At 42.8% G+C, this 72,089-nt stretch overlaps 3 protein-coding genes across 5 annotated transcripts; all 3 read left to right on the forward strand.

Annotated features, from left to right (window-relative positions):
* The first annotated feature begins 10,842 nt into the window (after positions 1-10,842).
* Positions 10,843-13,431, forward strand: fxyd11 (FXYD domain containing ion transport regulator 11). The gene is made up of 7 exons (XM_084174557.1): positions 10,843-10,905; positions 12,108-12,157; positions 12,465-12,497; positions 12,747-12,761; positions 12,968-13,042; positions 13,156-13,180; positions 13,352-13,431. The coding sequence occupies exons 2-7, from the start codon at positions 12,124-12,126 to the stop codon at positions 13,380-13,382; spliced, it is 213 nt and encodes a 70-aa protein (XP_084030683.1). The 5' UTR covers positions 10,843-10,905; positions 12,108-12,123; the 3' UTR covers positions 13,383-13,431.
* Positions 13,432-14,059: 628 nt separating this feature from the next.
* LOC311139562 (phospholemman-like) lies at positions 14,060-26,738 on the forward strand. 2 transcript variants are annotated; one of them, XM_084174457.1, is made up of 8 exons: positions 14,060-14,170; positions 21,076-21,127; positions 21,559-21,597; positions 21,825-21,851; positions 22,164-22,238; positions 22,363-22,399; positions 22,565-22,605; positions 25,723-26,738. In XM_084174457.1, the coding sequence occupies exons 2-8, from the start codon at positions 21,094-21,096 to the stop codon at positions 25,740-25,742; spliced, it is 273 nt and encodes a 90-aa protein (XP_084030583.1). In that variant the 5' UTR covers positions 14,060-14,170; positions 21,076-21,093; the 3' UTR covers positions 25,743-26,738. The 2 variants fall into 2 exon arrangements, with proteins under 2 accessions (XP_084030583.1, XP_084030582.1); XM_084174456.1 differs by having other exon boundaries at positions 14,084-14,170; positions 21,556-21,597.
* Positions 26,739-34,698: 7,960 nt separating this feature from the next.
* LOC311139563 (uncharacterized protein) lies at positions 34,699-49,563 on the forward strand. 2 transcript variants are annotated; one of them, XR_014614093.1, is made up of 3 exons: positions 34,704-35,244; positions 47,581-48,483; positions 49,168-49,563. XR_014614093.1 is itself a non-coding variant. In XM_084174458.1 (2 exons), the coding sequence occupies exons 1-2, from the start codon at positions 34,843-34,845 to the stop codon at positions 47,728-47,730; spliced, it is 552 nt and encodes a 183-aa protein (XP_084030584.1). In that variant the 5' UTR covers positions 34,699-34,842; the 3' UTR covers positions 47,731-48,975. The 2 variants fall into 2 exon arrangements, 1 of the variants encoding a protein (XP_084030584.1); XM_084174458.1 differs by lacking the exon at positions 49,168-49,563 and having other exon boundaries at positions 34,699-35,244; positions 47,581-48,975.
* The last annotated feature ends 22,526 nt before the right edge of the window (positions 49,564-72,089 follow it).

A 72,089-nucleotide genomic window follows, 5' to 3' on the forward strand; every position in this document is an offset into this window, starting at 1 on the left:
GCATGACCCCTGCCAGGCAACCCCATTAGCCTGTGTATTTTCCCAGACGCAAATGTGCTATAGACTTATGTCCACTGGCCATGCAAATACATCTGTTGATACTAAACCTAAAGGGTACCTAAAGTACATAACAGCTTTTCAACCTATAGGCTTTAGCATTACTTGAATGTGACCTTTATAGTGTGTGGTATAGTGAGACACACAGCGAGACCCACAGTCTCAAATTTGTAACACCTACCTGACAATGCTCATTGTTTTTCAACCTTCCCTTGGAAAATAATAGGACAATATTGGGTGTCTGCTTTGGAAGTGAAATGTCTACTCAAATCACAGGAGTGCTCTCAGAAGGAATGAGAGAGACACACAGAGAGAGAGAGAGAGAGAGAGAGAGAGAGAGAGAGAGAGAGAGAGAGAATGAGAAAGAGAGAGAGAGAGAGAGAAAGGATTGGCAGGATCACCTGGAGGAGGATGTGAAAGAACCTCATCGCTTTCTATGCTAAATGCGGCCCAGCCCTGCTCAACCTGTTCACATTATTTTCCTTCCCAGGAATCTTTCTTGCAAATCAGTCCAGGGAGTTCCTTCATTTGTTTTTCACCATAGAGAAAGTTGTTTGTTCATTTGCTTAGGTCGTAGCTCAAGGAGAGTCGTATGTCCTCTCTCTCTCTCTGCGTTTTCAGGCTGGAATCATTGGCAGCAGTCTCAGGTCATGGATGTTCACTGAAGCGGATGTCTTGGAGTCGTTGGTAGAAAGTTGTTTTGTTTATGAAGAGAAGAATAATGTCTGTATGTGGGATGACGGGACCAGGGCTTGGTCTGTCTGTGTTCCTGTTGGCTCTGCTTCATCTTCTTCAATGCTCAGGTAGGACTGACTTGGTTGACCTTTGGTTCTGTCTTGCCAATCATACATGTAAAGGTAGCTACTGCTTTGCTTTATCTTGGCCAGGTCGCAGTTGTAAATGAAAACTTGTTCTCAACTGGCTTACCTGGTTAAATAAAGGTGAAATAAAACAATAAATAAAAAAAGCTACCATATTGTTTTTATTTTAGCCAAGATTGGTTGGGCTCAAGAGCAGCCATCCAAACCTAGATAATTGTGTTATGATATTACAATACAGGTTGAGAATGTAGACAGAGAGCAATATTTGCAGTGGTGCCTTGGTTTCACTGATGTCCCTCATATCAGGAAAATACAATCTCAGACCAATTCACTTTGGAATAGTCAAACAGTCAACCAACCCTTTCCATGAGAATTAGCGCGCTTTGCCTCCTAGGCAAATGTGGAGGACTAGGCTGTGTCACAGGCTATGACTGATTATGTTGCATTTCTCTCCTTGCTATCCCTTCTCCCCTCCCATTTCTCTCATTCACTGTACCCATTTCTCCCTCATATCCCCTCATCCATCCATCCCCCAGCCCAGAACAACTACACTACGCGCCCAAATAACTTAACAGTGGCTGCTGGCAAGCCTGCTGCCTTCCAGTGTGGTGTGTCCCCTCCTCCTAGACAACTCAACTTCACCCTCTATGGTAGCCATGGAAACAGAACCCTCATCTGCCCAGGAAACCACACTGACTACCTGGCTGCCCAGGTCAGTGGCACAGCCTTAGCTTATATTATACCAACCGTCCAGGTTACAGGTATTTTCTCTGTACAGGCCAGGATGACGCAGTTGACCTAATTGGCATGACCATTGGTACAGCTGAAATCACTGAGTACAGTAGCTCCATTCAACAGGCCTGTTGGAGTGCAAAACAATTACTTTCATTGCCTCTTTATCACTTGCTAATTGGAGTCTTTATGCATCACCAGATGAGATAAGATATAATCTCTCTCGCTCTCTCTCTCCCCACCCCTCTCCTCTCTCTCTCTTTCTTTCTCTCCCCCTCTCTCTCTTTCTCTCCTCTCAGTCAATAAAAGGGTATTGTAATAACACAGGTAAGGAGCTCTTTGCAATCTGGCTTATCAGCGGGACGTCCCACTCTGACAACAACACACGTGTGGTATGTGAGAGCTCAGGGCGACCACTAGTGGATGGATACCTCTGGGTGTACGGTAAATACACCTCTCTAAATACACCTTCCCTGAGCATATGGTAATGGACATTGTCATCATTAGCTAACCCTAATCTCTTTGTCTGTCTGTCTATCTGTCTCTGTCTGTCTGTCTATCCTGTCTCTCCTGTCTGTCTATCTGTCTATCCTGTCTGTTTGTCTGTCTGTCTATCCTGTTTGTCTGTCTGTATGTCCTCTTTTGGATACATTTTCAGAGGACAGCAGTTACTTTGCCACCCTCATTGGCTGTGTCATTGGTGGTTTCTTTGGGATCCTCATCGTAATTGGCCTGTCATACACTGTGCTCAGGAGATCTGAGAGGTTCCAGCGCTGTTTCAGTAAGTACCTCTCTACTTCAGCCCTAACAGAGGATGGATCAGAGAATGATGCCCTGCCCGGCGACGTTCATATGGTTCTCTTCTCTTTTCTGTGTTTGTGTCAACAGGGGGAAAAGACCGTGAGGATGACGTTACCACAATGGTGACAAAGGATTAAACACACAGCTTTCAATACTGTTGGATTTACTTATTCAACTTCTTAAAGGTGACCCTTTGAGGGGGGTTTTAGCATATGCCGAATGTTGTTTGTAATTTCTATTTTGTTTTACTGCTCTATTATTTGCTTATCTAGCAGTATGCAGTATCTGATACTGGATCAGTTTCCTGTGTCTTTAGTCTTATTGAATGTAGCTATACATAGGAAGTTAAACTAAATATTGCATTTTGAGAACTTACCAAAGACCAAAGACCATCTATCATATTCTCTCTCCTAAGCTTTTTGATATTTTTTGCCTTGTTTTGTTCATCTGCAGTTCTAATATTTGTCCAGCAGGGAGCAGCCATGACAGTACAGTAACTGAAGTTCAATGAAGCTGGGATAATACTAAAGCATTTGATAATGTACTGTAATTTTGTGTCTATGACTTTTCCTCTACACCGGAATACTGAAGTTTATGTTCCTTTTTGATACTGCGTTTTATAGCTCCATTAATTGTTTTACAGTTATACTGACAGCCAGCTAACACCTGTTTTCACTGCATAAACAGTAGAGAGCAGGACATCTGAGTAGCTGTCTAAAGAAAGTGTTCCAGTGGAGGAACAGCAGAGGTGGTGCAATGTTTACTCAGCTGGCCTGCTATGCTCTGGTATGACTCTAACATGGACACAACTGGCGTCACTCCAGATCCCACAATATGCATTGGTAATTACATTGTTTAGAATTACATACATTCCTTTGAGATGTATTTATATATTTTTATGCATGCTCCCCATCTTTAGTGACTTTAGTGGATATGGTCAAATGCTCACAGACCCTTAGATGGTTTGTTTAGTGACAAATATGCCTCCTAACAAGTAAGAGTAGTGTACATTTTGAGTGTGCCTGCACGAGCGTGCTTGTGTCAGTGCATGCATGCTTACATACCACGCTTTTATTTAAGTCAAAGCTATGCATCAGAGTTGTGTCAGTGATGATGCAGACATATTATATGAATACAGTGAGCTCCAAATGTATTGGGACAGTGAACATTTTTGTTGTTGTTTTGGCTCTGTACTCCAGCACTTTGGATTTGAAATGATACAATGACTATGAGGTTAAAGTGCAGACTGTCAGCTTTAATTTGAGGGTATTTTCATCCATATTGGGTGAACCGTTTTTGAAATGACAGCACTTTTTGTACATAGTCCCCCCATTTGGACAAATTCACTTATATATGTATTAAAGTAGTAAAAAGTTAAGTATTTGGTCCCATATTCATAGCACGCAATGACTACATCAAGCTTGTGACTCTACAAATCTGTTGGAGGCATTTGCTGTTTGTTTTTGTTGTGTTTCAGATTATTTTGTGCCCAATAGAATTTAATGGTAAATAATGTATTGTGTCATTTTGGAGTCACTTTTATTGTAAATAAGAATATAATATGTTTCTAAACACTTCTACATTAATGTGGATGCTACCATGATTACGGATGATGCTGAATGAATCGTGAATAATGATGAGTGAGAAAGTTACAGACACACAAGTTACAGACACAATACATTATTTACCATTCATATGTTTTGGGCAGAAAATTATCTGAAACACAACCAAAAAAAACAGCAAATGCATCCAACAAATTTGAAGAGTCACAAGCTTGATGTAGTCATTGTGTGCTATGAATATGGGACCAAATACTTTACTTCTTACTACTTTAATACACATATAAGTGAATTTGTCCTAATACTTTTGGTCCCTTAAAATGGGGGAACGATGTACAAAAAGTGCTGTAATTTCTAAACTGTTCATCAGATATGGATGAAAATACCCTCAAATTAAAGCTGACACTCTGCACTTCAACCTTATAGTCATTCTATAATGACTATAAGGTTGAGCCAAAACAACAAAAAATGTGTCACTTTCTCAATACTTTTTTAAAGGACTGTGAACATGTGTTTCAGGGTTGTTGTGCAAAGAAGAGAGCAGGGTTTTTGTGGAGGGAATGTCTTATGTTTGTGTTGTACCTGTGTGTTTGCTTTACCATATAACCTTTGGATAGCCCACCCTGCCTGTCTCTTGTGTGAGCCTACGACAACCCTTTCACTGTGGCCACTGGCTCTGTAGACTTTGTAGCTGAGGTATGCACAGTAGTGTAAAAGTACCCAATTGTCATACTTGACTAAAGGTATTTGTATTTGTATTTATTAGGGATCCCCATTAGCTGCTGCCAAGGCAGCAGCTACTCTTCCTGGGGTCCAAACATATTAAAGCACTTACATTACATATAAAACAAAATATAAAACAGTACATCATATGACATTATTACACCACTACCTATCTACAATACAAAATGTTTAATACCACCATACAACAATATCACAATGTGTGCGTATACATGTGTCTATACCCTTGTGTGTGTCTCTTCACAGTCCCTGTTGTTCCATAAAGTGTATTTTTCCCTGTTTCTTTAAATCTGATTCTACTGCTTGCATCAGTTACCTGATTAAGGTAAAGATACCTTAATAGAAAATAACTCTAGTAAAAGTGAGTCACCCAGTAAAATACTACTTGAGTAAAAGTCTAAAAGTATTTGGTTATAAATATACTTAAGTATCAAAAGTAAATGTAATTGCTAAAATGTACTTAAGTATCAAAAGTAAAAGTATAAATAATTTCAAATTCCTTTTAAAAAGCAAACCAGACAGCACCATTTTCTTGTTTTAATTTATGGCTTGCCAAGAGCACCCTCCAACACTCAGACATAATATACAAACAAAGCATTTGTGTTTAGTGAGTCCGCCAGATCAGAGGCAGTAGTGATGACCAGGGATGCTCTCTTGATAAATGCATGACTTGGGCCATTTTCCTGTCCTGTTAAGCATTCAAAATGTAATGAGTACTTTTGGGTGTCAGGGAAAATGTATGGAGTAAAAAGTACATGATTTTCTTTAGGAATGTAGTGAAGGAAAAGTATAAGTTGTAAAAAATATACATAAATAGTAAAGTACAGATATCCCAAAAAAACGATGTAGGTAGTACTTTAAAGTATGTTACACCACTGGGTATGCAGGTATGCAGTCTTCCTATCAATAAGTGATAGATGTGTTTTTGTTCTACAGCTTTTTCCTCCTTTGCACTATATGGTCAGTTGTAAAAGTTGTGTTTGTTTTTCACTTATCATCAGTAATAAATGTCTTAAACTATTCTGGTTTCATGGAATGCTATTGTGCTTGTAAAGTACAACAATGGAACACACACGCATGTTGGCCCCAATACACACACAGACTTGAACGCCACAGAACAGACTTTACCGCACAGTTTTATCAGTCCTTCATGGTGCTAACCACCTCAGTCTCATGTCAGGTCTTCATGTGTCACTGATGGTCCCTCTAACTAGGATATAGCCACTCACATTATTGTATTATCACTCGTGAAGAACTGGATACATATTCCTCCGCCGTTGCCGGGGGGATATAAATAGTCCCAGATAGCAACACATCACCATGCCGATACTGTGCCGAGGTTCAGTCGTGTCCCCTCTGAGGAGCCACCATAGAGTTGTGAGCCTTAGGTTCTTGACTCTGTGGTTCAGTTCAGTTTGTTTTCGCAGACAGACAGACAGACAGACAGACAGACAGACAGACAGACAGACAGACAGACAGACAGACAGACAGACAGACAGACAGACAGACAGACAGACAGACAGAGTGCCATTGACATCACCAGTAGTGAGTTCTGATCTCTAAGCTATGATAGCAGTCACTGTGAGTTGGGAATAGAGATGGAATATTCTACAGCATTATATTGTATTCAAGGCACCTCCCTCTCTGTGAGGTGAGCATGATCTCAATCTGACGGTTGTCATGCTTCTCTTTACTCCAAAACTGGCTTGGGAGGGAGAGTTGTTTTTCTCCACTTGGAGATCTGTTTGTGATTTTGTATCCAGTTCTCATGTATTTATAACAATAGAGCCATATGGACAAGGTACACTATATATACAAAAGAATGTGGACAACCCTTTAAATTAGTGGATTCGGCTATTTCAGCCACAGGTGTATAAAATCGAGCACACAGCCATGAAATCTCCATAGACAAACACTGGCAGTAGAATGGTTTTACTGAAGAGCTCAGTGACTTTCAACATGGCACCGTCATAGGATGCCACCTTTCCAACAAGTCAGTTCGTCAAATTTCTGCCCTGCTAGAGCTGCCCTGGTCAACTGTAAGTGCTGTTATTGTGAAGTGGAAACGTCTAGGAGCAACAACGGCTCAGCCGCGAAGTGGTAGGTCACACAAGCTCACAGAACGGGATCACCGAGTGCTGAAGCGCGTACCGCGTAAAAATTGTCTGTCCTCGGTTGCAACACTCACTACTGTGTTCCAAACTGCCTCTGAAAGCAACTTCAGCACAATAACTGTTCGTCGGGAGCTTCATGAAATGGGTCTCCATGGCCGAGCAGCCGCACACAAGCCTAACATCACCATGCGCAATGCCAAGCGTCGGCTGGAGTGGTGTAAAGCTCGCCGCCATTAGACTCTGGAGCAGCGGAAACACGTTCTCTGGAGTGATGAATCACGCTTCACTATCTGGCAGTCCGACGGACAAATCTGGGCTTGGCGGATGCCAGGAGAACGCTACCTGCCCCAATGCATAGTGCCAATTGTAAAAGTTTGGTGGAGGAGGAATAGTGGTCTGGGGCTGTTTTTCAAGGTTCAGGCTAGGCCCCTTAGTTCCAGTGAAGGGAAATCTTAACGCTACAGCATACAATTCAATTCTAGATGATTCTGTGCTTCCAACTTTGTGGCAACAGTTTAGGGAAGGACCTTTCCTGTTTCAGCATGACAATGCCGCTGTGCACAAAGTGAGGTCCATACAGAAATGATTTGTCGAGAACGGTGTGGAAGAACTTGACTGGCCTGCACAGAGCCCTGACCTCAACCCCATCGAACAGCTTTGGGATGAATTGTAACACCGACTGCGAGCCAGGCCTAATCGTCCAACATCAGTGCCCGACCTCACTAATGCCCTTGTGGCTGAATGGAAGCAAGTCCCTGCAGCAATGTTCCAACATCTAGTAGAAAGCCTTCCCGGAAGAGTGGAGGCTGTTATAGCAGCAAAGTAGTGTTGCAAGGTATACTGGTCCACGGTAATATCACGGTACCGAAACGTCATGATACTTATTAAACCAACATTTTAGAATACTGTAGTACTGTTTCATATGACACTACCGACTTTTTGAGCCTACCGATATAAAGAACCTACTGGCTGGCCCCTGTTATAAAATGTTTATAAAGTCAGTTTTGTTTATAAATTCAGTTGAATTTAAGCAACAGCCACTAGTCTCTTGTATTTGCGGTTCCAATAATATCCACTTCACTTTCATGCGCGTTTCACGCATGGCAGCTGTAATCAGCAGCGGGGATGCAGACCCACAACCTGATGAGGTTTCTGTTATAATATAATAATATAATATGCCATTTAGCAGACGCTTTTATCCAAAGCGACTAACAGTCATGCGTGCATACATTTTTGTGTATGGGTGGTCCCGGGGATCGAACCCACTATCTTGGCGTTACAAGCGCCGTGCTCTACCAGCTGAGCTACAGAGGACCACTGTTGTTAGATTTGTACATTTGTTACATTGGAGCTGCGCACGAAGCGAGCAATGTTGATACATTGTATAATTTCATCGCCTGTTATAACCAAGAGCACAGACCAGTATTCTTTGCAAATTCACTGTCATGCAGCCTCTGAGTGTCAGAGAGGGAAAATGGAGCACTGCTTCGCGACAGGCAGCTTTACCGCAAAGAAAACGGCTTGTCTCTAGCCTGAACGGTTAAGAAAACATGACCCATATTACCGGATACGTTTTTTTTCTTTTTCTATCGGCATTCGCGCGTATTTTATATAATTTCACAAACCATGTCGTGGGCCTTTTTAAACTAATCCCCGATCACTAATTATTGGTTTGATAACAAACAACATCGTTCAGTAATGTTACCTAGCTAGCTAACAACCTGGTCACTTGACAATAGGTTTAGCCAAATTATATTGGCACAGGAAGAAAGGAAAAGGGTCTGCTACTCATGATACAGTATGTGCTTCAAAAGGTAGGATTCATATAGGCCTAATGTAAGCCTAAACTATATCAAAAATAAAAATAAATCTGGTGCTCCTTCAATTCTGTTTGGTGCCTTACGTTTGGGAGCAGTGTGTTCATTCTTAAATGGAAGAAGTTTGGAACCACCATCACTCTTCCTAGAGCAGGCCACCCGGCCAAACTGAGCAAACGGGGGAGAAGGGAACCCCGATAGTCACTCTGACAGAGCTCCAGAGTTCCTCTGTAGAAATGGGAGAACCTTCCAGAAGGACAACCATCTCTGCAGCACACCACCAATCAGGCCTTTATGGTAGAGTGGCCAGATGGAAGCCACTCCTCAGGAAAAGGCACATGATAGCCTGCTTGGAGTTTGCTAAAAGGCACCTAAAGGACTCCCAGACCATGAGAAACAAGATTCTCTGGTCTGATGAAACCAAGATTGAACTCTTTGGCCTGAATGCCAAGCGTCACGTCTGGAGGAAATCTGGCACCATCCCTATGGTGAAGCATGGTGGTGGCAGCATCATGCTGTGGGGATGTTTTTCAGCGGAAGGGACTGGGAGACTAGTCCGGATCGAGGGAAAGATGAACGGAGCAAAGTATAGAGAGATCTTTGATGATAACCTTCTCCAGAGCGCTAAGGACCTTAGACTGGGGCGAAGGTTCACCTTCCAACAGGACAACGACCCTAAGCACACAGCCAAGACAACGCAGGAGTGACTTTGGGATAAGTCTCTGAATGTCCCTGAGTGGCCCAGCCAGAGCCCGGACTTGAACCCGATCTAACATCTCTGGAGAGACCTGAAAATAGCTGTGCAGCGACGCTCCCCATCCAACCTGACAGAGCTTGAAAGGATCTGTAGAGAAGAATGGGAGAAACTCCCCAAATACAGGTGTGCCAAGCTTGTAGTGTCATACCCAAGAAGACTCGAGGCTGTAATCGCTGCCAAAGGCGCTTCAACCAAGTACTGAGGAAAGGGTCTAAATACTTATGTAAATGTGATATTTCAGTAATTTAAAAACCTGTTTTTGCTTTGTCATTATGGGGTATTGTGTGTAGATTGACGAGGAAAAAAAGCAATTTAATCAGTTTTAGGATAAGGCTGTAACGTAACAAAATGTGGAAAAGGTGAAGGGGTCTGAATACTTAACGAATGCACTGTATGTGTGTTTGTGTGGAGAGAGAGAGGTGTGTGTGTGTTTATGAGAGTGAGGGAAACAGAGAGAGTGTGTGTGTCTGTGTTAACTGAAGAGTAAAGAAGGTTTCATGCAGTGTTTTCCCGTTACGGACACAATGACATGCAGATCAGTATGCATATACATTCCTTCCTTCCTCCCATTCCTCCAGCAAAATCACAGGTATGCCTTTGCGAATATTAGCAAATCAGCCATTCTATGCAGTATTCTATTATACACTGAACAGTGTGAAGTTAAATTCAATGTTTTGTATTTAGTAGAAGTGTGAAACTCAGTGACAGGTTTTTGGAGAACGTTTAGAAAATGTGAACAAGCGTCCGGGTGGGAAGGGGCGAACACGATGCTAGACCACTTATATTTTTCCACCATGGTTTCGCGATACTGCTCGGTATTGTGATACTTGGCCTGGTATCACTCTTATTTCAGCCAAAGCTACAATTCTGTACTGTATATAATGTCTCTCTGTGTCCTCTTAGAATGTCTTCTTAGAATGACATTGAAAGGTTCTTGGCTGACAGGATGGTTACTGGACTGGAAGGAAAGCTTCCTGGATTAATTTATCTCACTGTGGCGTGATCATGGAGATTTATTGTAAGGCATTCAAATATTTCAAGGATGCCCCAAATCACATGCACAGATGGGTGACATTTCTCTCCTGCTCAAACCATATGCTTCTCTAGCATTCATTCTGCTTATCAGTAGGGCATGCACAAAGTATAATATAACTGACCATAAAGCGAATCCACTGATAGAGATTAAATGAAATAGTGATCAATATGAGAGCTCAGTAGGTCTTGGTATGGCAACTCAGTACCTCGTCCCACCCAGTGTTTTTAACCCTAAACAGAAGGGCACAGGCCTGTGTTTGGGGCACAACAGGGCACCTGGATGCACCACACACGTTCTGCATACGGGGATCTCGATCGTCCTGTGGTGTGTTTTAGGTAACAACAAAAAGGAGGGGCTATTCCTCAAGATAAAAGGAAAGAGAAAATACTAGGTGTGTGAAGTCAGCAGGACGACCTGAGATACCCAGCAGACATCCCCGGACCCCTTGCCAAGACAGACCTCGTTCTCAGGTAAGAATGAGGGGGAGGAGGGGATTCACTGGCTTTCCTAGGCCCTGTTTTTGCAACCATCTGTGTTGTTATGATCATGTAGACATCCATAGGGTGGGGTGTTGCTATAGCACCATTAGATTCTGAAGATTGTATGGATGTAATGGTGATCTTTGTATATATTTGGACGGTCAATGTAAATTAACTTTGTAAAGTCAATATATTGTCTGTAGGTTGAGCTAGGTTGGTGTGTTCCCTGCGAAAGGCAGTTGTCAGGTAGTAAATATATGGATAGGTAACCTTGACCTTGAGTTATGACATGCTGATCAGCATGGTGACCTTCACTACTATTAGTCTGCAACAGGGAAAATGTCATTCTGTCATTCTGGGCACATTGGAATATGATAATACAATAAGATGGGAAATATTCTGTTTTCCTCTATGTTAAAATGTATGTGTTATATTTCAGTGTATGAATGATCCAAAAAATTTGACAAATCACTATTTGTAGGTCAAAATGTCTATACACCCATATTGTATCTGATGTGAACTATACACATAATAGTATTTCAATGTAGGACTAATTACCATCATTGTCAGTTGGAGTTGAGAGATAGAGCCATCTACGACCACATCTTACTGCGTATGAGGGCATTAGAAAACTAGAAAACTTTTTCTAAAAACTCTGATAGGAACAGTTGGATTACTAGCATTGACCTGGTCTTCAAAATGGTGAAATTGTCCATTGTAAAACAAACTAGTTTTTACCAGAATAAAGAAGATGGGTGTCGTATTTCCATATTTCCAAAACATTGCAGCGTAAACCCAAGTGAGTGACCAAGGTCGAGCCAAGGGTGTCCTGAGGCCTGTGGCGTCCGCCCCACATTTCTTCCCTCAGCTGTTTACTCTCCAAACACCCACAAAGCCCTCCTGCAGCGGCCCGGTGTCTGTCTCACACCATAAGGACATTCTGCCCCTTAATCCTCACTGTGTTTGGGAACAAGGATGGGACTGTGCAGGAGGGCAACATAGACACAATGGATTTAATGACATTAGTTCATTATTGATCATAAGAGTATAATCATACAGTATAATCGCCCGTCAGATAGGAATAACAAGGGTTAATTCAAGATGGTGTTAAATTCTAGGAATGAGACCAATGGTTACTGATATGTGAGATGTTATGCTGTTATAACAGATTACTTTTCTCCTTTTTCTCCCAGTCAGGTTGTGTGCAAGATGGGCCAATTCTCAGTTCTGGTTTTGCTGGCAGGTAAATCAGACATTTTCATGATAAAGATGTTTGGGGTAATGCAACAGATGTATTCTGCAAAATATTTTATGGACAGCAATATGGTAAGCTACAGTGAGAACTACAAATCAGTGAGACAACAGACAAGTTCTGCTTAGCCTTAGAAGAATGTTGCAGGATTGTTTTAATGCACTTGACATTGACCTTGTGTGTCCTCCCAAGAAATGACAGTTGACCTTGACCCTTAACATGATCAAAACTACATCTAAAGTTACATCCATCCACCAAATGACAAATGTTTTAAAATGTTATTATTTTTCTCTCCTAGTTCTCTGTGCATTCTTCGCAGAAACTGAAGCAAGTAAGACAAATCTGCTTTAGTTGTCTGATGGGTTGGACAATACCTTTTGTTAGACTCATCTGTTTTTCATTAGGTTTTTGTTTTAATGTGACTGTGAATGAGAACTAACTATTGTTAGCAGATTTGATCACTGTCATTTAAACCAGAGTCACACACTGTGCAGCCAGTCTGAGCAACATGTGTTTTATTTGCTTGAGGTTCATTTTCTGTTCTCCCTTTCTTCCTTCCCTCCCACTCTCTCGTCTGCAGATCCATTTGTTTACAGTAAGTAGCTCATTCCTCTACACTCATTCAAATGGAACTGATAAATCACCACCACAAAACACCAAACAAAATGAACATAGTGGTATGTAAGTGACCATATTCTTATTGGATATGACATGACAAGAGCACATCAGAAATATGCTTCTGACATTGGATTAATCATTTTACCTGTGTGATCCTGAGCTGTTGAATGTTGAATTTCCCAGACTATGAGAGACTACGAATTGGAGGCCTGATCATTGCATGCTTGCTTGTAGCAGGTGGATTGTTTGTCCTACTTAGTAAGTACACAAAGCCCAATTACCAATAAGTTCTTACATTATGAATGTAACTCAAGAGGATGGACCCAGACTTTGTCAGTGTTTGTAGTAACATCTCACTATTCTCTCTTCAGATCCCAAATGCACTAGAAAGAACAAGTAAGAGCCTATGTTATATCCACGTGTTCATAAACCCGTAACTAGGCCTACATAAATGCTTCACAAATAATTTATACTGTACACGAAATGATTGTTACATTGTACTATTGGACTGGGTGTCATTTAAAAAAATCTTAATTCTCTCTTTTCTTTCTCCTTCAACAACTAAAGAAAATCCGAAGATGACACAAGTGAACTCTGAGCGTTTCTAAAGGATGGAATCTGACTAACTGGTTGCTGTTGTTCTGATAATGAAGATTTGGGGGTGGGAATGGGGCAGGGCTCTGGCCATGACAATATAATGACACCTGAATGGATATGAGAGCGGATGGAGGGTGGGTGGGTGGACCACAATACATCTATGTACTGTTTTGTTTCTTTATTGGCTCAAAGATATGTGTTTATTTTCAGGTGTTTTACAGTGATAGTGAGATGTATGATCGAACAACTGAAATACATTTAATTTAGCTTTAGGCCCTAGGCTTTATGGTCAAACAGAGTTGTATTGAGCTAAAACGATTTGCCTTCAAATGTTTGTGTAAATTCTTATTAATGAAAAGCCAAATAAATACAATTGAACACCATTGTTAGAAGTAAACAATATGCTAAACTGTTTGTATTCAGAGATGTGCACTGTGCATGCTCTCTAGATAGAATATGTAACCTAAGCAGGTACTGTACACAACTATTTTGAATACATTGATGTGATAATGTTCGATTTGGTATCTGCCATCTCTGCTTTTACATCGGCTAACGATTTGTTATAGCAACAACAGGTCATTGAAAGCAACCAATGACAAACAAATAATAAAATCCTCCTCCTCTCCAGCGCATGCAACTTCAATTTAAACTCAGCCTATTTTCAAACTGAGCAAACCTGTTGAGCGTCAGTGAAAAAGGGTGTTGGCGTCTGTCTGACTCAAGAGTACGACATTTCCTGATTTTTTTCCCACTACACACATCTCCATTTGGTTTTAACGCGTGTCGGAGGTAAGTTTTCATTTTCTAACAATTAGAGTTCGAGTGAACGCTCAGCTGTAGTTTCATCAAAAGTATGAGTATGTTAACAGTTATTTATTCTATTCATTACATCATCCTTAAAGACAACAATAGGTTAATCTTGTCTAAGTCATTTCTAAAATGTTTGCTTTGTGCATCTTTGACCAAGACAAATTTATAGCTCTATATTTTCCAGTAGTAGTAGCCTATCCCTAGTAAGACCTTAAAATAACTTTATTTCATTTATAGGCATATCCTTTTCTTTCCTGGCAAGAGTTGCTCAGTTTTGGGGAAAAGTTGAGTAGCCTAACTAAAATACTCCAAAGGGTACAATCTTTATTAGGCTATTAATTGTGTTTATAGAACAAAGACCTAACCTGCATGTAATGTAGTTTCAGTTAGTAGCCTACAGTATAGGCCTATGCGAGACATACAGAACAAGTGCATATGAGCCAGAGCCATGTGCAAGTATTATAAATAATAATGTTTCCGCGTCACGCAGATGTATTTGTAGATGTATTTGTAAACCTGCTTTTATGAATTCAGTTCTTGTTACTCACGCTGTTCTACAACAGTGTTTTGGATGTTGTTTGTAATATCCAAAGAAAAAGTCCTTAACCTATAGGCCTAAAGCAAATTTTTGTCCTTCGGCAACTTTTCTTCTCGTTTCTGTTCCGTTTAGCACTGTGTCCAGTCAGTCTTATAAAATTGTGAGGACCTAATTAAATCGTGACGTTCAGTCTTTTATCTGGCATAACGCTCATGGAAAACAACGGAACATGCGGTCCAACCTTTATTGTATTCAATACATTTTTCTAGAGCCAGATTGTGAATGTCTGTTGTGCTCATCATCCAGCTGTGGTCCAGCTGTGCTTTGATGGGTGGAGGCTGGTCAGGCCTAATGATGCAATAATAACCATTACATATCTTCTCCCATTAGCTTATTATTATTAATTTTTTTCTGGACCAGAATATTAAGTATTTTATCAAATTAAATTCGCAAGACAATACGTTTGGGACTGGTAGGCTAGTTGGTGTGCTGTCCTTCTGTAATGGAAAATGCTTCAGTGCACATGCCGCTGTGTGTGGGGAATCACATTTGAATGACCATTTCTATTCAACAGCTTGGTGGTACCCTTCACACACTATTGTGCCAACTCAAACCGTAGGCTACCATGCTGGCTTGGATATTTTATTTTCACATTGTCCTTTTCAGCATGGCTCCAGCAACTATGGTGATGCGTAACCAGGCCAACACAGTACAGCATGGCTCAGTTATGTTCGGCTCAGTAGTGTGAAATGGGTATGCTAATAGACATTTTGAAATGGTATGAATGATTGATTCGTAGACAGACATGTTATTATGAAATTACTGTTCTATTTAAAGTATTCTCATAGTTAAAGCAGGGGCTGATACAAAATGTGCCTGTCCCCAGTCTCCTGTAGGCTATGCTTACGGAACTGTGATACCAGGGATCTGTGGTTCTTGTACAGTGCAAACAGCCCAGCTGATAAGAAGCCAGATAGAGCTGTTATCCTGGACAGATCTTTATTCACTGTGGTTACTCCAGCACAATGCTGTTGCTAAGGTGATTGCTACTGACAGACAGACTTAAAACTGACAGATAAATGTTATCTCACATTCAAAAGCTAAACGAATTCTACTACCTTCAGTGGGTCGCCTACTGGCGCCTCTAATCATACACAATGTTTGTCTCCACCTCAAATACGGATGAGCAACGTTCAAAAGTGAGGACCTCATAGAGACTGCCTCATTAAAAATGAGCGATTCAGTGTGATCACGGAGTGTGACGCTTATTTATTCTGTGAGACATTACAATATCACAAGAGATGATAGGCAAGCAATGGTTCTATATTTCCTCAGTTTAAGGCTCATTTGACTCAGATTCAGATAATTAGGGTTCGTCACATATTCACCATAGCAACACCATCAATCTTTACTTCAGATATATAAAACGCTTATCTAAAGAGCTCCCTGCCTCAGAAGCACAGCAAAGCAACACCAAGGTCTTTCCCTTGAAGGGAAGGCAGCATTATTTCTTTAAACAGTGGAGCTGATGTTGCTGCTATTGCTAACCTTGTGGCTGTGGGTAGGAGGGATGAGTCATGGTTATAGTATGCCACGTTCCCCCTCTCCATTGAGCAGCCAGAGGAACACATTGCCCTGCTCTACTCCAGCAGCTACTTCTTCATCAAACACTAACAACAAGGAAGTGGCTTCAATAGCCATTTATGGCTGACTGACAGAAAAACAACACTCTGTATGAGCAAATATCGACTACAGTTTACCCAGCTAGCTTCAAATGTTCACTGAAACGTCTGGTACTCGTTTCTGTCTGGTAGCCATCTATGACTGACTGACAGAAAAACAGCACTCTGTATGAGCAAATATCTACTACAGTTTACCCAGCTAGCTTCAGATGTTCACTGAAACGTCTGGTACTCGTTTCTGTCTGGTTCGGTTGTGGTTGTGAGACAGCGTGGAAGAATGTACCCAGAACGTTTTTAATCAACAATTCTGACAGCATGAAAGAAATATGTTAAATATCAGATGTTCTTTATTCCAGATGTAATATGAATTCATACATGCAATAGTGTAGTGCTCTATCACAGTCCCTTACCACATTAGAATGGTTTCCCAGTGTGTGTGTCTTCTTATTATACCTCAAAGGGGGCTGCCTATTCTCAGCGGCATGTTTTGTTCCTAAATTAGCTGCATGCTAGATTCCTGTGTTCAGCCACCACATCCTTTATGGGCCATGGCCATATCCCAGATACTCTCTATGGGGGAGGGAACCTGTATGAGCGTGGAGAGGTGACTGGGTCATATTGGGAGTTGTACACACACATACACACTGACACACACACACAAACAGATGTACTCATCTAGACTCACCCACACACACAGGCAAACACATATTCACTGTAAACATAGTGTTTACACAGAACCCCTGCGAGTGTGGAGCAGTGACTGGGTCATAGTTGGGAATTTCATCGAGACAGTCCTCCTCATGTTGGTAGGCAGAGTGAATAGAGGGAGAACAGATTAATAGAAGAGACTTCACAAACACAAAGAAAACAAAAAAATCATAAATTTGATCCATTTCACAAGTACCTTTACAAGTAACTTTACACAAATAATTTCCCCCGTATGTGACTATTCTTACTCCTAATAAACTTAGCTAGTCCTAGGATGACCTTTTGAATTATTTGTTATTAAACCACACATTACAAAAGGGAGAATCTCATTCTAAAGCTTCCAGTGATCCACCATTACAGTGAGAACTACAGCATGGTAATGCATTTACCTCATAAATGAAAGGCATTTTCAGGCAGGGCCAGCAGCCTATGAGTAGCTGCATCATTAGCTCCTTTTATCCCTGTGGGTGATTTGAAGAAAAATGACCACAGGCTCTTTGAAGCCCTCAGATCCAGCCTTTTAGACTTCTAGGCTTCCTCGGAAATAACTGTGTGAATTCAGGGTTCTGCACTGTACCAAAGTGACAGACTGGCCAGCATTCTGGACTAGAGCTCCTGGGTTACTTCTTAATGATACTGCAGATGGAGGGATCTGGACCCGCTGTAGAGGGATGGGGGAGTTGTGACTGAGTGAGGCCAGAGGGAAAGACAGGGAGTTAGGAAAAGAGAAAGGGAGTGAGTGTGTGAATAAGGGAGGTGTAGTGAGTGAATGAGAGAAAGGGAGTGAGTGTGTGAATAAGGGAGGTGTTGTGAGTGAATAAGGGAGTAAGCACAGGTGTCGTGAGTGAATGAGAGAAAGGGAGTGAGTGTGTGAATAAGGGAGGTGTAGTGAGTGAATGAGAGAAAGGGAGTGAGTGTGTGAATAAGGGAGGTGTAGTGAGTGAATAAGGGAGGTGTAGTGAGTGAATAAGGGCGGTGTAGTGAGTGAATAAGGGAGTGAGTGTGTGAATAAGGGAGGTGTAGTGAGTGAATAAGGGAGGTGTAGTGTGTGAATAAAGGAGGTGTAGTGAGTGAATAAGGGAGGTGTAGTGAGTGAATAAGGGAGATGTAGTGAGTGAATGAGGGAGGTGTAGTGAGTGAATAAGGGAGGTATAGTGAGTGAATAAGGGAGGTGTAGTGAGTGAATAAGGGAGGTGTAGTGAGTGAATAAGGGAGGTGAAGTGAGTGAATAAGGGAGGTGTAGTGAGTGATTAAGGGCAGTGTAGTGAATGAATAAGGGCGGGACTGGTGTGGGTGTGTACTCATCATAAGTTTAGACAACCTATTGTGAATGAGCAGGTTAGTGAGTGAAGTGGGCTAAAATGTAGGATCTGATCATAAAGCTGGAAAGTATTAATAAATGATTGAGTGAGTGACTGAGTGAGTAACTAAATGAATGAGTGAGCGGGGAGGAGGACAATGCAAGGCAAAGAGAGAGGGGTGAACCGAGTCGTACTGTTACCACACAAACACCCGATTCTTCCTTTACTTCAGGCATTCAGTGGCAGGGAGGCCAGCGTGACCCATGTTAGAACACTAATCCTATTATGACCAGGCCTGGTCACCAGGGTGAATCTGCCTGGTGGGGAACTGAGGGTACAGCTAAGCACGATCCACAGCCTTGCCTATCATTGTCTTGAAGAGACAACCGACAACCCTAAACATTGCTACATGAATCTCAGAAGGTCGGCCGCACCTCCACCCTTTGCTAACGTTACTCTGTAATATGATTCCCAACTTGAAAAAGCGGAAAGAAAGAACCCCGGGAGAGTCTCTCTCTCTCTCTCTCTCCCTGAATTGAATCGTAAACCATCCACGACCGGTTTTTGGAGGGGTTCCCGCTTGTTGCATTCCCTCTCCCTCACCAACGTTGCTGGGGAGAGGGAGGGTGTGCTCGGAAAGAAACTAGGGAAAATGCCAAGTAGCATGAGACGCCATACACTGCTATAAGATGGAGGGAGGCTCCCTGTTTTAGCTGTGTGTTGTTGTAAAAGCTGTAGTGTTGTTATAGGAGCTGTAGTGTTGTTATAGGAGCTGTAGTGTTGTTATAAACGCTGTAGTGTTGTTATAGGAGCTGTAGTGTTGTTATAAATGCTGTAGTGTTGTTATAGGAGCTGTAGTGTTGTTATAGAAGCTGTAGTGTTGTTATAGGAGCTGTAGTGTTGTTATAAACACTGTCATGTTATAGGAGCTGTTGTGTTGTTATAAACGCTGTTGTGTTGTTATAGGAGCTGTAGCGTTGTTGTAAAAGCTGTAGTGTTGTTATAAACGCTGTAGTGTTGTTATAGGTGCTGTAGTGTTGTTATAGGAGCTGTAGTGTTGTTATAGGAGCTGTAGTGTTGTTATAGAAGCTGTAGTGTTATTATAGGAGCTGTAGTGTTGTTATAGGAGCTGTAGTGTTGTTATAGGAGCTGTAGTGTTGTTATAGAACAAGGGCACTACGTTCATCCACCTCTGGCCTGCTAGCCCCCCTACTTCTACGGAAGCACAGTTCCCGCTCAGCCCAGTCAAAGCTATTTGCTGCTCTGGCGCCCCAATGGTGGAACAAGCTCCCCCACGACGCCAGGACAGCGGAGTCACTGACGTTTCTGGTCACTTGGTATTTTCCTGCCATGGTAGTACAATGAAAAAACAACTATCGTGGTTTTTTGGTCACTACCATGGCAGGAAAACACAAGTGACCAAAAACGTAGTAATTTATGGTACTCACATAATGCAACATTGAGTACTCGCTATGCAATGGCAAAGCGTAGGCCTAGTACACTCTTAAACCACTTTTAGCTCATAGTGAAAAACCACAACACACATGGTCTAGTAGTGTAGTGTACCTTCTTAAACCTTGGGACCAGGATAGGGTATGGTGAGAAGAATGAAGGGAGTCTGAATCCTTGAAGATTTAAAAAACGTTAGTTTATCTGGTGCTTCTTCAGTATGTGGCTGGTGGCACACACCATGACGGAAAATAAATGTAGCCTTATCATGAGCAGAAACAAAAGGGGAGCGTGAGACAGTTGTGACATAAGGGATTTAGCTACCAAATCTCCTCGAGACTCCATTCCTGTCCAAATCAGTAGCCAGCCCTTCCAGAACCATCATGTTAGGCAGAATGTGATCAAAGAAGGCCAAACCCCTGGAATACTGCTCCAGCCCCAGCATGTTTGTTATGTGGGGGGGTTGTGGTGAGTGTATTGTGTGGTTGCTGATGGGGAAGGGCATTTTCTCTCTTTGTCTTTTATCCATAAGGTGTGATGGAAAATCACTGGGGTCTAGTTACTTTACTTTTTGGCCCTGGAGCCATGCTCAATGGTCCCGCATTTTGTCCTTGTGGATTTTCTACTCCGCTATGGCAGTTGACAGTTGTATGATTATAAAGACATTATAGCCCAAAATATATACAAGGAAAAGCTGAAACATAATTGGGTTTGAAGGTTTGGCATGAGATGAAGCAAAGGACTCTTGGCAACGTATGGGTTATGCTGCTGCTCAGAAGCCATTTTGTACAAATCTAAATCAAATATGGGACTCCAGGGAAAGGCTAAAAGTTGTATCAGGTCTCTGTTGACATTGGAACCAGTGTGAGCCAGTTTTGGGCACTATATGAGCTGCCATTAGCTTCCCGGGTTTGAAAAGGTCTAATCAAATCAAATGGGTTGTGGGACAAAGGTAATTTAATTCTAACAAGTGGAGCCTTGTTCAGACAATCAAGCGGGTCCATTTTTTTTCCATTTTGAGCAGCAGAGCTCTTGCTTAAGTGGGTGTGAAAAGGGCATGGAGGATGAGTGCCAATTTGCTAGGGTGCACTGCAGTCATAATGCTCATCTACTTTCTCATATAAAGTGAGCCTAATATTATAATGTGATCATATTATTATGCCATTAGTTTGTTTCACTCAATTGTTTATGTTCTGTCTTCCCCAGGTGAAAGAGAGTTTGAAGATGGCAAATATCTCTGCTTTGCTTTTATTGACATGTGAGTGGCAGGTCTTAAAGACCAATCATACACAGCTATTAATAGCACCACTTCCTGCTTAGGTTTTCCCCAAAGCTACCATCTCTGTTCATCTTGTTTTGCCCAGTCTTCACTCACAACTCTTGCTCAGTATTCAGCACAGTAGATACTACTGTATGTTTGGAGCGAGAGAGAAAATGTGTTTATGTAATGTTATGAAAGACATATGGTTATGGATGTGAATACTATACCAATCTAGAACTAAATAGAGGAAGGATATATTCATTGACCTTCTCCAGTGCTATTCCAGGTCAAAGCAGTTGAGAGACCACTAAAGTTACAAGTGCACTTGTCACAGGGGCGGGCAGCTGACTTCTTTGGGACATTGTTGGGATGCCATGTTGTCTATGCATTATGCTGTGTGCTTACCATTGTTTCTCTTCTGTGAGCAGTTGTGTTAGCAGTTGTGTTCGCAGAGGAGCAGAAAGAAAGTATGTAACTGACAATTGTTCACCATAATAGCGTTCCATAGTTTTATTACTCTAAATCTTTTCACATGCAATCGTATGGTCTCCAGATAAACCATTGATTAGGAAATTAAAGTAGGCCATTCGCTATTTGCCCATTTGTGGTTGGGTGCGTTCCAGATGTTTCTATTATTTTTGAAGGTGTCTGGATGCTGTATAAACTGACCTTTGTCATGTTTTTGCCCCTACAGTGGAGGAGGAGGATCCATTTACCTTTGGTGAGCAGAGAGATACATCTCATTCATAGTCTACTTGTGTCTTGTCTCTGGAACTTGTCTTTAGAACTTCTTTGTCTCTGAAATTTTTAGAACGCTCAACAACAACAACTCTCAAAATTCCTGGCTTACTGTGTATGATTCAGGCTTTTTTCCTCTCTCTCTCTCTCTCTCTCTCTCTCTCTCTCTCTCTCTCTCTCTCTCTCTCTCTCTCTCTCTCTCTCTCTCTCTCTCTCTCTCTCTCTCTCTCTCTCTCTCTCTCTCTCTCTCTCTCTCTCTCTCTCTCTCTCTCTCTCTCTCTCTCTCTCTGTTCAGATTATCACAGGCTACGTGTTGGGGGGTTGATCCTTGCAGCAGTTCTGTGTCTGATCGGCATCACCATCCTCTTCAGTAAGACTCCATCACATATACACATAGACACACACATATGATGACACAGTCATAGCATGTATTTTACACATGCTCACATTAACATAGGACACAGATTGACTTGTGACCATTCTTCTTATAACAGGCGGACACTGCAGATGCAAGTTCAACCAGGACAAAAGGTAAATGATCTATCAGATCAGTGCATGCTCAGTTCAGTCCAGATCAGGGCACGCTCTTTGTGTGAAACTACGTTTCCGTTAGGTGTGTGTGTGTGTTATGTAGCTAGGTGTTGTAATGTATAATGGAATGTAGTGTGAGTTGACACGCTGGTTTTCTTTCTGCAGGAGGAGGTCAGGAAGCAACGCCCAGCCACTCAACGATCAAGGTCTGTTCCCCTGACCTCTCAATCTCCTCTCTGATTGGCCCAAACTGTACACTGGATGATTCCTAGCCATCTGGATGCATAAGTCTTTGCTAGGAATATAATGAACATATATAACTGACTGGCATGTTTAAGTGATCATTACAAAATATCCTCTTCAGGAAAAAGGATTAGAAATATGCTGCCATGTTGGAGCAACGGGTGGGTTTAGGCATTATCTTGTTATTACGCTCTCCATCTGTTTCAGTGTTAGTTGCCTACTGCCAGGCCTTGGCATAGATAACACTGTCAGCAGGCATTGGTTGTTCTGTATGTCAGTCCTGCTATCACACAGGTGGCACAGAGACCCAAACACTGACTGACTGATTCTTTCCACTATGACTCACTAACTCCCTCCATGCCAGGTTCTCTGTCCTAGTGTTAATTTTGGCGCTCTTTTTTAGATTTAGTCTAGTCTTAGTCATTTTGACAAAAATATAATTAAGTCACATTTCTGTCATTTGAATAATGATTTAGTCTAGTTATTGTCAAAATGATGAAAACAGTGGCCATTTTCTGTCAACTAAATGCCCTTTCATTTTCATCACATCACATTTGTATTGCCTCATTAACCTATAGTAAACATAAATAACTGACTTCCATGTGCACAAACATACATATCCTTGTCCTACCAATATATTTTTCTGCATAACATGCTATTCTCTTCCCAATAGCAGAAATATGACAAACATATATAAGAATTATCTGGCCATGTAAATTCCTAATTCAGTCTACATAGATATTGCACATTACATACAAAACAAACAGACACATACAAGCGCAGAGAGAGAGAGAGAGAGAGAGAGAGAGAGTAGCACAATCACCAGATGGTGCTGCATGGTATTGACAAAGTAGTATGGGTTGCACCTCCGTCACTCAGTCACGTCATTGCCATTGTTATCAATGTTCCACAGACGCCGCAGCCACATTGGTGTCCAAAAGTAGAACGGTGTCTAATGACATTGAACGGGAGCTAATGACTGTTTCGCCCAGTGATGTGGTCGAGTCACTAAACCTTGAGTCCGAATCGAGTCCCAAGTCCCCTATGCTCGCTTATGAGTCCAAGTCTGAGTCACCAATGGTCGAGTCGCAAGTCCCTATGGCTGAAGTCCTAGCCCCAGTGCTCGAGTCCTATTTCAAGTGCTCAAGTCTGAGTCGCTGGGTCCACATTAACTCAAAATGAAGTAATTTACCCAATCAGATATAGTGCAGTGGCAAGAGGAGTAATTTACCCAGTCAGATATAGTGCAGTGGCAAGAGGAGTAATTTACCCAGTCAGATATAGTGCAGTGGCAAGAGGAGTAATTTACCCAGTCAGATATAGTGCAGTGGCAAGAGGAGTAATTTACCCAGTCAGATATAGTGCAGTGGGAAGAGGAGTTATTTACCCAGTCAGATATAGTGCAGTGGCAAGAGGAGTAATTTACCCAGTCAGATATAGTGCAGTGGCAAGAGGAGTAATTTACCCAGTCAGATATAGTGCAGTGGCAAGAGGAGTAATTTACCCAGTCAGATATAGTGCAGTGGCAAGAGGAGTAATTTACCCAGTCAGATATAGTGCAGTGGCAAGAGGAGTGATTTACCCAGTCAGATATAGTGCAGTGGCAAGAGGAGTTATTTACCCAGTCAGATATAGTGCAGTGGCAAGAGGAGTGATTTACCCAGTCAGATATAGTGCAGTGGCAAGAGGAGTTATTTACCCAGTCAGATATAGTGCAGTGGCAAGAGGAGTAATTTACCCAGTCAGATATAGTGCAGTGGCAAGAGGAGTAATTTACCCAGTCAGATATAGTGCAGTGGCAAGAGGAGTAATTTACCCAGTCAGATATAGTGCAGTGGCAAGAGGAGTTATTTACCCAGTCAGATATAGTGCAGTGGCAAGAGGAGTAATTTACCCAGTCAGATATAGTGCAGTGGCAAGAGGAGTAATTTACCCAGTCAGATATAGTGCAGTGGCAAGAGGAGTAATTTACCCAGTCAGATATAGTGCAGTGGCAAGAGGAGTAATTTACCCAGTCAGATATAGTGCAGTGGCAAGAGGAATTATTTACCCAGTCAGATATAGTGCAGTGGCAAGAGGAATTTAGTCAATCAATTGTTTTCTATCCCTTTTCCTTTCTCTCTGTGCCATCAAATGTCTGCATATTGGCTAATCGTAATGTTATCAGTGCCACGTTCAGTTGCAAAACATTCTCGAACGTTGCAGATAGAAATTCCATGACAAGCAAACAAGATAAATTGTGCAAATGAATTCAGTTTTGCTGCGTGCTCTGGAGCAGCATGTGTACACGCTGTGTCTGTGTGGAGTCGTTAGGGCAACGGCCTGTCTGCCTGCTCTGCTCGGAGAAGAGGGCGGAGGAGCAGACTGAGGCTGCCGAGAACAGAGAGGAGAACAAATGCAAGGAAATCAAGATAGCAGTGACAGCTGTATAGATAACTCGCTTTGACTTCTCAAACACAGTAGAAAGCTAAAACTATATGATGCCCCGTCTCCTTGTTAGTTCAGCCACTTACTTAGCTAACTAGCAAGTTAAACCAAATAAACAGCTGGACTCACCTGCTCCCGCTTTCTCCTGTTGTGCTATTTGCAAACAAACACGTGACTGGCTCAACTGTTCTGGTGAACTACGGTAAGCTTCATAATGTAAAATAATATGACATGTTAAATGAAGAACGAACGCGATCTGCTTTATCTCCAAATGTATTGCACAAGTTGACTGCAGGTATTTACTTAAAAAGTAGCTACAAATATTACAATTCATTTAACACTCATCGCTTGCTCCCTCATAGCTCACCAGCTGATGTAGGCTGGGAGTGGCACGTCCTTCCCTCTGCTGAACAGAACTGCCCTGCGCATATGTGCTGCTAATATTAATTGTGCTTATCATCAAAAAGCTCTCAATCTCTCCAAAAACTCTTGTCCAGTCCAGAACTATAGCCATGGCTGTCACTGTTTTGCCTGTGGTCTGGGGACATGGAGGACATGATCATTATGGCTGCCCAACAGTCTGTCTGTGTTATCTCACATGACTTGGTAAAAAATGATTTCAAATATTAAGTCATCTTTCTTTCTGTCCACAGCTCGGGCTAGTGAGTGCTAGGAACCAAACGCCCAACTGGCAGCAGATCAAATCGACTTTCTGTCTCTGCATCAATTAAGAGATAAAAATTGATGGGTGGAGTTGGCTTGTTTTTTGTCCAATGGAGGTTGTTTTTTAGAGAGTTTGGTGCTGTCTTCCCAAGAGGGAGGTGGTACTGTGCCATTGGAGATCAGAGGTGTGCTGCTTTTACCTGTGTTGCTGTTCTACCTACCGCCCATCACTCCTGTTTCTGCTCCGCCCAATACTCACACTGTAACTCGCCACCAGCGAGCACACACAGGCAGACAAAGCAGGACACGATTTTTCCCCAATGTTCTTTGTATTTAAACAGATAACCAAAAGATGCTGTGTGTCGACTCACTCATTATTTCATTGCAATGTTTTTCATCTTTAGTTGCTCCACCTGTGTGTGGAAAGTATGCAGTAGATTTGTGTTTTGAATTGCCATACTGTCCCCTAATAATCTTACATGCATATACATTACTGGAAAATAGGTACCAGTAGCCATAAACTATTATAATTTCAATAACTATTCACACCCCTTTATCTTGATTATTCCTATATGAGCTTTTTAGTTGAATGTAGAAAAGTGCACTGGTCTATGCAGTAGAATCTGTTGTATGATAAATGCAATGTTTTTTAAATAGTAAAGAAAGTTAAAATTATTTGTATAAGCGGATGATATAGTCTTGATTGAGAGTGTTTGCCACCAAAACAACATTCATGTTATTTTAGTTTGTTAGATACCTGCTTACTTTTTCAGTCAGACTCACACAAGCAATCACAGTCCCTGAAGAGGGTTTTCTCCCCAATTGGCTTTTAATGAGTCACAGTCTACATTGAGATGTTTCTTGGCAAATGAATAGATGTTGTTTATGTTTGTAATTCAAATTAAAAGAGTTACCTTTTATGACTGTGTCCAATGTTACATGACATTATGCTAATAGATGCTGGATCTCTAAATAAAATAAGTCTAATAGGCTCCTCAAATGTAAATACTGCAAATACTTTTCTCTTGTTGATGTAAGGCCCATGTCCTGAGTGGTTCAAAACTATTCTACATCGCCATCTACTGGATTATATGAGACACTGAACAAAGACTGGTACAGTTTTTCTCAAATGCGTACAAGCATTTTTTGGAACATTATGTTTCAAAACCGAGTTCCCAAGACACTAAACTCTGTTGCCTTCTCAAAACATTAATACATCCATCAAAACTACGCTGAGTGTAAAAAACATTAGGAACACCTGCTCTTTCCATGAAATAGACTGACCAGGTGAAAGCTATGATCCCTTATTGATGTAACTTGTTAAATCCACTTCAATCAGTGTAGATGAAGGGGAGGAGACAGGTTAAATATTATTCTTGAAGCCTTGAGACAATTGAGACATGGATTGTGTATGTGTGCCATTCAGAGGGTGAATGAGCAAGACAAAATATGCAAGTGCCTTTGAACGGGGTATGGGAGTAGGTGCCAGGCGCACCGGTTTGTGTCAAGGACTGCAACGTTGCTGGGTTTTTCATGTTCAACAGTTTCCCATGTGTATCAACAAAGATCCACCACTCAACAAAGATCCACCACCCAAAGGCCTTGCCCTGCATTAATGAGATAAATTACGGGGGGGGGGGGGGGGGGGGGGCTGCGACTCAATATTAGGAAGGTGTTCTTAATGTTTTGTATTCTCAGTGTAGCTACGTTTCAACACAGATCCCAAAATTGCTTGTATGCGATAGAGAAAAACTGTAAGATCATCTGGACTGCACAGGGAAACAGTCCTTTATAATATGAACCATACGGTCTATGGTATGAACACTAGCTTATAGCATTATTTTAAAGTGAAAGTGTGTCAAGGTCAAAAATATCCTCTAGCATAATTAAGTATGTCCTTGCCAGTTTCCGAGCTACAGTCCAAATCCACTTTCATCTTGCACTGCAAGATTCATGCAACAAACAAAACTCTACCCACAGGCATTCTACCATGAATAGAGTATGGCCATGATAACAAAATCACCTTCTCATGGGTTACATTGTATTCTAAAGTGGTCATGGCAGGTCATGTGTTGCCATGGTAACTGAGATATGAGAGTCAGCTGATACGGGCAGCGGAAACAAAGTTGTGGAGAGTGTATCATTGTATGATACAACCAGAAGGTCACAGAGGGTTTGTGAGTTAGACAAGAAGAAACAAGCTGAAGAAGAACATTAGACCTACAAAGTTTTGAGCAAGAGTAGTTTACCTGGACCCATGTTAAGCCTACTCCTGGCCTAAATGGGCATTTTGGAGACTCAGTTGGCCATGCTGTTTAGTCCAGAAGTAGACTTAATCTGGGTCCGGGAGACTGGCCCTGCGTGTATTATTTGTGTTTCCAATGCTCAATTGCATTTCTTCAAACAATGTGATAAGAGTGAGTCAATACAGTCACATACACTATATATACAAAAGTATATGGACACCCCTTCAAATTAGTGGATTCGGCTATTTCAGCCACACCCGTTACTGACAGGTGTATAAAATCGAGCACACCGCCATGCAATCTCCATAGACAAACATTGGCAGTAGAATGGACTTACTGAAGAGCTCAGTGACTTTCAACGTGGCACAGTCATAGGATTCCACCTTTCCAACAAGTCAGTTCGTTCAGATTTCTGCCCCGCTAGAGCTGCCCCGGTCAACTGTAAGTGCTGTTATTGTGAAGTGGAACCATCTATGAGCAACAACAGCTCAGCCGCGAAGTGGTAGGCCACACAAGCTCACAGAATGGGACCACCGAGTGCTGAAGCGAGTAAAAATCATCTGTCTTCAGTTTCAACACTCACTACCGAGTTCCAAACTGCCTCTGGAAGCAACGTCAGCACAAGAACTGTTCATCTGGAGCTTCATGAAATGGGTTTCCATGTCCGAGCATCCGCACACAGGCCTAAGATCACCATGCGCAATGCCAAGCATCGGCTGGAGTGGTGTAAAGCTTGCCGCCTTTGGACTCTGGAGCAGTGGAAACGCTTTCTCTGGAGTGATGAATCACGCTTCACCCTCTGGCAGTCCGAGGGACAAATCTGGCCCCAATGCATAGTGCCAACTGTAAAGTTTGGTGGAGGAGGAATAATGGTCTGGGGCTGTTTTTCATGGTTCGGGCTAGGCCCCTTAGTTTGAGTGAAGGGAACTCTTAATTCTACAGCATACAATTACATTCTAGACCAGGGGTACTCAACTACTATTTGAGAAGGTCCAGTGACACAAATTTCCTAGGTGGCAAAGGTCCGGATGGATATTGTCCTTTATCGGCGCTGTGGTACAGCGTAGTAACAAACATAGTCGTCTATGACTTAGGAAACCTGTTGTTATATAAAATGTACATTAAATACATTAAGTGAGACTAAGAATTTGAATTAACTACAACTTCTTTCGAATGTAAACATGTGCAACATTGCATCAACATTGCTGAAGAACAAAAGTAGTTGCATAACTGTCTACGCAAAAAAATGCACTGTGAACCAAATATTTTATTTAAATGTCCCGTGTAGCTCAGTTGGTAGAGCATGGCGTTTGCAACGCCAGGGTTGTGGGTTTGTTTCCCACGGAGGGCCAGTATGAAAATGTATGCACTCACTAACTGTAAGTCGCTCTGGATAAGAGCGTCTGCTAAATGACTAAAATGTAAAAATAAAGTGCATGTTTTCTGGAGAACAAAGGAGAGTTGAACAAAAATAATAATCTGAATGCACAGAACGTCACTGCTGGCCATGCAAAATTCATGTATAAGTTACTCTGGGCCTTGCCCTGCATTAATGAGAGAAATTACACTTTCTGTCTCCTGCCAATGCTGTGAACTTTGGCACAAATGGTGTGAGAGCAACTCTGAGACACTGGTGCAGGTGTTCATTGGTGAGCCTGGTGCGGTATTTGTTTATAATACAGTTCATTGTGGAGAAGGCTGATTCAAGATAGGATTTCAAACAGATGTAAATAATAATTATTGGCTATCCAGCAAGCAAGCTAAGTTTACTAGCTAACAGTGAGGAGAAACATCAATACAATAATTTAACTGTTGTAAATCTCTAAAACTGATAAGCTGGTTTTACTATAAAAATATTTGCCGAAGCATGCCTGTTAGACATGGCTGTAGCTAGATATTGCATACCTACCTACCTAGGTACATTTGTACGGTCTGGTCACTGTGCAAAGGTTGAGGGTTATGCCATATTTATTTATATTAGGCTAGATATTGTTCTAAATGTTATCTCTGTGCTTATGCACATGTACAGTTGAAGTCGGAAGTGTACATACACTTAGGTTGGAGTCATTAAAACTTGTTTTTCAACCACTCCACAAATTTCTTGTTAACAAACTATAGTTTTGGCAAGTCGGTTAGGACATCTACTTTGTGCACATGGGCCAACACATGTGAAACAACATCCCACTAACGAGATGGCAACCATCACAGGTGTAACAAATACTGACTGACGAGGTGACACCAATCGGTGCGCCCTACGTGCTAACGAGCTATTCGTGTTAAAGTCCAACCTCAAAATATAAATGGATAAAACCAAAGCCTGTAACAAGTATCTTTTTTTTAATTTCTTTTTTTATTCACCACAGAATAATTTCTTACAGTGGTTGAGTGGGTAAAATTCCAACGAAATGTATCTTCTTACTGCCCCTCCTTTTTCTAGTCTGTCTAAATAAAGCATTGAAAAATTAAGGTGGAATTCCCCACAAAAGATTATCCATAGGCCCTTATCATCAATCAATATTTAGGATATGAACCATTTGCATTTCTAAACCACACATTGGGTTTACATTCAAACACTCTCCAAACACCAGATCTCAGCTTAGGTGCACTACTTTTCATGGTTTCATTACACATGGTGTTTTGAGACTTTACATTTTTACACTAGCTGCCTGCTCCATAGAACTAATACTGTACCTATAATATCAAGCTGCGCTGATGCAGTGGTGAATGTTTTATAGCTCAATGAAAAGTAGTATATCATTAACTGAGGACCACACTGGAAATAAGTGTTTTTACATCTCTCATGTGTCATCCTCTGGATTTTCTTGTTCTTAAATTATGTTTTTAAAACTGTATAATGTCTTTTACCCAAAACAAAATCAATCAATAGGCTTCTCTCTGCTCTTTTTCTTCACTCTTGTCCAAATGCTCTATACATCATGGGTACTCCCACCACCACTCTCAGCATCAGCCAATATTTATCAGTGGAGGAGGGAGGCACAATATCAAAGTTTCCCACACACCTGGTGTGGCAGTGAATGGTTTGATGACTGAACGAGAGGGATAGACCTACATTATACTGTATACTATCTAATTCAAATTGCAGGGAAAATGCTTTGTTATCATTATGCAGAAAGATGGGGCGGGGAAAAGGTGGAGATAAAGGGTTGTATGTTTCTCTCTCTCTCTTCTATAGGGTGTAGCTACATTAATTAATGTTTGATTGAATACTTTTCATCTATTCCACACCAAGTGAAGGCCATCTGTTCTGCATAGATGTTTAATTTCCCCCTGCTTTGACAATGGCAATAGTCATTTTCCATCTGACAGCCTGAGTGACAGTTTAGCGATTGAATTTTAATCAAATTTCTCAATAAAAAAGCCCAGACACCCTATTCCCTATATAGTGCACTACTTTTGACCAGCAATTGGGAATTGCAAAATGTTGATTTTGATGTGTGCTTGGGGTTATTGCCTCACTGGAAGTTCCACTTGCGGACAAGTTTCGGCTTCCTGATTTGACATAAGGGATACAAACCCTCAGTTTACTGCAGGAGAAACCAACATCTTCCCATTAGACTAAGAGGAAATTCCCTCTTGGGCCGAGGGCAGACACTGCTTTTGAAGTTGCAGGTGGGGCTACACCTTCACTTGACCATGAGCAACCATTCTTCGGCTAATGTCCGCTACACTGGCGGAGGCAACCAGGTTTTTGGCTAAATACCGTACATTAGAAATGTGTTATAAACATTACTCTGACCATGCTATCACGAGACACCCTTCTTCTTTGAAGCAATTTGATCTGACGATGGGATCACTGATTCTAGAACTGAAAAATGACAGGAGTTTATCATGTGTATACACAAGGATGCATTCTGCCATAATTGTAATTCATATCAGTCATAAAACAGCAACTCTTGATCTTTGATCAAATAAAGTCAATATGAGATAATTTACCTTGCTTAAATACATTTCTGATATCCTAATTAGGGAATATGGAAAGATTTCTTCGCTGTGGAGAAAAGAAAACAAAGTGTATATTTACATTTACAGGTTTATTTATTTCCCAAATAAACATGAAAACAATTAATACAAGAAAGGAATTGATGCAGAGGCCTGTGATGGCTATCCTAGTGGGACTCGCATGCCAAAGTGACGATTAGAGAGTCTGCCTGATGTTTCAACAAACTATCTGAGTCCGACCATCCTGATATCGTGAACTTAAAGTGCCAGCAAATATATTGACACCTTGCACTATTCTGAAATAGTTTCCTATTTCTTCTAAAGTAAGTTGATTATATTTATATCTTTACTTGGTCTCCACATCTTGTTGTTGTGTTTTTAACATGGCAGAGCCACATTCTTTTGTTGTAAACGTAAGTCATTTTTTTGTCTATAAAGAAAATAAATTATAGACACTAAACCAGGTGCTTTCCAATGTACGAGCTAAGAGGAAAGTTATCCAAATGCATCCGAGAAGCAGGTTCCTGATGATGATGATGCTACTGTCTTGGTGTTTGAGTAAGAGGAAGGACTCCTAAGGATTCCTTATTTCTACATGTTAGAAATACATGTTTGACCTACGGTACGGCGTAATTCTATATCAAAGCAAACTTTATTTATAGAGCACATTTCTTACAAGTTAATGCATTTGAAAGTTCTTAAAACAAAAAGTAAAATAATAAATAAATACAAATGACAAAGATATGATAGATGACCTAAACAAATTAAAATGGTAAAATGAAACTGAATAGGGCAATAAAACAACAGTGAATAAAGCAAATACAATTATATCAGGTAGATAAAATAGCACAATAAAATCACCCTAAGTAAAAGCATGGCTAGAAAGGTGTGTCATGAGCTCTCTCTTAAAAATGTCTACTGTCTCCGAGGCCCTCAGAACAGCCTGGTCTCATAGACTAGACATAACATAGTAAAAGTAAATCTGAGATACCAAAGTAGTATGATATGTTACGTTTGGTATGGTTACATTAGACAGAGATGGTTACTTAAGGCAACTTAAGTAACTTTAGCATTTTAGCTAATTAGCAACTTTTCAACTACTTAATACTTTTTTAGCTACTTTGCAACAACTTAGCATGTTAGTTAACCCTTCCTCTAACCTTAAACTTTTAACCTAACTCCTAAACTTAATCCTAACCTTAACCCTAACCCCTAATCATAATAATAAATAAGCCATTTAGCAGACGCTTTTATCCAAAGCGACTTACAGTCATGCGTGCATACATTTTTGTGTATGGCTGGTCCCGGGGATCGAACCCACTACCTTGGCGTTACAAGCGCCGTGCTCTACCAGCTGAGCTACAGAGGACCACTAATCCTAACCCCTAGCCTATCTAATGTTAGCCAGCTAGATAGAATTCGTAGTATATCATACCTTTTGCAAATTCGTAACATATTCTATATTTTGAAATTCGTAACATATAGTTTTAATTGTAATTCGTAAAATATCATACGAAATGAGTGATGGACATCCAGAAATTAATACATACCATACAAAACGTAACATATCATACTAAATGGAGTGTCTCGGATTTACTTACAGAATAATATTACATTCTGGACCATAATGACTGAACGCAGCCACACCAAATGTTTTCAAACCTGGCCGGCAGGACCTACCTACCTGGCCAGCTGCCGGACTTACCTTCCTGGCTGGCTGACTGGACCTACCTACCTGGCCGGCTGGACCTACCTTTCCGACCGGCTGGCCGGCTGGACCTACTTACCTGGCCGGCCGGACCTACCTACCAGGCCGGACCTATCTTCCTGGCCGGCTGGCCGGACCTACCTACCTGGCCGACTGGTCCCATCTGGCTGGATGGCCGACTGGTCTCATCTGGCTGGCCGACCAGACCTATCTGTCAGTCCGGCCGGTCCTATCTGGCCGGCTGACTGGTCATATCTGGCTGGCCTACTGACACTGTCTGGCCGGCCGGCTGACTAGTTCCATCTGGCTGCCCGAATGGTACTATCTGGCAGGCCGAAAGGACCTATCTGGCCGGCCGACCGATCCCATCTGGCTGGCCGACCAGTCCTATCTTGCCTTCCAGCCGACCCTATCTGGCCGGCCAGCCAACTGGTCCAATCTGGCTGGCCGACTGGTACTATCTGGCAGACCGACTGGACCTATCTGGCCGGCCGACTGATCGTATCTGGCCGGCCGACTGATACTATCTGGCCGGCCGGCTGACTGGTTCCATCTGGCTGGCCAACTGGTACTATCTGGCCGGCCGACTGGACCTATCTGGCCGGCCGACTGACACTATCTGGCTGGCCGGCTGACTGGTTCCATCTGGCCGAATATATTGATAAAAGTCACCTTGTCCGAGAGAGATTTACATGGTTATCAAAACGTCACGCCAGGGTAAGCCTACACGAAACACAGCCCTTATATTAAGTGTTTCTAAAATGTTACCTTATTACAGTATCATATGTACAGTTTTACATCATAACAAAGAACATTTCTCTGAAAGTTTTGCATTTAAGAGTCATCAATGAGTACAATAATTAAATGTGACTATTACTGGTGTAGTTCAAAATATCCCCATGGGGTAGCGCCCAACTCCTATCTAGGCTACCGTACCTCTGCATTAGATGGAAAGGATTTCTGCCTAAATGCTGGATTTGTTATTTGACTCCAGTCAGCTACTCATTCTTTTCCCCACCCCTAACCCTTCCCTGTCAGGTCCTCTAAACATAATGAGCTGCCAGGGCCGGAAGGCAGGCAGTTTAGGCAGAGAGACACTGAGAAGAACGCTTGTAGAGATTGAGAGGAGGCACAAAATAAAGAAAAAGAGAGAAAAGTAAGACAAAAGGGAAACAAATCACCAACAGCGCAACAAAATGGATCCCAACAAGATGCCAAGCGCCCCACCACCAGGCTGGAACCCAGATGAGAAGTCTGGGATAGGACAACCAGCTCCTCCACCCTACCAGGACCACCCCCAGTACCCCAACGCAGGATACCCTGCACCAGCAGGCTACCAGCAGGCTCCCAATCCCCAGGGCTATGCACTACCGTCCCAGTATGGAGGAGCTCCCGGGGCCCCTTACGGCCAGACATACCCCCAGGGACAGTTCCCCCCAGGACAGTACACCCAGTCCACCGTCACAGTTCAGCCTACGGTGTTTGTGACCCAGGGAGCTCTGCCTTTCCCTCTGCCAGACTACCTGGGCTACTCTATCTTCACCATGCTGTGCTGCTGCCTGCCACTTGGCATCGCTGCACTTATCTACTCCATCTCGGTGAGTGGGACTTTTATTGCCGTTTAAGAGATTTCAAATGTAATGTAGACTAATGTGTTTCTAGTAGAGATGTATCCCAAAAAATCCACAGAACATAACTTCTTTCATTTTGTAGAGTAGTCAGTAGTGTATTTCTCACTCTAGTCTTTTTTTAGCATTATCCAAGAAACCCAGTTACCGGTTTTACCGGTTTTTTTTAAGTAAGGGCCCTTCTCTCTCTCTCTCTCTCTTTAGTCAGCAGGGAACTGACTTTTGACTTGGCAGTGGGCTGCATAGCTGGGGAGAGGTGCATTATAGTAATAACTTTGGCCTTACACTGTGGATGTCTCACAGTCTTGAGTTCTGTTTATGATAAGGTCCTCAGTATAGGGTGGTTTGAGGGGATCGGGGAGGGGAGATGGGGTACGGAGTGGGATTCGGGAAGAGTGTGTGTAAGAAAGGGAGGGACCCTTCCCGGAACATGGGCGATAAAAATAGGGGTGAGTGACGTAAGAGGAGGAGGTATTCAGGGAAGACAAAAGCAGAACTCCAACAACCATCTTCCTTTGCCAAACCTCACTCGCGAATGAACAGACATTGAGAAGAAGGGTAGAAAAGGGCTGGAAACCCTGACCTATCCCTACAAGCCCCAAGTCTCTTTACTTACTTCCTGGGATTACAAACACATATCAGGATGGACAGCTATAGATCAATGTGGGTAATGGTGGAAACATCCGTGTCAAAGCCTGGTAAAGAGAGAAAGGAGGTTGAAGACTTCTATGATGTTATTATGGACATCTTTATTTCACAATGAGACAGTGGCTTTTTATCTAGTGGATGACTTCTAATGTAATAAAAACATCAACTAAGGTTGAACAATGTGCTGGTGAATTAACTTCATCCACACCCATCATTGTGATGGGTGATTTGAAGGAGTCAGGCGTAGGAGGGTATATCACGGGATAACTGGATTTATTCCAGAATACAGAGTACGCAGTAAAGCGTCAACACAGTCCAGTGTGCGTACTGCAACAAACAAGGCACACAGGGAAAATATACCCGCCGAATACAAAATACAAGGTGCTCCACCGAGCTTCACTATCCACACAAATAAAAATCACACACAAAGACAAGGGGGCAGAGGGAACACTTATACAGGTATTGATGAGGGGATATTAACCAGGTGTGTGTAATAAACAAGACAAAACAAATGGAATGATGAGATGAGGAGCGGCAGTGGCTAGAAGGCCAGTGACGACGAACGCCGAAGCCTGCCCGAACCAGGAGAGAAGGCAACTTCGGAGGAAGTCATGACAGTACTCCCCGATGGTGGTGTTACATTGAAAGAGGGGAAGATCAGTAAGGAAGGTGCCTTACTTTGGGCGCACACCGAGCAGGAGAAGACATACACCCTCACGTCCTTAGCCAAGGTAGGCCACTAGTACTTTCCGGTCAGGCAGCGCACTGTACAACCAATACCTGGGTGACCAGAGGATGGGGACGTGTGTGCCCAATAGATCAGACGGTCACGGACAAGAGCAGGCACGTACTGCAGCCCAGCTGGACACTGCGGTGTCGTGCAGCCGTGTCCTCTGTGTCGTACAGCCGAGACAGTGCGTCTGCCTTCACTTTCTTCGTACCCGGGATGTATGAGAGTGTAAAATCAAACCAGGTGAAGAATAGGGCCCACCTGGCGAGGGTTCAGCCTCCTCGCTGCCCGGATGTACTCCAGGTTACGGTGGTTGTCCAGATGAGGAAAGGGTTTTTTGCCCCCTCGAGCCAGTGCCTCCACACTGAAAATGTGCCCCATGCATTGACTCGATCACAGATGGAATGAGGGGTAGAGGATAGCTAAATCGTATTGTCCCCTTGTTCAGTGATCGGTTATCAATGCAAGGGCGCAGACCTCCGTCTTTCTTCTTCACAAAAAAGAAACTCGAGGAGGCGGGCAAAGTGGAGGGACGTATAAAACCCTGGCGCAGGGACTCGGAGACGTGTGTCTCCATAGACTCCGTTTCAGCCTCCGACAGGGGATACACATGACTCCTGGGAGGCACAGCATCTACCTGGAGGTTTATCGCGCAATCCCCCGCCCGATGAGGTGGTAATTTGGTCGCCTACGTTTTGGAAAACGCATGCGCCAAATCGAGGTAGTCGGGGGGAATGCACACGGTGGAGGTAGTGTCTGGACTTTCCACCGTGGTTCCATCAATGGAAACACCTAGACACCTACCCTGACACTCTCGCGACCACCCTGTGAGAACCATATGCGGCCATGAAAAGGTGAGTTTGTGTAGTGCTAACCAGGGTAGACCTAACACAACAGGGAAATCAGGCGGCTCAATAATAAAAAAGTGACTTGCTCTCTATGGGCCTTGTGCGTAACCATAGTGACTGGTGCTGTAACCTCCCTAACAAACCCGGACCCTAATGGTCGACTGTCAAGTGCTCTGATGGGGAGTGGAATGGAGAGGGGAACCAATGTAATGCCTTGACTATGTGCAAATGACCTGTCCATAAAGTTCCCAGCTGCGCCTGAATCGACCAGTGCCTTGCACTGGGGAACTACTGTGTAATCAGGTAAGTGGATGTGTAGGGTACAGTGCGCAGCAGAGGGCTCTGAACGAGTGTGGGTGTTCGATACCTAGGTTGACGCGAGAGCGTCCTGCCTTCTGCCTCCAGACCCAAAAGAACGCTGACAACAGTGTGCAGTGAAATGTCCTCTCGTGCCACCAGAGTGACACTGGCGCTGTCGTCCTCCGCTCTCCCGGATCGCCGCTCCACCCAGCTCCATCGGCTCGTGATCTGGGTTTGGGGGGAGTGGAACGGGCAGGCCCCCTCCAGGACGTCCTCTGGCAGCCAGCAGGTTGTCCAACAGGTAGATGGCACCGGAAGTGGTCGATGAGGGCACGCTCGTTGCACCCGGACCCAGCCGCTAGAGTCTGAAACTCCAGGGCGAAGTCCTGCGCGGTCCTTGTCCCCTGCCTCAGGTAGACCAGCCGCTCACTTGTCCAACGCGGCTCCTCCTTCACTCCAGACCGCGTTGGCCCACTCCAGGGCGTTCCCCGAGAGGCAGGAGATGAGGGCGGACACTTTCTCCTGCTCCGATGGGGCCGGGCTGTTGTTCGAATAATATAGCTCCTGTTGTAGGAGGAATCCCTGGCAGAGAGCAGCTGTCCCGTCGAAATCCCGTGGTCGGGATATATGGATCCCTCCGGGTGCTGGGGTGTGGGTGGCTGGATCCGGTCGCCCAGCTGGTCCCGACTGATCGGGTCCTCTCCTCTCCAGGTGTTGGACGACCTGGAGAACCCGATCCATCGCTTCTCCCAAGCTGGCTAGCATCGTCGAATGCTCCCGGACCCGTGCCAAAACTCCAGGCATGTGCTCCTCTCCTGCTGACTCCATGGCGGGTGTGTGATTCTGTGATGGGTAATTTGAAGGAGTCGGGTGCAGGAGGGTAAATCACGGGATAACAGGATTTATTCCAGAATACAGAGTATGCCGTAAAGCATCAACACAATCCAGTGCGCAAAGCAGGCGCACTGGAACAAACAAGGCACACGGGGAAAATAACCCGGCGAATACAAAATACAAGGGGCTATACCAAGCTTCACTATCCTCACAAATAACAATCACACACAAAGACAAGGTGGCAGAGGGAACGCTTATACAGGTAATGATGAGGGGGTATGAACCAGGTTTACAGTAAGACTATCACTCTTTTTGATGAGGTAACCCCGGGCTAACATAAACAGAGTTGAGTAGAGTTATGGAGACACAATGCAGGTTGTATGACATGTTTACTTAGCTAGTAAACACTTTGGCTTGCTGTCCCATGCAGCATAATCATGTGCAAACGACCTGAAATGTCTCTGGTTAATTTCCTTGTGGTTACATGTAGGGAACCAACTAGAATGTCCAGTGGGTCTTTCATCCATTATGGAATCCCTAATTCCTTACAAATAGGAGCAGTTTACTTGGACATAAATGTAATGTAATCTGTTATGGTCGTTTGTACTTTTCTGGAGAGTTTTTCACTTTTATTTTACCAGCATTCCTTTTCCATATTGAAAACTCTACTGTGCCGTGAAAAAGTGTTTTCCCCCTTTCAGATTTTCTCATTTTTGCATATTTTTGAAACTGAATGTTATCAGATCTTCAACCAAAACCTAATATTAGATAAAGGGAACCTGAGTTTACGAATAAGAAAACAAATTGATTCTTCTTTTATTTATTTAATTAGCAAAGTTATGCAACACCCAATTCCCTTGTGTGAAAAAGTAATTGCGCCCTTACACTCAATAACTGGTTGTGCCACCTTTAGCTTTAGTGACTGAAGATGCTTCCTGTAGTTGTTGATCAGTTTCTCATATAGCTGTGGAGGAATTTTGGCCCACTCTTGCATGCAGAACTGGTTTAACTGTGACATTTGTGTATTGTCAAGCATGAACTGCTCGTTTTAAGTCCTGCCACAACATCTCAATTGAGATTAGGTCTGGACTTTGACTAGGCCATTCCAAAACTTCAAATTTGTAGCTTTTTAACCATTTTCATGTGGACATGATTATGTGTTTTGGATCATTGTCTTGCTGCATGACCCAGCTGCGCTTCAGCTTCAGCTCACAGACAGATGACGTGACATTCTCCTGTAGAATTCTCTGATATAGAGCATAATTCCTGGTTCCTTCTATTAAGGCAAGTCGTCCAGGTCCTGATGCAGCAAATAATCCCCAAACCATCACACTACCACCACCATGCTTGACCGTTGGCATGAGGTTTTTACTGTGGAATGCATTGTTTGGTTTTTGCAAGACATAATGGGACCCATCTCATCTAAAAAGTTGACTCAAGTTTGCCAAAAAGCACCTGGAATTACCTGGATGATCATCAAGACTCTTGGAAGAATGTGCTATGGACAGATGAGTCAAAAGTATAACTTAGATGTTTAATGCCATGGACTGTAAATATTGTGTATATATTGTGCACCATAGATTGTAATTTGGCCATATTTTATCAACACAACACTGAACGAAACCTATGTTACACTAACTAGAATAGACATCGTAATAAATATAATGGGATAATGGCCTCCATATAGCTCAGCTACTGTAAACAGTTGAGCACCTGTCACGTATACGCCAAGAGTCAGGAAGCAGGTGCAGAAGGTGAGTTTAATAATGAAGAATGCAGATAAACAAAACATGAGAAGCGTACAGACCATGAATGAAAACAAACCAATGCTGCCTGATGACTGAGGCTACTGAGGGCTAAATAAAGGAGAAGTAATCAAGGTACTGATGACGTCCAGGTGTGCATAACGATGGGAGCAGGAGACCGGGAGTAGGCGTGACAGCACCCAGTTCAGAACTGGAGGAGGCATAATGGGTGAGGGGTGTATTATCTCTCTAAGAGACTACTTGACGCTCTGCCAGAGGGCTTGGGCATCTCTATCCCACACCGAAGCCTTCCCACCCTACCTGTGTTTGGAGTGGCACTGCGTAGAAAGGATACAAGCCGCACTGCAAACACAGACAGTTTTCTCTTCTGTCTCTCGAAGTCAGCAGCACTGTCTGACTGGCACATAGACTTAATGCCCACTCACATAAAGTACCCTACCGGCCCATCTTAAAACTATTCCCAGACAGGGAGAGATACAAAGGAGTTATGTATCTAGGTCAATTTATGTTCCAAAAAAATGTGTTACAGTACACTGTTTCTTCCTTAAAAATACATATAGAAAGAAAAGGAGGTATGGAGTTATGTCCTGTATGAGAAAGCTGGTGAAATTATGACTTCCTATTTCCTGCCGGCTACTGATGTGAAAATGATTCCCTTGGAATACATACAGTGTATTCAGAAATTATTCAGACCCCTTTATTTTTCCACATTTTGTTACATTACAGCGTTATTCTAAAATGGATTAAATTGTTTTTTTTTCTTCACCCCATCAACCTACAAACAATACCCCATAATAAAGAAGCAAAAACTGATTTTTAGAATTTTTGGCAAATGTAATACGAATAAAAAACGGAAATATGACATTTACATAGGTATTCAGACCCTTTACTCAGTACTTTATTGAAGCACCTTTGGCAGCGTTTACAGCCTTGAGTCTTCTTGGGTATGACGCTACAAGCTTGGCACACCTGTATTTGGGTACTTTCTCCCATTCCTCTCTGCAGATCCACTCAAGCTCTGTCAAGTTGGATGGGGAGCGTCGCTGCACAGCTATTTTCAGGTCTCTCCAGAGATGTTTGATCGGGTTCAAGTCCGGGCTCTGGCTGGGCCACTCAAGGACATTCAGAGACTTGTCCTGAAGCCACTCCTGCGTTGTCTTGGCTGTGTGCTTATGGTTGTTGTCCTGTTGGAAGGTGAACCTTCGCCCCAGTCTGAGGTCTTGAGCGCTCTGAAGCAGGTTTTCATCAAGGATCTCTCTGTACTTTGCTCCGTTCATCTTTCCCTCGATCCTGACTAGTCTCCCAGTCCCTGCCACTGAAAAACATCCCCACAGCATGATGCTGCCACCACCATGCTTCAGTGTAGGGATGATGCCAGGTTTCCTCCAGAAGTGACACTTGGCATTCAAGCCAAATAGTTCAATCTTGATTTCATCAGAAAAGAGAATCTTGTTTCTCATGGTCTGAGAGTCCTTTAGGTGCCTTTTGGCAAACTCCAAGCGGGCTGTCATGTGCCTTTTACTGAGGACTGGCTTCCGTCTGGCCAATCTACCATGAAGGCCTGATTGGTGGTGTGCTGCAGAGATGGTTGTCCTTCTGGAAGGTTCTCCCATCTCCACAGAGGAACTCTGGATCTCTGTCAGAGTGACCATCGGGTTCTTGGTCACCTCCCTGACCAAGGCCCTTCTCCCCCGATTGCTCAGTTTGGCCGGGCGGCCAGCTCTAGGAAGAGTCTTGGTGGTTCCAAACTTCTTCCATTTAAGAATGATGGAGGCCACTGTGTTCTTGAGGACCTTCAATGCTGCATAAATGTTTTGGTACCCTTCCCCAGATCTGTGCCTCGACACAATCCTGTCTCAGAGCTCTACAGACAATTCCTTCGACCTCATGGCTTGGTTTTTGCTCTGACATGCACTGTCAACTGTGGGACCTTATATAGACAGGTGTGTGTCTTTCCAAATCATGTCCAATCAATTGAATTTACCACAGGTGGACTCCAATCAAGTTGTAGAAACATCTCAAGGATGATCAATGGAAACAGGATGCACCTGAGCTCAATTTGGAGTCTCATAGCAAAGGCTCTGAATACTTATGTAATTAAGGTATTTCAGTTTTTTATTTATAATATATTTGCAAACTTTTCTAAAAACCTGTTTTCGCTTTGTCATTGTGGGGTATTGTGTGTAGATTGATGAGGAAAATTGGGATTTTATCCATTTTAGAATAAGGCTGTAACGTAACCAAATGTGGAAAAAGGGAAGGAGTCTGAATACTTTTCGAATGCACTGTAGATTTCCTATTTTATTGAGTTTGGATTGTTTTCAGTTAGTTTGAGATTTATGAAGGATATTGTTATTTTGTGATTTATAGGACTTTCCACATTTCAGCATGTTTTTCTTGGCCTAACCCACGAGAGGGGGAGTCGCCTTATAGCTGAGCTGAGTGTCTGTTGTGTTTGGGATTTGCGCCAGGTTGTCTGGCAGGGGTCGGAGGAGGGGAAAGGCCTGTGGGACGGTCAACAGGGGTACAGGCCTGGGGAGGGGAGGGCAACAGGAATCTGCCTCTTGGCAATTCAACATTCACACAGTGGGGCCTTTCTAACATGGCGGACAAGAGGGCATAGTCAGAGAGCAGAAAGAAGCTATTTACAGGTGTGTTTATGTGTGTGTGCGCGTGTGTGTGTGTGTGTGTGTGCGTGCGTGCGCGCTCGTGCTTGTGTTCGGTTGTGTGTCTGTTCCTGAAAGTGTTTTTAGATTTGTGTCTGTGTGTCGCAGGCTGTGTCTTTACCAGTCAGTATGTTTTGAAGTCTTTTAGAGTGATTTGCTGTGAAAGAAGGACAGGACAATGAACAGATCCCTTTTGAAGACTGCACACAATTTCCTGGAAATTGTCTTCAAAAGGAGTCGCTTGTCTGTTGTTTCCCTTGACAAGTTTCAGGTTCATTTAGTCATCCATTATACCCATTTTCCTGTCTTTGTAACATTCTGAAGAAAACGGTGCTTAGACAGTTATTATTTGAATATTATTTATATTATACTGTGGCATTATCAGAAAATGATTACATACACTAACTCTATTAACACCAGTTGCTAGGATACCAGCCTCCTTTTATGAAGCGCCTCCTGTCTGGGCCCCATGTGTTGCTGGGAATGAATAGGGTCATTACCACAGGTCCAAATAGGATGTTGCTCACGCTGTTGGTATTTGCTCTAAACCCTGAACTTAATTGTGAATGTTATCTTTATTGTGACTGTCACGATATGTTGTGAATGGTACTTCAATATTTGACAATGTCTGAGATTAAGCTGTTTGCTTTATCTCAGACATCTGTTTATGACATATTTTTATTATCTGTTCGTAGACTGTCTTTTAGGCTCTGATTTTGAGTGTTTAAAGTCACAGAGTGCACTTTGAGGAAGCAGAAATGCGGAAAATAAGTTATAGTGGCCATGCCTTAGACCAGAAAAACATAAACAATCATGGCCCCCACAACCAATAAATCTATCAATTTGAAACATTGTCGAACACAGCTCCTCTGTAAGCAGGACCATTAGTGGCATGGATCCTGCATGTGTTAAGCTGAACCTATAACCAACGTGCGGTGAAAAGGGAAAGTGGCTGAGAATGAGGTGTGATGCAAGTTCTCCAAGCCATCTAAAGTGATAAGTATAGAGACTCTTCATATTTCAAAAATAATAATTTAAGGTAGAGCCCAGGTGCACCAAACCACACAACTTCTGTGTTCCACTCCCAGTAATTATACAATTATTACAGTCCACACACACATTTTTCTGTCATATCTTAGGTGAAGTGTAGAGACTTAGCTGTCATTGAAAATAGCAACATCATTGTTTCAGTTAACCCTTCGATAGCCCCATTATCTATTCACCCATTGTTTATACACATTCATCCCTCTTATTCCCATTACTGACAGTACCCTACTCTACCCTCACGTACGTACTGTATATTAGGTAGAATTTGGTAGAGTTTGTTTTTGGTCTAGTCTTGTAAATATTGCTTAATTGATTATATCATAGTGGAATAAGAAAGGATGTAGTTACCTTCCAGGAAAACAGATTAGCCAGTTAGCTCTATTCCATGACTTAACATTAGTAAGAGATAGATATCTGCTAGCCAACTAGCTCTGTTTAGTTTAGCATTTTACCTTGCTTCACCTTGGGCAGCATAACTGTCCATCCCATTTTTTTTTCAAATAGCTTATTCAACTTAACATTTCAACAAAACAAATGTTAGCTGACTTACTTGTATATCTATTAATTCAACATAAGTAGCTAAGAGGTTGCTAAATGCTTAGCTAGTTAGCTTGCTCTGATTAGCTTAGCATGTTGCTGCTAGCTTGCTACATTTTCCTCTTTGCTTCAAGTCAGGAGACCAGTTGTATCTAAGAGATACTGTCACATTTGACTGACTACTGTATCACAATAATTATTACAACTTTTAACTCAAAGTTTTATTTACAAGATTCTCAGTTCAAACCTCCGCCTTGTTTTCGAAAGTTGTGCATCTGTAATACTCTGCCCATTGACCTTTTAGAAACCAATCGGATTTGTTCATAAACCAATTAAATTAATTCTGCCCATAGAACAAAGTTGACCACACTTTACGTCAACCTGCTCTTCAGTCACAGAGAAGAGCATAAATCTGTTGACATTGTAAATCAATAGTGGTCCCATGTGGCTAAGTTAGTAGAGCATGGCGCTTGCAATGCCAGGGTTCTGGGTTCGATTCCCATGGGGGACCAGTACGAAGTCGCTCTGGATAAGCTTGTCTGCTAAATGACAAAACAAATGTTAGCGCTCATTGAATGGCCCATTCACCAGTATTTCTGTACTGTCACTGAGAAGGCCCTTTATGTCACAGAGATTAGAAAGACAGACTCCCTCAACAATCTGATTCGGTTCAATCTGGGGATTTTCTCACATCCTGCCCCTCACTCTCCATGAGGTCACACACAAACACCATACAATGTGTTCGGTTGTAGATCCTCCACAAAGACAATTCATGTCATTTTCTCTTAGTCATCACATTGCACTCCCCATATTGTTTAGAACAAATTGCAGATACAGTATTTAATATTTTATAAAACAGTAGAATAACCACTCCTCAGGTAATTGTTAAGAATATTTTATTTAGGCTTTAGTTGGTATTGAATGTAATGTGGTTTTCAAGGAGCCTGGCCCGACAGATTATATTATGATGAGTCATATGGACAAAATGCTGCAGTGCTGATAGAGGCCTATTGGGAAATCAGCAATGGAGTATTACGTGGGTAAGTGAATGGAATGAGGCTTCCAGTAGGTTTCTGGGTCCTCATTTATAAACCGTGCGTACATACAAAATATTCCCCAAAATGTGTGTGTGCCAGTTTTATAAAAAAATTTACTTGATGTGAGAATGTACTCACTTCCCCGCAAACTTTAGACCATGCACATCTGCTAGTGGTTGAAATATTGTATTGCTAGCTGGCAAGTGAGTCTTTTGTGCAAATGGTGGACATGATGAAAATAAATAAAAAATAAACAGGAAACCATATTAACAAGAATACAACTATTTGCCATCAGTGAGAAGAGCGAAAATGTATGTTTTATTTTTGGATCTAAAATAATTAGACATAGGAATCTTATAATTAGACATAGGAATCTTTTTCCTATTTATTTTATTTTCATAACCACTGCAGAATATACAGTATTCCTCACCTTTTCTGGCCGTGATGGGTTCATATGGCATACAACATAATTGGACCTAGTAGCCTAGTAAATGGATAGGCTATATGTATTTCAAGTTTTGCAATATCATGGCAAACAGAGCATACAGACAGACAGATGGGATGGAGGAAATATTGTGAACCTCAAGGAAATGGAAGAAAACCGTTTGGTGGAGTGCCCAGATAATTATTCAAGACACGCAAGTACACAGATCCTCAGAAACACAACAACTGTCCAGTGCTAAGAGAGCCAATGAGCCCTTCTCCTCTAGCTTGCCGTGTAGAAACAATTATGAACCAGCCGTCAGTAATCAGGTTTACAATAGCAGGCAGGCCTTCTCACGCCACACTACCCTAAACCAAAACAGATCCTCTCTGCCTAAACCCTTAAGTCAACCCTCGCCCTGCTGTGGAAGCCAACTCGCATATTTCACCAGAGGACAGAAACAGATGGAGGCCATTTTAACAACGTCATGTGACTAGGGGGAGGTTGATTAAATTGAGCCTTGAGTCAATCACTGTTGGGTGGGAGAGATCTTATAGGGTGGTGGGAGGGCATGTTGTTATTTTTTAAACATGGACTAAAATGGCAGAAATGCTACATTTATTTCACTCTGAGAATTTGAGCTTCTGCTGCTAACCCAATAATGCGTCAAGTGGGTATTTTGGTGCCTAATGTTTGTGTTTTACAGGCACTTCCTGTCTGGCTCGAGACTCTTCCTGACTTGGAGACAGAAAGTCATCAAAGACCGCATGTGACACACATATACTGTTCAACTTTTGCTTAGAGCTTTATTGTTGCTTAGTGTGTGACTCATACTGACTCTGGTAGTCAGCTGCTCAATCTATAGTGTAAAGTCCATGGCAAGGAGGGATGAGTCACAGACACTGAGACTTCAGTTAGTTGACTCAATGTTTAGCATCACCTGTCAACCCTTGTTCTTCCCCCGAGAGAAAACATAACAGGTGTCAAAATATGTCTCACAATATAGCACCATTCCTAAGACTGTAGCTAGGGGAGAGAGCTACAAGAGTGAATCTGGCACACAGGTACTGTTTGTGCTCCATCCACAAATGTTTCAACTTAGTGCTGCTTGGGGTGTGGCCACAGGAAATGAACATTCTAGTTGTTCTATCACTAGTATGATCTATTATAGATGCTCTACAGTGGGAGAGAAAAATGTCCCCTCTTTGGTTTTTATTTTCTGACTTAGTTGGCATGTTGGCTAAGCATTGTGTTTGTGAATTAATACTGCATCTCCTGAAATAACTCCAATCAAATAAGAGCATGGCATTGAATCATCGTTGAACTGTCTCCATTGAAGTCTCTCTCTCTCTTTCCTGAATGATGATTACAACGATTACAACTCTCTCTGTTTCACTTTCTCCCCCCATCCTTCCTTCCTTCCTTCCCTCCCTCCATGACTTCCTTCCTCCCTCCCTCTCTGCTCTCAGACTCGAGACGCCAACAACCAGGGTCACCAGCAGATTGCTGAGAGGAGTTCTCGTCTAGCACGGATACTGAACCACGCTGCCCTGGGTATCGGCATCACCATCATCATCCTGTACATCGTCTACACCATCATCCTGGCCAAACGTCACTGATTTGACACCTCAACACCGGCTAACACCACAGCCTCCGCTTCTCTCAATCCCAACCCCCAAAATCATCCTGACCTTCACCATCTACAATATGTGCCAGTGACAGGCACTTTCCAAAGAGATACATCCCACTGGGCACACACCGGTTGAATCAACATTGTTTCCACGTCATTTCAATGAAATGATGTGGAACCAACGTGGAATAGACGTTGAATTGACGCCTGTGCCCTGTGGGATATATCATAATGCTGTTTATTCATCAATGTTTATGACATGCTTTTTTTAAAACTATACATCTAATGAATTACTTTTTAAAATACCTGCAGACCGGACAGTTTAAATCATTCATTCTTTTGCCTGTTTAATTTTAATATACATAAATAAACACCAAATTACAGATACTAATTGTATTTTGGAATATTTCTAATAAATGTCTGAAGGATAGTGTATGTGTATTCAGTGTGTATGGATAAGTCATAGAGTTTAGAGACAGATTTGACAATGTTATGAGAATGCATCAGAAAGAGCCTATTCTTAAAGTTTGAGAGGACTTAGAGTAACCATTTTACAACTCAATGTCAAATATTAACTTATTTTTACACAAATGAATCAATTTGCTAAATTCACTGTTGTGTGCTGTCAGCAATGGCACAAGCAAAACTCAACTCAACTTATTTTGGACAACCGTGGAGACTAAGGCCTGGATTCAACCTGTAGTGCAGAAGATCCGCTGTATAGCACAATCGAAATTTAAAGGTAATTTCCGATTGAGTTGACATATGCAGCGTTTTCCGTGAATGCAGTCTCTGCGAACACAGGAACATTGCCTTCCACGCTACGGATTGAATCTAGCTCTAGATGTCAAAAGACATTTCAGTGCTGTTCCAGTTTGGCCTTACAGTTGATTCATTTGGTGAAATGTTCACACTATTCCATGTCATTTATAGTCACATATTGTCAGATTATGTATAACACTGTATATGTTAGATATATTTTATTTTAGTATATATTCAGTGTTGCACAACTCTTCTATTTACCAAGGGGTTGTACTTTATCCTTCTCTAAAGTGTGTAGTTGCTTTTTTTTAAAACTATACATCTAATTAATTACTTTTTAAAATACCTACAGATCGGATAGTTTAAACCATTCATTATTTTGCCTGTTTAATTTTAAGTTTAATATACATAAACACCAAATTATGGATACTAATTGTATTTTGGAATATTTCTAATAAATGTCTGAAGGATAGTGTATGTGTATTCAGTGTGTATGGATAAGTCATATCAGAATTTAGAGACAGATTTGACAATGTTATGAGAACGCATCAGAAGGAGCCTATTCTTAAAGTCTGAGAGGACACTCACAAGAGTAACCATTTTACAACTCAATGTCAAATATTAACTTATTTTTACACAAATCCACGCAACGGATTGAATCTAGCCCTAGACGTCAAAAGAAATGGTGGCGCTGTTCCAGTTTGGCCTTACAGTTGATTCATTTGGTGAAATGTTCACACTATTACATGTCATTTATAGTCACATATTGTCAGATTATGTATAACACTGTATATGTTAGATATATTTTATTTTAGTATATATTCAGTGTTGCACAACTCTTCTATTTACCAAGGGGTTGTACTTTATCCTTCTCTAAAGTGTGTAGTTGCTTTTTTTTTAAACTATACATCTAATTAATTACTTTTTAAAATACCTACAGATCGGATAGTTTAAACCATTCATTATTTTGCCTGTTTAATTTTAAGTTTAATATACATAAACACCAAATTATGGATACTAATTGTATTTTGGAATATTTCTAATAAATGTCTGAAGGATAGTGTATGTGTATTCAGTGTGTATGGATAAGTCATATCAGAATTTAGAGACAGATTTGACAATGTTATGAGAACGCATCAGAAGGAGCCTATTCTTAAAGTCTGAGAGGACACTCACAAGAGTAACCATTTTACAACTCAATGTCAAATATTAACTTATTTTTACACAAATCCACGCAACGGATTGAATCTAGCCCTAGACGTCAAAAGAAATGGTGGCGCTGTTCCAGTTTGGCCTTACAGTTGATTCATTTGGTGAAATGTTCACACTATTACATGTCATTTATAGTCACATATTGTCAGATTATGTATAACACTGTATTTGTTAGATATATATTTTATTTTAGTATATATTCAGTGTTGCTCAACTCTTCTATTTACCAAGGGGTTGTACTTTATCCTTCTCTGAGTGTGTAGTTGATGGGGAAAAGTGTTTACCTTATATCATTGTTACGAACCCCGTGGCTTTAAACGTCTAGGGTGGATGGACAAGAGACCCGTAACATAATTCATGCAAATTAGAATCGTGACATGAAACAGTGAGAACAAAAACTACACGACAACCATAAACTACCGTCAAACATAAAAGGTTTATTTTTGAACACACGGTAAAGGTTTGGGAGAAAGGGCTGAGCAGGACCCAAGAAATGAAACAATAGTGTAAAAAAAAACTAAACTGATCTTGCCTGCCTCAAGAACTGCTAAGCTACTGCTAATCATACAAAAATTACAGTGGGTGGTCCGCTCAGGTCTAACTAGTGTTTTTAGAAAGTGTTCTTCCTACGGGTAATGTACACCCAAGGGCAACTTGCTTAAATTCCCCTTTTCCCAGAAACACACAACAAAGTTACCAAACAGAGTAACCAGCAAATGAGTGAGTACACAAAACACAGGACACCACAGTATCCATACTCACATACAGAAAATAGTCTAACAAAGTTACCAAACAGAGTAACCAGCAAATGAGTGAGTACACAGGACACCACAGTATCCATACTCACATACGGAGAATAGTCTCTAACAACAAACACAACTGACCGGCTTTTAAACAATGGGATGTGTGATTGAAAAACCAGAAACAGGTGGTGCAATGCAGAGGAATGTCCACTGATTGGTCCACCTCAGCAATCAGCAGACACCCCAACGACCACCAATCAGGAACATACAGGACACCTGTGATTAGGGCAGAAGGAGAGGAAAAACACAAAAAGACACAGGATACCTGTATCCGTAACAATCATGTATGTTTGTTTGTGAAAAAAACAAAAAAGAGACCACTATAAGAATGCAGATATGTAAACACATTTTTTTTATTAAGTTCAAAGTGTAAATAAAAATCCCACACCGATTTCAGACACGTTTAGATCAAAAAGCCTTTTGACTGGCGGCAGGGTACAACTAATAATCCACCTCCAAGTCCAATTGATCAACAAACAAAAGCATGATTAATCTTAAAACTGAACATTTCTCTCTTTACCCTCTGATTTATGTATATTAGCATTTGTATTATATACTGTATGTATATATAGTGCATTCTGAAAGTATTCAGACCCCTTTATTTTTTCCACATTTTGTTACGTTACAGCCTTATTCAAAATGATATATATATACATACATTACATACATAGCTGCGGGAAGTAGGGGTGCTTAGGAAGCTGCAGCACCCCCTGAAAAATCTGAATATTTTTTTGTATTAATAACTAAATATATTATTTTTCACAAAAGTAGTGCACTGGGCCTTTACTAGTATTAACGGACCAATATAGATGTCTGTAGCGCAGACAAAACATTTTTTCAGCATCTCAGCTTTGGTAAAAAAGGAAGTTGTATAATTAAGAACAGTATCTTGCAGGACTCAATAGTTGGAATTGTAAGAGTTGTGGCCCTGTCCCTTTCTCTGCAATTGTCATTCTAATGGAATCCAGAAAAAACAAAACCCTGTCCTCAAACATTTACATAAAAAGGTTCAAAGTTATGGGCAAAGACACAAAACATCCACATCAAATTAAATATTTTTCTTGGTCAAATAACATGGAAAGCAACCACTTTTGGTGCAGTATTAATTTACCATCCTTACAAACCACTTAATGTAAATGTACATTATTGTATTGTACATAGTTTGGTCATCTAGATTTGTACCTGTATACTTTCCATCACCATGAAGAAAAACAATGCACAGTACAGTTATTGAGTACATTGAGACATCAAGTGGTTTGTGGTGCTGTGATGTGATGTGATGATGTGGCTCAGTTGATAGAGCATGGGTTGACCAGTACGAGAATGTATTCACTCACTACTGTAACTTGCTCTGGATAAGAGCGTCTACTAAAATGGAAAATGATTCAGTTTTCACATAGAAATAAGTTGCATTTGCTAAGTATTTAAAGAAACTGGAAAACATATATCAAGCAGGTATTTTTATATTCCACAAGTATTATCAGATGAACTGTTTTGTACAGATAATTATCAAACTCAAGTTACAGATGCTGGTCAACACACAAATACATTTAGTTTACATTGTTGTGTTGTTCATTTCAAGGACACTAGTTTAGGTCAGGACTCTTCAGCCAGTGTACAGCCTACTGATTTAACATGAGAGACTGAAAATAAGGCTGACATAATAACACATCAGCCATTGACTCATCTATTACAACCAACATACTCATGTTATTTATTTGCAGGTATCTGCCGGTGTATTCTCTTAACCATCTTTTACCCAAATGTTTTAGACTGGACCAGATTTTGATAGTGGCTTGACATTTAGCTCTTAGTAGTCTGTTATTGCACCTTAGTAGAGGTGATGCATTGGGAAATCCACAACACAGTTCCCACTGGGCACAGACGTCAGTTCAACGTCTAGTCTTGATTGACATTGGTTGAGTTGTCAACTAACGTAAATTCATTGTGAAACCAACAATATATGACACTATGTCATTGGTTTTAGGTTAAAAGTTGGGTGGAAAAAAATTGAAATTCCCTTACGTTTATGACTTTTTTCAAATCCAATCAGTTTTCCACATTGATTTAACGTCTTCACATATCATTATTTTGTTGAAATGACGTGGAAACAATGTTGATTGAACCAGTTTTTGCCTAGTGGGTTGCCAGTTGACAATGTGGGAGCATTGTGACTTACAACTTCTGCTTTGCAGGTAGTTTACTCTGAGAGTGGTGTGGTTAGAACAACCAAAAAGCGGAACTTGTCCTCCAATAAAGGAAGGGGAGATTACACGTATTTGATGGAATGAGGAAATGAGCGTGCATGTATGGTTCCTTTGTGAATAACAACATTGTCCACTTGCTTAATTCCTCTTCCTCCCAACAGTTCAATATATGGCCACTATTTTCTTTCCTATAGTTTAGTAAGGTGCAGTTTTGGTATTGAACAGTTCATCTCAGTAGAATGTAAATGTACATTCTTAGAAGAAAGGGTTCCAAAAGGGTTCTTCGGCTGTCCCCAAGAGGAGAACCCTTTTTGGTTCCAGGTAGAACTATTTTGGGTTTCATGTAGAACCCTCTGTGGAAAGGGTTCTACAGAGAACTCAAAAGGGTTCCATCTGGAAGCAAAAAGGGTTATTCAAAGTAAATAATTGTATGATTGTTCTATACGTCAGTTGGGGTCTCTACAAGCTTCAATAAGAGGTCCTAAACCTAGCATGAAAGTGCATCCTTGTAGCTGTGTGGGCTAATATAGTCAAAATGTTTGCCTTTGAGTATGTTGAGCCAATGGCCATGGGGTAAGTTGAGCCCATGGTTGAGCCATTGGCAAATTGAGCAAATGTAAGTGTTTTCTTCCCAGGCATAATGCAAGGCATTATCGCTGGGATATGATGTAAGAACAGGGCCTGGCCTATGTTAAAAGTATTAAAGTTAAAGTGGTCCTCTGTAGCTCAATTGGTAGAGCATGGCGCTTGTAACGCCAGGGTAGTGGGTTCGATCCCCGGGACCACCCATACGAAAAAATGTATGCACACATGACTGTAAGTCGCTTTGGATAAAAGCGTCTGCTAAATGGCATTATATTATTATTTAAAAAGTACAAAGTGTTTATTTTGGTGTTAAGCCCGTGTTAAAAGATGCTTAATTAGAATGATTAAAATACAAAAAAAGTGATTGTGATTGTGTTGAATTGTGTTTGGGAAATAAAGCTAGACATGGTTTTAAAAAGGTAGTGCTAATATTTCATTCAGTACAGAAATTTGAAGGGCTTAATTTACGCTGTTCCACGGCTCAATTTACCCCATACCCAGGGTAAATTGTGCCAAGAGACCACTTTTTTTGGACAAGCTATGTTTTCAAAACGGTAATGTTTACATGAATTCTGATTATTTCCAGGGATACACAACATCCTCAAATATATTTAAATATGTTTGTTAGAAAGAATACTATATTTCCCTTGACGGAGTGATGCTGAATGTAAGAAATGTCTCAACTTACCCCACTCTCCCCTACAAACCCAACCTCTGCAACCGTTGAACCTCATGAAACCGAAAGAGCAATATCCTGTTTTTATGTTTGAATCCTTCCATGTAGGATGGTAAAAATGTTTTATATATAAAGATTGTACAGTCAATCAGCACTGTAATTACCCTGTTTATATTTTCCTATTGATGAGCTTTTTGAGGAATCAATGGCAAAAAAAACATCAGTGTTTATCAGCAGTTTGAATAAGGATGTCCAGAGAATTTATGAAAAGTTTACTATAAGTAACACTTGTCCTTGCTCTTCATTTAATATGAACCATCTGTGTTATAACACAGACATGTTTATTTCACAGACAGGTTATACAGTGGGGGAAAAAAGTATTTAGTCAGCCACCAATTGTGCAAGTTCTCCCACTTAAAAAGATGAGAGAGGCCTGTAATTTTCACCATAGGTACACGTCAACTATGACAGACAAATTGAGAATTTTTTTCTCCAGAAAATCACATTGTAGGATCTTTTATGAATTTATCTGCAAATTATGGTGGAAAATAAGTATTTGGTCACCTACAAACAAGCAAGATTTCTGGCTCTCACAGACCTGTAACTTCTTCTTTAAGAGGCTCCTCTGTCCTCCACTCATTACCTGTATTAATGGAACCTGTTTGAACTTGTTATCAGTATAAAAGACACCTGTCCACAACCTCAAACAGTCACACTCCAAACTCCACTATGGCCAAGACCAAAGAGCTGTCAAAGGACACCAGAAACAAAATTGTAGACCTGCACCAGGCTGGGAAGACTGAATCTGCAATAGGTAAGCAGCTTGGTTTGAAGAAATCAACTGTGGGAGCAATTATTAGGAAATGGAAGACATACAAGAACACTGATAATCTCCCTCGATCTCAAATCAAATCAAATCAAATTTTATTGGCCACATGCGCCGAATACAACAGGTGCAGACATTACAGTGAAATGCTTACTTACAGCCCTTAACCAACAGTGCATTTATTTAAAAAATAAAACAACAACAAAAAAAGTGTTGAGAAAAAAAGAGCAGAAGTAAAATAAAATAACAGTAGGGAGGCTATATATACAGGGGGGTACCGGTGCAGAGTCAATGTGCGGGGGCACCGGCTAGTTGAGGTAGTTGAAGTAATATGTACATGTGGGCAGAGTTAAAGTGACTATGCATAAATAATTAACAGAGTAGCAGCAGCGTAAAAGGATGGGGTGGGGGGGGCAGTGCAAATAGTCCGGGTAGCCATGATTAGCTGTTCAGGAGTCTTATGGCTTGGGGGTAGAAGCTGTTGAGAAGTCTTTTGGACCTAGACTTGGCACTCCGGTACCGCTTGCCGTGCGGTAGCAGAGAGAACAGTCTATGACTAGGGTGGCTGGAGTCTTTGACAATTTTGAGGGCTTTCCTCTGACACCGCCTGGTATAGAGGTCCTGGATGGCAGGAAGCTTGGCCCCAGTGATGTACTGGGCCATGCGCACTACCCTCTGTAGTGCCTTGCGGTCGGAGGCCAAGCAGTTGCCATACCAGGCGGTGATGCAACCAGTCAGGATGCTCTCGATGGTGCAGCTGTAGAATTTTTTGAGGATCTGAGGACCCATGCCAAATCTTTTCAGTCTCCTGAGGGGGAATAGGCTTTGTCGTGCCCTCTTCACGACTGTCTTGGTGTGTTTGGACCATGATAGTTCGTTGGTGATGTGGACACCAAGGAACTTGAAGCTCTCAACCTGTTCCACTACAGCCCCGTCGATGAGAATGGGGGCGTGCTCAGTCCTCTTTTTTTCCCTGTAGTCCACAATCATCTCCTTTGTCTTGGTCACGTTGAGGGAGAGGTTGTTGTCCTGGCACAACACGGCCAGGTCTCTGACCTCCTCCCTATAGGCTGTCTCATCGTTGTCGGTGATCAGGCCTACCACTGTTGTGTCGGCTCCACGCAAGATCTCACCCCATGGGGTCAAAATGATCACAAGAACGGTGAGCAAAAATCCCAGAACCACACGGGGGGGACCTAGTGAATGACCTGCAGAGAGCTGGGACCAAAGTAACAAAGCCTACCATTAGTAACACACTAGGCAGCCAGGGACTCAAATCCTGCAGTGCCAGACGTGTCCCCCTGCTTAAGCCAGTACATGTCCAGGCCCGTCTGAAATTTGCTAGAGTGCATTTGGATGATCCAGAAGAGGATTGGGAGAATGTCATATGGTCAGATGAAACCAAAATAGAACTTTTTGGTAAAAACTCAACTCGTCGTGTTTGGAGGACTGTCGTGTATGAAGATTATGACGTTGTTAATGTTTTAAGTGGAACCAGAGAGGACGTTGATTTTAGTATCAAGAGGGAATGTCCCTTCCATCTTCAAGAGAGCGAGAATTGCACCCCTTCTCAAAAAACCAACACTCGATCCCTCTGATGTCAACAACTACAGACCAGTGTCCCTTCTTTCTTTCTCTCCAAAACTATTGAGCGTGCCGTCTTTAGCCAACTCTCTTGCTATCTCTCTCAGAATGACCTTCTTGATCCAAACCAGTCAGGTTTCAAGACTGGTCATTCAACTGAGACTGCTCTTCTCTGTGTCACGGAGGCTCTCCGCACTGCTAAAGCTAACTCTCTCTCCTCTGCTCTTGTCCTTCTAGACCTGTCTGCTGCCTTTGATACTGTGAACCATCAGATCCTCCTCTCCACCCTCTCCAAGCTGGGCATCTCCAGCGCGGCTCACTCTTGGATTGCGTCCTACCTGACCGGTCGCTCCTACCAAGTGGCGTGGTGAGAAGCTGTCTCCGCACCACGTGCTCTCACCACTGGTGTCCCCCAGGGCTCAGTTCTAGGCCCTCTCCTTTTCTCCCTAAACACCAAGTCACTTGGCTCTGTCATATCCTCACATGGCCTCTCCTATCATTGCTACGCTGACGATACACAACTAATCTTCTCCTTTCCCCCTTCTGATAACCAGGTGGCGAATCGCATCTCTGCATGTCTGGCAGACATATCAGTATGGATGACGGATCACCACCTCAAGCTGAACCCTGGCAAGACGGAGCTGCTCTTCCTCCCGGGGAAGGACTGCCCGTTCCATGATCTCGCCATCACGGTTGACAACTCCGTTGTGTCCTCCTCCCAGAGTGCGAAGAGCCTTGGCGTGACCCTGGACAACACCCTGTCGTTCTCCGCTAACATCAAGGCGGTGACCCGCTCCTGCAGGTTCATGCTCTACAACATTCGGAGAGTACGACCCTGCCTTACACAGGAAGCGGCACAGGTCCTAATCCAGGCACTTGTCATCTCCCGTCTGGATTACTGCAACTCGCTGTTGGCTGGGCTCCCTGCCTGTGCCATTAAACCCCTACAACTCATCCAGAACGCCGCAGCCCGTCTGGTGTTCAACCTTCCCAAGTTCTCTCACGTCACCCCCCTCCTCCGCACACTCCACTGGCTTCCAGTTGAAGCTCGCATCCGTTACAAGACGCCCCCCCCCCCCCCCCCCCCCCCCACCCCCCCCCCACCAAAAAAAAAAAAAAAAAAACTTTTGGAAAGTGGTTATCCCACTGGCTATAGGGTGAATGCACCAATTTGTAAGTCGCTCTGGATAAGAGCATCTGCTAAATGACGTAAATGTGCCCTTGAGCAAGGCACTTAACCCTAATTGCTCCTGTAAGTCGCTCTGGATAAGAGCGTCTGCTAAATGACTAAAATGTAAATGTAAAATGTATTGTACTTGAAGCAGTGTGACGGCATGCAGGACATGTTTATTGCACAGACAGGTTATACATGGCTGCCTATTGTACTTGAAGCAGTGTGACGGCATGCAGGACATTTTTATTGCACAGACAGGTTATACATGGCTGCCTATTGTACTTGAAGCAGTGTGACGGCATGCAGGTTTCACAATCTCTTTAATGGTCCTCTTGATGTTCACACAGTATACACAGTATAACGTAATTAACTTGTTACTGTGAGCAGACTTCCTGGCTTTCACTGAGAATGACCATTGAAACCAATAATTGTAAAACAATGACAGTAAACAGTAAGTGCTTCTGTATCTATATTTGGCTACTGATTTACGTAGTTTAGGATGTTTGTTGACTAGCATAGATGTTGCCTACCAGACATGAAATGTTTATATTGTAGGCCTACTGAAAATCCCTCAACTTGTTAGACTAGGTCAGGGGTACACAAACGCTAATTGTGAAGGTTCAGTCACACAAGTTTGATAGGTGTCAAAGATCCGGATGGATATTGTTATTTATCGGAGTGACTCAAACATGACAACAAATTCAACAGTTAGTTGAAAGGCCGACTGAGTTTATTTTTATTATTTTTTAAATCGGGACCGTATTGACCCCGTTCTGGATCAGAGTCTGCCTATTGAGTATGGCTGGCCTAGGTCAAAAGGAAATTCATATCTACATGAGTTATGTTACAGATATATGTATTATCTCTTGAAAATAACATGCTTCCTGAGAAATCAGTACTCTATAAACCACTGTTTTGAGACAGTGCCACATGACCTGAACCAAAAAGGAAAACTAACACTTGATTTATTAACTTGACTTCCTCCAGGATTTCCAGACTTTACGGTAGATGACACACACAGCGTCAATGCCAGTAAGTCTACTCACATGAGAGTCCATTGGCTTGCTTTGGATGGGGGTGTGTCCTGATTTATCAGTGTTGCCTTACTGCCTTCTGTTGGTTAGTGTAGCGAACTGTATAGCTTAGCTTGCCAGGCTTACAGTATGTAGAAGACATATGGCTAGGAACAATACTTACTGCAATAATACTAACTACAGTAACAAGGAGGAAAATAGTATTTGGGAGTAATAATTACTTACATTTTTTCATATCTGCAGACCGGCTAGTTTAAGCCATTGATTCTCTTGCCCATTTAATTTTAAGTTTAATAGACATAAATAAACACCAAATTATGGATACTAATTGTATTTTGGAATATTTTTAATAATAGTCTTAAGGATAGTGTATGTGTATTCAGTGTGTATGGATAAGTCACATCAGAGTTTAGAGACAGACAGTGTTGGAAAAGGTACCCAATTGTCATACTTGTGTAAAAGTAAAGACACCTTAATAGAAAATGACTCAAGTAAAAGTGAAAGTCACCCAGTAAAATAATACTTGAGTAAAAGTCTAAAATTATTTGATTTTAAATATACTTAAGTATCAAAAGTAAAAGTATAAATCATTTCAAATTCCTTATATTAAGCAAACCAGACGTCAACATTTTCTTGTTTTTAAAATTTACGGATAGGCAGGGGCACACTCCAACACTCAGACATAATTTACAAAAGAAGCATTTGCATTTAGTGAGTCCGCCAGATCAGAGCCAGTAGGGATGACCAGGGATGTTCTCCTGATAAGTGCGTGAATTGGACCATGTTCCTGTCCTGCTAAGCATTCCAAATGTAACTAGTACTTTTGGGTGTCAGGGAAAATGTATGGAGTAAAAAGTACATCATTGTTTTTAGGAATGTAGTGGAGTAAAAGTAAAAATTATAAATTACCCCAAACAACTACTTAAGTAGTACTTTAAAGTATTTTTACTTATGACAGATTTTACAATGTTATGAGAATGCAGCAGAAAGAGACTATTCTTAAAGGTTACCACTCACAAGAGTAAACAACTCGATGTCAGAAATGTCTCCATTTCCTCAATTCAGTGTTCTGTGCTGTCAGCAATGGCACAAGCAATACTAAATTCAACTTATTTTAGACAACCATTTTAGACAATACTGATGTAACATGGGAGACTGAAAATAAGGCTGACATAATAACACATAAGCCATTGACTTATCTATTACAACCAACATACTCATGTTATTTATTTGCAGGTACCTGCCGGTGTATTCTCTTAACCATCTTTTACCCAAATGTTTTAGACTGGACCAGATTTTGATAGTGGCTTGACATTTAGCTCTTAGTATTTGGTTTTATGTTCATTGTGGTTTGCATGATCAAAGTTTTACTTCCTCTGCCTGTCTGTTATTTCAGGTGGACCTGTGAGAACAAACGCGATGGGAAATCCATAACACAGTTGACAGTTGACAGTTGACATTGTGGGAGCATTGTGACCTACAACTTCTGTTTGCACGTAGGATACTCTGAGAGTGGTGTGGTTAGAACTACTAAAACGCTGAACTTGTCCTTTCATAAACCAATAAAGGAAGGGGAGATTGCATGTATTTGAGGGAATTAATAAATGAGCGTGCACGTATGGTTCCTTTGTGAATAATTAACAACATTGTCCATATGCTTGATTCCTCTTCCTCCCAACAGTTCAATGCATGGCCACTATTTTCTTTCCCATAGTTTAGTAAGGTGCGGTATTGGTATTGAACAGTAGAATGTAAATGTATCTGAGTGATTCAACTGTCACTTTTACGATTCAGTCGCCACAGGTTTCCTGCTGGCGCCACACCTCATTATGCATAAAGAAGTCTCATTACCATACTGAAGTGGATACAAAGTAGGGGATAGTGGGGTAAGTTGAGCAAAGTGGATAATGTGAGCAATTTAGGTAAACAAAAAACAAAAAAATCACCAAGTCAAATGAATGTATTGTGTTAGAGGTTTCATGTTGCTTGTATCTAAACCAAAGCAAATCATTTTAAGATTGTTCTATACATCAGTTGGGGTCTTTATATGCTTCCTTGTAGCTGTGTGCCTTGGGGTAAGTTGAGCCAATGGTTGAGCCAATGGCAAGTGTTTAAAAAAAAGTACAAAGTATTTGTTAGGTGTTAAGCCTGTGTTAAAAGATGCTTACAATAAAGACATAAAACGATTGTGATTGTATTGAATTGTGTTTGGGAAATAAAGATATACATGGTTTTAAAAAGGTATTGGTAATATTTAATTCAGTACATAAATATGTAGGTAGCTTAACATATCCTGTCCCACGGCTCAACATACCCCATACCTGGTGTCATGAATCCCGCTTCCTGAGTCTGTTTCTGCCTGAGTTGCCTGTTTTCTGTCTTGGAGTCTGTTTCCTGAAGGTTCCTGAACGCACCCTGTCTGGTTGCCGGGCGACGAAGCTAGGCGGGAGATCTCTCGATTACCCGCACCTGCATCTCATCAGCTATCTGCACACCTGGTCCTGATCATCACCTCTTCTCTTCATTAGCTCTGACCTGACACCCATTCCCTGCCGGATCGTTAGCCATGAACAGTATGTTGTGTCAGCGTATCAGCCTCAAGTTTTCTAGAGTTAGTTTTGTTGTTTTGTACTTTTTGCTTGTCGTGTACTTACCTCCGTTTACTCTGTCTACAGTTATTCTCCCGGAACATTCACTCCACCCTTGCCTGGTCGTCGGTGGGTTCTGTAACATCATTGGATCTGCCTATTCACTTCCACCAACTCAACTCCGCTGCCCGCTCCGTCTCCTGAATTATCCTGCTTCCACATTTGAGTCGTTAAATAAATACTCCCCTTCTGTCTACTCACCTTGTCCTGGTCTGCTTCTGGGTTCTGCTTTAGAGAATCGTGACAGAATGATCCAGCCAAGGATGAACCCAGCGGACCTGGACTCCGTTCGCCATGCCATTACCCATCAGGAGAAGATGTTGGGACAACACAGCACGGCGCTACAGGAGATAGCGTTGTCGGTTCGGAACTTTTCTGCCAGTCTGACGAGTATCCAGGCTCAGCTCAGTTTGCCGGCGGAGAATCCACCACCTGTTTCACTCCTCTTGCCTGCCGCTTCTGGAGCTGTTCCCTTCCGTGAGCCCAAGGTTCCGACGGCAGATAGGTACGAAGGGGATTTGGGAAGATGCCGTTATTTTCTTATGCAGTGTGGATTGGTGTTTGATCTGCAGCCCAACTCTTACGCCACAGACAAGGCCAGGATAGGTTTTGTAATTAGACTGCTGCGTGGAAGAGCCCTGGAGTGGGCTTCAGCCGTATGGGAACGACAGGAGACCTGCCTGGCGTCATACCAGGAGTTCACGGCAGAGATGAGGAGGCTTTTTGACCATGCCGTCCGAGGTAAGGACGCAGCTAAGCGTCTGTTCTCGCTTCGCCAAGGAGCTCACAGTGTAGCAGACTATGTTATTGAATTCAGAACATTGGCTGTAGAGAGTGGGTGGAATGAGGAGTCACTACAAGTGATTTTTTATCAGGGGTTGTCGGAGCAATTCAAGGATGAGCTGATCTCCTATCCTGAGCCTAGTGACCTGGACAGTTTGGTTGCATTATCCATTCGGGTGGATAACAGAGTCCGAGAGAGAAGGAGGGAGAAGCAATGGGGGCTGTCCAATCACTCAGCTACTCGGTTACCATTCGGGTCAGGAAGTGGACCAGAACGTGCCGATAATTTTTCACCACACGGGATTAGAGGAGGGGTCCTGCCTCCAGATCCGGAACCCATGCAAGTGGGGCGGCATGGGTTAACCAAGGAGGAGCGCCAACGTAGACGTGAGACCAACAGCTGCCTCTACTGTGGTAGCCCGGGACATTACATCTCCACTTGTCCCCAGCGCTCGTTAAACTGTCCGGCTCGCTAAGTTTGGGAGGACTTTTAGCGAGCCAGTTTCAGCCTCTCAATAGCCCTGTCCGACCCCGTTTTCCTGCAACCCTCATGAACAAGAATCAGAGTTTAGCGATCAACGCTTTTATTGATTCAGGTGCTGATGGCAGCTTTTTGGATGCCGACTTGGTGGAACAGCTGGGGCTTTCCAGGGAGCAATTACCGAAAGCCATTGAAGCTACCACTCTGAACGGCAGTCTTTTGGCACGTATCACTATGAGGACTGAACCGGTGAAGATGCTGTTGTCAGGGAATCATTGAGGTTATCTCCTTCTTCATTCTGCATTCTCCCCATGTTCCCATGGTTCTTGGATACCCCTGGCTGAGAGAACACAATCCCACGTTCGATTGGGTGACGGGTAAGGTAACTAGTTGGAGCATTGAATGTCATGCTAACTGCCTTAGGACTGCCTGTTCCCATGCTGTTCCCAGTCGGGTCATTGATTCTGCCCCCCCAGATTTGTCCCTGGTTCCAGAAACATATCATTTGGGTGAAGTAAGCAGAAGGCTCTGTCACTTCCTCCCCACGACCTTATGATTGTGCGATTAATCTGTTTCCTGGAGCTGCCTTTCCCAAGGGACGTTTATACAGTATCTCTCGACCTGAACGTGAAGTTTTGGAGACCTACATAAAGGAGTCTCTTGCTGCTGGTCTTATTCGTCCCTCGTCATCACCCCTGGGAGCAGGATTCTTTTTTGTGAGTAAGAAGGATGGCTCTCTTCGACCATGTATTGATTATCGGGGTTTGAATGATATTACGGTCAAGAACAAGTATCCCCTGCCCTTGATGAGCTCTGCTTTCGACTCTTTACAGGGTGCTACGGTGTTCACGAAGCTTGATCTTCGCAATGCGTATCATCTGGTCCGGATCAGAGAGGGGGACGAGTGGTTGACTGGCTTCAATACACCTATGGGACATTTCGAGTACCAAGTGATGCCGTTTGGACTGACCAACGCCCCAGCAGTGTTCCAAAGTATGGTGAATGACGTTCTGAGAGATATGATTGGTCTTTTTGTGTTCGCTTACCTGGATGACATTCTCATCTTCTCAAAGGAGCTTTCCAGCCACGTCCAGCATGTCAAGCAGGTCCTGCAGCGTTTATTGGAGAACCGCCTGTTTGTGAAGGCAGAGAAGTGTGATTTTCACGCCCACACTACATCCTTCCTCGGGTATATCATCTCCAGGGGAGAGATCAAGATGGACCAAGAGAAGGTTCGGGCAGTTCTGGATTGGGCCCAGCCCGGTACGAGATTGCAGCTCCAGAGGTTTCTGGGGTTTGCGAATTTCTATCGTAGATTTATCCGTGATTACAGCCGTGTGGCCGCTCCACTAACTGCTCTGACTTATAGCACCAGAACCTTCTGTTGGAATCCTGAGGCAGACCAAGCATTTCTGGACTTGAAGAACCGATTCACCAACGCCCCGATTCTCTCTCAACCTGACTCTTCCCGTCAGTTTGTCGTAGAAGTGGACGCGTCTGATGTGGGGGTTGGCGCCATCCTGTCCCAGCGTAGCTCCACTGACGGTAAACTCCATCCCTGCGCCTTCTACTCTCGTCGGCTTTCGCCTGCGGAGAGAAACTACGATGTGGGTACCCGGGAGCTTCTCGCGGTGAAACTTGCCTTGGAGGAGTGGCGCCACTTGTTGGAGGGGGCGGCGCAACCGTTTGTTGTCTGGACTGACCACAAGAATCTTGCTTATGTGCAATCGGCTAGATGTCTCAACTCCCGTCAGGCCAGGTGGGCTTTGTTTTTTGGACACTTTAATTTTTCCCTGACGTTCCGACCTGGTTCCAAGAACGGCAAGGCGGACGCCTTGTCCCGGATGTTCTCCAAGACGGAGGAGAGTGGGCCCAAGACTGAGACAATTCTTCCCCAGAACTTCGTCGTGGGAGCAGTTACATGGAGGATTGAGGAGGAGGTTATGGCGGCCCTTCGGACGAAGCCCGGTCCCGGTAACGGTCGGTTGTTTGTGCCAGAGTCTGTCCATTCTGCTGTCCTCCAATGGTCCCATGCCAGCAAGATGGCTTGTCACCCTGGCGTGGCTCGGACTATGGCGTTACTGCGTAGACGATTTTGATGGCCTGCCATGGGAGAAGATACCCGGAGGTTTGTTGCTGCCTGTCCAGTTTGTGTGCAGAATAAGAGTACCAATCGGCCCAGCTCTGGGCTTCTTCATCCCCTACCTATTCCCCGGTGACCATGGTCGCTTCTGGCCCTGGACTTTGTCACTGGGTTGCCCTCTTCTGATGGGAACACGGTCATTCTGACTATTGTGGACAGATTCAGCAAGTTCGCCCACTTTGTTCCCATCTCCAAGCTTCCCTCTGCCACTGAGACATCCGAGATCCTTGTTAGGGAGGTTTTCAGGGTCCACGGGTTGCCCAGTGACATAGTTTCCGACCGTGGTCCTCAGTTTACCTCTGCTGTCTGGAAGTCCTTCTGTTTGGCCATTGGAGCTACAGTCAGTCTCACATCTGGATTTCACCCCCAATCTAATGGTCAGGCGGAGAGAGCCAACCAGAAGATGGAGTCCACGCTGCGCTGCCTTGTCTCCTCCAACCCCACCTCTTGAGTCTCTCAGTTGCCCTGGGTCGAGTATGCCCACAATACTCTCCCTACATCTGCCACTGGGATGTCTCCCTTCCAGTGCCTGTACGGCTACCAACCTCCCTTGTTTCCTTCTCAGGAGAAGGATCTCTCGGTTCCCTCTGTCCAGACCCACATTCGTCGTTGCCACCGGACTTGGCATCGGGCCAGAAAGGCCCTCCTTAGAGTTTCTGACCGGTATCAGCTGCAGGCGAATCGTCGCCGTATTCCAGCCCCCACTTATGCCATTGGAGATAAGGTCTGGTTGGCTACACGGGATCTTCCTCTGCGGACTGAGTCGAAGAAACTGTCACCGAAGTTCATTGGTCCGTTTGTGGTGGAGAGAGTGATTAATCCTGTTGTGGTTCGACTCAAATTGCCTAGGACGCTCAGAGTCCATCCCACCTTTCATGTCTCCTGCCTCAAGCCTGTTCTCCTCAGCCCTCTGCTGCCCCCTCCGCCTCCTCCTCCTCCTCGGATGATCGGAGGTGGTCCTGTCTACACGATGCGCCGCATCATGGATTCCAGGCGGCGGGGTCGGGGTTTCCAGTATCTCGTGGACTGGGAGGGGTATGGTCCTGAGGAGAGGAGTTGGATTCCTCGGCGTCAGATCCTTGATGCTGACCTCCTTCGTGACTTCTGGCGCTCCGGGTCGTCCGCCCGGTGGTGTTCGTCGGAGGGGGGTTACTGTCATGAATCCCGCTTCCTGAGTCTGTTTCTGCCTGAGTTGCCTGTTTTCTGTCTTGGAGTCTGTTTCCTGAAGGTTCCTGAACACACCCTGTCTGGTTGCCGGGCGACGAAGCTAGGCGGGAGATCTCTCGATTACCCGCTCCTGCATCTCATCAGCTATCTGCACACCTGGTCCTGATCATCACCTCTTCTTTTCATAAGCTCTGACCTGACATCCATTCCCTGCCGGATCGTTAGCCATGAACAGTATGTTGTGTCAGCGTATCAGCCTCAAGTTTTCTAGAGTTAGTTTTGTTGTTTTGTACTTTTTGCTTGTCGTGTACTTACCTCCGTTTACTCTGTCTACAGTTATTCTCCCGGAACATTCACTCCACCCTTGCCTGGTCGTCGGTGGGTTCTGTAACATCATTGGATCTGCCTATTCACTTCCACCAACTCACCCCCGCTGCCCGCTCCGTCTCCTGAATTATCCTGCTTCCACATTTGAGTCGTTAAATAAATACTCCCCTTCTGTCTACTCACCTTGTCCTGGTCTGCTTCTGGGTTCTGATTTAGAGAATCGTGACACCTGGGCTAAGTTGTGCCAAGATACTCTTTTTTCTGGACAAGCTATGTTTTCAAAACTGTAATGTTTACATGAATTCTGATAATTTCCAGGGATACACAACATCCTGAAATATATGTAGATATATTTGATACAAAGAATACTATATTTCACTTGATGGAGTGATGCTGAATGTAAAAAACGGCTCAACTTACCCCACTCTCCCCTACAAACGCTACCTCTGCAACCCTTGAACCTCCTCACGAAACCCAAAGAGCAATATCCTGTTTTTATGTTTGAATCCTTTTTAGGATTGAACAGTTAATCAGTTAATGCACTGTAGTTACCCTGTTTATATTTCCCTATTGATGAGTTTTTTGAGGAATCAATGGGCAAGAAAAAACAGTGTTTATCAGCAGTTTGAATGAGGATGTCCAGAGAATTTATGAAAAGTTTACTATAAGTAACACTTGTCCTTGCTCTTCATTTAATATGAACCATCTGTGTTATAACACAGACATGTTTATTGCACAGACAGGTTATACATGGCATGGGTTTCGCATTGGCATGGGTTTCGCAATCTCATTAATGTTCCTCTTGATGTTTACTCTGAGTGTCTAGCAGGAAATGCAGTATTTGACTATTTCAACACAGTATAATGTACAGTGGGGGAAAAAAAGTATTTAGTCAGCCACCAATTGTGCAAGTTCTCCCACTTAAAAAGATGAGAGAGGCCTGTAATTTTCATCATAGGTACACGTCAACTATGACAGACAAATTGAGAGAAAAAAATCCAGAAAATCACATTGTAGGATTTTTTATGAATTTATTTGCAAATTATGGTGGAAAATAAGTATTTGGTCACCTACAAACAAGCAAGATTTCTGGCACTCACAGACCTGTAACTTCTTCTTTAAGAGGCTCCTCTGTCCTCCACTCGTTACCTGTATTAATGGCACCTGTTTGAACTTGTTATCAGTATAAAAGACACCTGTCCACAACCTCAAACAGTCACACTCCAAACTCCACTACGGCCAAGACCAAAGAGCTGTCAAAGGACACCAGAAACAAAATTGTAGACCTGCACCAGGCTGGGAAGACTGAATCTGCAATAGGTAAGCAGCTTGGTTTGAAGAAATCAACTGTGGGAGCAATTATTAGGAAATGGAAGACATACAAGACCACTGATAATCTCCCTCTATCTCACCCCGTGGGGTCAAAATGATCACAAGAACGGTGAGCAAAAATCCCAGAACCACACGGGGGGACCTAGTGAATGACCTACAGAGAGCTGGGACCAAAGTAACAAAGCCTACCATCAGTAACACACTACGTCGCCAGGGACTCAAATCCTGCAGTGCCAGACGTGTCCCCCTGCTTAAGCCAGTACATGTCCAGGCCCGTCTGAAGTTTGCTAGAGTGCATTTGGATGATCCAGAAGAGGATTGGGAGAATGTCATATGGTCAGATGAAACCAAAATAGAACTTTTTGGTAAAAACTCAACTCATCGTGTTTGGAGGACAAAGAATGCTGAGTTGCATCCAAAGAACACCATACCTACTGTGAAGCATGGGGGTGGAAACATCATGCTTTGGGGCTGTTTTTCTGCAAAGGGACCAGGACGACTGATCCGTATAAAGGAAAGAATGAATGGGGCCATGTATCGTGAGATTTTGAGTGAAAACCTCCTTCCATCAGCAAGGGCATTGAAGATGAAACGTGGCTCGGTCTTTCAGCATGACAATGATCCCAAACACACCGCCCGGGCAATGAAGGAGTGGCTTCGTAAGAAGCATTTCAAGGTCCTGGAGTGGCCTAGCCAGTCTCCAGATCTCAACCCCATAGAAAATCTTTGGAGGGAGTTGAAAGTCTGTGTTGCCCAGCGACAGCCCCAAAACATCACTGCTCTAGAGGAGATCTGCATGGAGGAATGAGCCAAAATACCAGCAACAGTGTGTGAAAACCTTGTGAAGACTTACAGAAAACGTTTGACCTGTGTCATTGCCAACAAAGGGTATATAACAAAGTATTGAGAAACTTTTGTTATTGACCAAATACATATTTTCCACCATAATTTGCAAATAAATTCAAAAAAATCCTACAATGTGATTTTCTGGATTTCTTTTTCTCATTTTGTCTGTCATAGTTGACGTGTACCTGTGATGAAAATTACAGGCCTCTCTCATCTTTTTAAGTGGGAGAACTTGTACAATTGGTGGCTGACTAAATACTTTTTTCCCCCACTGTAATTAACCAGTTACGGTGAGCAGACTTCCCACTTTCACTGAGAATGACCATTAAAAGCAATAATTGTAAAACAATGAGAATAAACAGTAAGTGTTGGTAGAGCATGGCGTTTGCAACGCCAGGGTTGTGGGTTCGATTCCCACGGGGGGCCAGTATGAAAAATGTATGCACTCACTAACTGTAAGTCGCTCTGGATAAGAGCGTCCGCTAAATGACTAAAAATGTAAAATGTAAAGTGCTGCTGTATCTATCTTTGGCTACTGATTTCTGTAGTTCAGGATGTTTATTGACTAGCATAGATTTAGTTTACAAGAAATCACATTATATTGTAGGCCTACTGAAAATCCCTCAACTTGTTAGCCCAGGTTTGGGGTACTCAAATACAATTTGTTAAATTCCGGTCACACAAATTTGATAGGTGGCAAAGGTCCGGATGGATATTGTTATTTTTCAGAGTGACTCAAACATTACAACAAAATAAAGACTAAGTTGAAAGCCCAACTGAGTTCCTTAATGATTTCTTTCGGGACCCGCGGTCCGTATTGACCTGTTCTGGTCCTCCTATTGAGTATGGTTGGAAAATACAAAAGGAAATTCATATCTAAAATTAAAATTTATATTACAGATATATGGATTATCTCTTGAAAATAACGTACTGCCCGAGACACCAGTGCTCTATGAACTGAACCAAAAAGGAGAACCAAAACGTAATGGTAGACAACACACACAGCATCAAAGCCAGTAAGTCTGCTCACCCACATGAGAGAGTCTATTTACACACAAAGCCACACAGCGTCAATGGCAGAAAGTCTTGCTCAGGGGGTCCATTGACCTGCCTTGGATGGGCGTGTCCTGGTTTATCAGTGTCACCTTGCTGCCCTCTGTTGGTTAGTGTAGCCAACTGTATAGCTTAGCTTGCCAGACTTATGTAAAGACACATGGCTAAGAACAATACTTACTGCAATAATACTAACTACAGTAACAAGGAGGAAAATGGTATTTGGGAGCAGTAAAGATCCAAATCAAGTGGAATAGATAAACAAAAGTGAAACAAACACTCAGATATTAACAGTTGTACAAGGCCATTAATCAACAGGAAAACGCTCGTCCAGATGCAGCACTCCTAGTAGCCGGGGACTTTAATGCAGGGAAACTTAAATCCGTTCTACCTAATTTCTACCAGCATGTTAAATGTGCAACCAGAGGGAAAAAAACTCTAGACCACCTTTACTCCACACACAGAGACGCATACAAAGCTCTCCCTCGCCCTCCATTTGGCAAATCTGACCATAACTCTATCCTCCTGATTCCTGCTTATAAGCAAAAACTGAAGCAGGAAGCACCAGTGATTCGGTTAATAAAAAAGTGGTCAGATGACGCAGATGCTAAGCTACAGGACTGTTTTGCTAGCACAGACTGGAACATGTTCCGGGATTCTTCAGACAGCATTGAGGAGTACACCACATCAGTCACTGGCTTCATCAATAAGTGCATCGATGATGTCGTCCCCACAGTGACCGTACGTACATACCCCAACCAGAAGCCATGGATTACAGGAAACATCCGCACTGAGCTAAAGGGTAGAGCTGCCGCTTTCAAGGAACGGGACTCTAACCCGGACGCTTATAAGAAATCCCGCTATGACCTCCGACGAACCATCAAACAGGCAAAGAGTCAATACAGGTCTAAGATTGAATCATACTACACTGGCTCTGACGCTCGTCGGATGTGGCAGGGCTTGAAAACTATTACAGACTACAAAGGGAAGCACAGCCGCGAGCTGCCCAGTGACACAAGCCTACCAGACGAGCTAAACCACTTCTATGCTCGCTTCGAGGCAAGCAACACTGAAGCATGCATGAGAGCACCAGCTGTTCCGGACGACTATGTGATCACGCTCTCCGTAGCCGATGTGAGTAAGACATTTAAGCAGGTCAACATTCACAAGGCCGCAGGGCCAGACGGATTACCAGGACGTGTACTCCGAGCATGTGCTGACCAACTGGCAAGTGTCTTCACTGACATTTTCAACATGTCCCTGACTGAGTCTGTAATACCAACATGTTTCAAGCAGACCACCATAGTCCCCGTGCCCAAGAACTCTAAGATAACCTGCCTAAATGACTACCGACCCGTAGCACTGACGTCTGTAGCCATGAAGTGCTTTGAAAGACTGGTCATGGCTCACATCAAAAGCATAATCCCAGAAACCCTAGACCCACTCCAATTTGCATACCGCCCCAACAGATCCACAGATGATGCAATCTCTATCGCACTCCACACTGCCCTTTCCCACCTGGACAAGAGGAACACCTACGTGAGAATGCTATTCATTGACTACAGCTCAGCATTCAACACCATAGTGCCCTCTAAGCTCATCACTAAGCTAAGGATCCTGGGACTAAACACCTCCCTCTGCAACTGGATCCTGGACTTCCTGACGGGCCGCCCCCAGGTGGTAAGGGTAGGTAACAACACATCTGCCACACTGATCCTCAACACGGGGGCCCCTCATGGGTGCGTGCTCAGTCCCCTCCTGTACTCTCTGTTCACCCATGACTGCATGGCCAGGCACGACTCCAACACCATCATTAAGTTTGCCGACGACACAACAGTGGTAGGCCTGATCACCGACAACGATGAGACAGTCTATAGGGAGGAGGTCAGAGATCTGGCCGTGTGGTGCCAGGACAACAACCTCTCCCTCAACGTGACCAAGACAAAGGAGATGATTGTGGACTACAGGAAAAAAAAGAGGACTGAGCACGCCCCCATTCTCATCGACGGGGCTGTAGTGGAACAGGTTGAGAGCTTCAAGTTCCTTGGTGTCCACATCACCAACGAACTATCATGGTCCAAACACACCAAGACAGTCGTGAAGAGGGCACGACAAAGCCTATTCCCCCTCAGGAGACTAAAAAGATTTGGCATGGGTCCTCAGATCCTCAAAAAATTCTACAGCTGCACCATCGAGAGCATCCTGACTGGTTGCATCACCGCCTGGTATGGCAACTGCTTGGCCTCTGACCGCAAGGCACTACAGAGGGTAGTGTGTACGGCCCAGTACATCACTGGGGCAAAGCTCCCTGCCATCCAGGACCTCTATACCAGGCGGTGTCAGAGGAAGGCCCTCAAAATTGTCAAAGACTCCAGCCACCCTAGTCATAGACTGTTCTCTCTGCTACCGCACGGCAAGCGGTACCGGAGTGCCAAGTCTAGGTCCAAAAGACTTCTCAACAGCTTCTACCCCCAAGCCATAAGACTCCTGAACAGCTAATCATGGCTACCCAGACTATTTGCACTGCCCCCCCACCCCATCCTTTTTACGCTGCTGCTACTCTGTTAAGTATTTATGCATAGTCACTTTAACTCTACCCACATGTACATATTACCTCAACTACCTCAACTAGCCGGTGCCCCCGCACATTGACTCTGCAACGGTACCCCCCTGTATATATAGCCTCCCTACTGTCACTTTATTTT

This window comes from Coregonus lavaretus, assembly GCF_964263955.1.
Source record: "Coregonus lavaretus genome assembly, chromosome: 13".
Taxonomy (NCBI): domain Eukaryota; kingdom Metazoa; phylum Chordata; class Actinopteri; order Salmoniformes; family Salmonidae; genus Coregonus; species Coregonus lavaretus.

Bases quoted from the DNA above. Each gene is read 5' to 3' on its own strand.
- fxyd11 (XM_084174557.1), top strand. From the start codon at position 12,124: ATGGGCCAATTCTCAGTTCTGGTTTTGCTGGCAG. The intron at 12,158-12,464 runs GTAAATCAGACA...TTTCTCTCCTAG, and splicing joins AGTTCTGGTTTTGCTGGCAG to TTCTCTGTGCATTCTTCGCA. The intron at 13,043-13,155 runs GTAAGTACACAA...TTCTCTCTTCAG, and splicing joins TGGATTGTTTGTCCTACTTA to ATCCCAAATGCACTAGAAAG.
- LOC311139562 (XM_084174456.1), top strand. From the start codon at position 21,094: ATGGCAAATATCTCTGCTTTGCTTTTATTGACAT. The intron at 21,598-21,824 runs GTATGTAACTGA...TTGCCCCTACAG, and splicing joins CGCAGAGGAGCAGAAAGAAA to TGGAGGAGGAGGATCCATTT. The intron at 21,852-22,163 runs GTGAGCAGAGAG...CTCTCTGTTCAG, and splicing joins GGAGGATCCATTTACCTTTG to ATTATCACAGGCTACGTGTT.
- LOC311139563 (XM_084174458.1), top strand. From the start codon at position 34,843: ATGGATCCCAACAAGATGCCAAGCGCCCCACCACCAGGCTGGAACCCA. The intron at 35,245-47,580 runs GTGAGTGGGACT...CTCTGCTCTCAG, and splicing joins CACTTATCTACTCCATCTCG to ACTCGAGACGCCAACAACCA.